The sequence below is a fragment of the Euprymna scolopes genome, chromosome 23, assembly GCF_053919585.1.
Source record: "Euprymna scolopes isolate OS-2025 chromosome 23, ASM5391958v1, whole genome shotgun sequence".
NCBI classification, from domain to species: Eukaryota; Metazoa; Mollusca; class Cephalopoda; order Sepiida; family Sepiolidae; genus Euprymna; species Euprymna scolopes.
Window position 1 is genome coordinate 104405737 of NC_136504.1, and position 72089 is coordinate 104477825.

The window sequence follows — 72089 nt, forward strand, 5'->3', positions numbered from 1 at the left end:
CACCATTGAATAACAGCATCCTGCTAAGACAATCCCATTCTTTCTTTCAACATACTCTTTCAAAGCGCCCCCCCCCGTCTCCCAACAGGAAAATCCTACATACAGAATGGTTTGGTTCTGTCCCTGTACTAAAATAAAACTTTTAAAAACTCTATAAACAAAGCATACTTAAAAATGCAAGGAAGATAAGTACATTTAAACTCCAACTTTGAGTTTTGTAACTTTTTTTTTTAATACATACATAGAATTATTTTGGTATTGCATGTTTATGTGCATTTACGGTAGATTACTTGGAAACCATTAATTCCTGGATATTTTCAGTGCTATTTTGGATTCTTCACAGAAAAATTCATTTATATGGCAAATTTTATTGCTTAATCTAAGATTCTAAAAATCAAAAAGACATATTTGCATAAATACTTAATGAAAAAGAGATAAGTACATTTACTAAGCAAATACTCATAATAATGAATAGAATTTGGAATGCCGAAAATGTAGAGAACTTATTAGATTTTTATTAGAACTGCACGCCTGTGGAACTCTGTTCCGTCTGCCTGCTTCCCTCCGGACTACAAATTGGATGTCTTCAAGTCCAATGTTAACAAATTCCTAATGAACCGCCCCTTAAGTAAACACTTCGGCAAATCTCCTCACTAACTTAATGTACTTGCAATAACCCTTATCCCTGAGTGGCTTCCGGGCCTTGATAAGTGGTGATCACTGTGTAAAAAAAAAAAAAAAAAAAAAAATTTTCAATTTTTTAATTCTCTTCAAGCATTTTCTTTCCACCGTGACAATACTTGCTGAGTCTATTTTTTTCATTAGAAAAGAGAATTTATGAGACGCTAAAAATGCTAATATTACAGTGACTAACTAAATCAAGTTTCTTGTCACATAAACAGAAGAATCTATATGGATTTATTCATTTCAGTAACAATATGATTTTGTCACCGATCATTCACACAAATCTGTATCACATAAGAAATGTGGCTGAAATGCACCATTTTGACACATATAGGACTATATTTTTATCTCTTCACGCATGAAGACAGTAAACATGTTGGAATGTTCTCAAAACAGAATATAAAAGGCTTCGCCCGCCAAAATTAAAACAATCTAGACAGTGTTTCCGCAAGTCACCATCATCGCCACCCATGACGTTGTTCATGTCTATCTCTGTCCAAAGGATGTTAAAAACCATACCAAAATCCCAGCAACGATTCCGTGATCTCCACCCAGCTTTTTGCAGACTAAATAACTGCTGCTTGAAATTATCACCACATGGACCCAAAAAAAAGCGACATATAAAAACTGCAAACAGGGGAAATACTCTATCCTTTACTAAGAAAGCCAACACAAGCAAAATGGACGAATATTCTATGCGTACAAACGTTTTCTCTCTAGTATTTAGCATTCGTAAAGTTTTCTTTGTTAAAATACACTGACATTTATAATTTCCTCAGTCTTGGACGATTTCTTCAATCACTAGAAGCTTCCAGTAATACATTTACAATTATATAATATTCTATTCCTACTTGAATAATGTTCCAGAACTCTTGCCTTATAAAAAATACACATCTCACTGTATTATTAACAGACCACAATCTTTTTAATTTCATTCACATGGGGAGACAGTACATATTTAAGAAGGACCATGACTTACATAGCTAGCATAGCACACAAAAAAATATCATTTTCTAGTAAATAAACATTATTATTTTAAATGTCTGTAATTGTTCCTGCATTGTTGCTATTTGCTGATGCTTTTTTCTTGCTAGAGAAAGGAGTTTCGACCTGTGCTCTCGACTTTGTCACGCATTCAGAAACCAGTAGATTCCATTTTTTTGTATATGTTTTAACATAGACGGTAAGATTTCAAACAAAACGAACATAACTCAGAGGCTAACATGTTGACCACCTTCGAACTGAGGCCAACATTTTAGCCTATAGTGATAAAAAATTTTGGGTTTGTTTTACTATACACATAGATTCGAAAAAGTTGTCAAAACAAAACAAATATATAACAAATAAATGTTATCAAAGGCAAGATAAGTTACTTTTCTACCTAACTGGATATTTTTTAGTGTGTTCATTTAATGTAACATGTTTATTCAGCTTGAGAAACATGCAGTGTTTATCGATGTATTGGAAAATTAAAAATGGCGCCTGACTCTCTGGTGAACATAGTAAGTTTGCGAAAAGGAGTTAAAAATAAAATAAATAGACAAAATACTGTTAGAAACTCGCTCAATATATGTTACCGTGACATAGGCTGACATATACTCGGTAGGGACCTCCAAATGTCACCACAGGCACAGAATTAAACCCCTATATGTAAAACGATGTAACTTTATTATAAATATTATCAATATAATTTTTGTACCATTTAAAAGAAGAAGGGCAAAATAAACTAGTAATAATTAAAAAAAAACATTTTCCTTTTACGAAAATAATGAAATTGTGAGACGAAAATCGTGTTTATATAATTGGTGCTTTAAAATAACGTTCTCATGTAGTAAGCATTTTGAACGTGAAAACATACTCATGTTTAATAAATCTAGCAAAATGGTCAGATTTTCGTGAAATTTTCGATACTTATCCATTTTAGAATGAAATTACATATAAAATGTAGTTTCCGTAAAATAACAAGGGGAAATATTTTTTTTAGTACGTGTCCCCCAACATATTTATCTTTTCGAAATCTGAATAAAATGTATTTAAATCTATCAAAATTTCTATTTATTATGAAACATAAGAGTTCAAATAAGTAAAACATTTTTTTTTAATTTAAATACACGTATTGAACAAAAATTTACCTTGAAGTTGCAATTAAAAAAAAATGATATAAATTTAATATTATGTTTTCTTAAATAGCGTTTTCTCGAATTAATATATACTATAATCAGTTGAATTGCCAAGAATAAGAAACTTTGTAAACATTAATTAATTTTTTAAAAGATTAAAACGATTAAAATTCCATTATTTCAAAATTTTTCGTTGCAACATGAATTTTTAATTAATTGTGTTTACATTTTTTTTTAATATTAAGTTTTAATATAAACATGGTTCTTGTCAACTATTTTATCTCCAAATTAAAATCGATTTGAAAATATTATTGCACAAATATTAAGCATTTTGTAGCCTCCCCTCATATTTTGTTTGTCTCTTTTTACCGAACAAAATATGGAAGCCGTAGTTAACCAAATGAACATTCAGTAAAACTGTATTTCATATTCAATATACAAATGTTTATGATATTATTAATCATTAAACTGTGTAAAGCTTAAAACCTAAAAAAAATTATAACAAAGATTAATTATTAATTGCAGTTTGAAGAAAATAAACAAAGGTTTTAAAAAATCATTAAGTCGCTTCTGCTTTTCCATAGTTCGTATAGTTAACACAAGTCTGACGTCATAGAATCATGCTTTCTTTTTTCACATTGTTTTGGCAGTCCCTCCCTAATATTCTGTGGGTTTTTAATAGTATTTTGTATAGTTGTTATTTTTAACTCCTTTTCCCAAACTTACCGTGTTCACCAGAGAGTCGGGCGCAATTTTTAATTTTCCAATACATCGGTAAAAACTGTATGTTTTTCAAGCTGGATAAACATGTTAGATTAAATAAAAACACTAAAAAAATATCCAGTTAGGTAGAAAAGTAACTTGCCTTGCCTTTGATAACATTTGTTTGTCATATATTTGTTTTTTGACAACTTTTTCGCATCTATGTGTACAGTAATACAAACCCACATTTTTTCATCAAAACACAATAGCATTTTTTTTTACTCGATAAATTTTTGTAATGGTTGGATATATTACTATTTTCCGCACGACAGTTTAGTAAGTAATATTATTTTTGGTTACGAAGACATATTTAAAAAAAAAACTTAATCTGTCAATTCGATCTTAACACGCACCATTTTTTCACTTGAAAAAGGGAATTTGAGACGCTAAAAATGATTATAATTTTTTTTTTTTTTTTTTAATTTGCAACGGTAGATTGTTTGGATTTATGGTTTTATACTTTAACATCTAAACAGTGAAAAATTTGTTTTAAACCACGTAAACATTTCGGTAAATGTTTCGTTTAGGTCCACCTCCACAATTTTCTTTAAAATGACGACATTTATAGGTTTTCGACTATGCTGAATACGAAAATCGCATTGAAATGTTGCAGAGATAAGTAGTTATCAAGATAGAAAAAAAATGCATTATGCACGGTAATTTTGGCGGCCATTTTTTACGCGCATGCGCGCGCGCCCTAAGCAATCAGAATTTTACACAAAGGAAAAAAACCAAGTACTCCCCCCCCATCCTCGAGAATGATCCACTTTTATGATATTGATAATGCCCCCCCACACACACACACAAAAATGTACGTATCCAGCATAATCGAAACTATAAGTCGTCATTTCAAAGAAAACCTATAAATGTCGTCATTTTAAAGAAAATTGTGGAGGTGGGTGGACCTAAACGAAACATTTACCAACATATTTCTTGCATGAATGATAAAAAAATTGTTGATTTCCTAATTTCAATACAAAAACAAAACATATAACTATATTCTTTCTTGCCGTATATTGATGGTATTGTAAAACAAACAAACAAAAAAAAAAAAAACATCGACAGTTAAAAATTCCAAGAAAAAATCATTTTCATTCTGACTTTTCGCTTAGTAAATGTAGTTATCTCCCTTACATTTTAAACGTATTCTGCAAATGCAATTTAAAAACATACTAAATTTATGTAGTAAAACTTACCGTTTGTTTTATAATCTGCCTTTGGCTGATTTTATCTGCTTTCAAACGAGTTTTCAAATGTGCCTAAGCTGAACTTAAAATTCAAGATGGCGAACGGAAGAGAAGAGCACGTTCGCAGAAAACAAGTTTTAAGAGGAAAATTAAAAAGGAAATCATTTCGAAATAGGGCCAATAATCTTTATTTTATTTATCTCAACATTTTAAGAATCGCATAAGTTACTAAATTAGGAAAATAGCACAAAGTTAAAATAGAATAGTGGTCTTCAAACTTTTTAATCAAGTTACCCTAACCATGCAACTCATGACATGTGACACTAGTTTTAGTTGTACATGTGTTATTATATATTACTAGTTGATATATATATATATAAGCAAAAGACAGGCATACTAAATAAACCTAAATTAGGCAAATATTTGAACTTAACGTGAGTGTTAAGATCTTTTTTAAGATTTTGATGCATTTGTTTCTGCTACACTTTCCTTAAATTCGGATATAATTTTCTTTTTAATTTGATTTTTTAATGCTTTTTTTATGAATTTGTAGTAATCGCTATGCCCCGTCGGAATAAATTCCCAGCAGGAACATTTCACAGCAATCATCGCTTCAACATCCATATGCACGAAGAACACATAATAACATTATAAGGCGATCACACCCATACATAGAACAAAAGGAACTATGTTACACCTTCTAACGTAGAAATACAGTGAACAGGCTGGAGCATTCGAGAAGACCTGTATATAAAGATTTGCCCGCCAAAAATCAAATTAGTTTACTGTTTGATTTCTCAGTAACAGATCATGTTTAAGATAACTTTGTCACCGTAAGATGTAAACCGCTCCCCCCTCCCATCCTAATATTACATGCAATGCACATGAACTTTAATCCCCATCATGGAAAGTTACCACATCGAACGAGAATTTAAATCTTCCTTTAAACAATTTTATTTTATCGTAGTCTCCCTGTCACCCTAGGAAACAATAATGTGGGCAACTCAACTAAAAACAATAATAAAACACAACACATATCTACTTGCCAACCGGATGTCGATACCTCGACTCCTCCAGACAAATGCATAAAATTTGCCTGTCATGCATGTGCCTTTACGCACCCTTCCAGCCAACATATAAAAAAATGAAAATATTTCCTCAGCCACTGACCCCGCACCCCCAACCCGACCAAAACCTTCGGCGAATGTAAGTGAACACACCCCACGTGACAAAGGCTATCAGCTAGAAGCCAATCAAAATGTGCAAAAAATGTATATTTTCAGAGTTAAAGATGGAGCCGATTTCCAGGTTGAAATTGCTATAAAAGAGTGAAGATTTCTCCATCAGTGGGCATCTCGGAATTAGCAGGCACAGCTCGTACGACTGTTTCAACAGACGACTCTACAAGCAGTAGTCAACCCGACAGCAATGATACACGCACTGATATTCTCAGCATATCTGCTACGCCCGCTACTCGTCTGCACCAACAATATTAGAACTGTTCACTGGACACCTCTTATCAATTTACCATTTTCAGGACAACTCGGTTCTTAGACAGCCTCACATGTGCAGGCCACATCTTTTCTAAAGAAAACTTTCTTGCTTCCGACCAACTCCCAGCCAGTACTTCAATCACCGACCAGTCAGACGTAACCTGCTTGTGGACACCGGGCCTATGAAGACCGACCATTACTAACCTGATTTCGACGAAGACGTCTTGTTCCGGCATAAGGTCATTTTTCTATTTATTTTCAATTTCAAGTAAATAAATCATTTCTGTTTTGATTGTGTTTAACTCATTTTTTATAATTATTCAGTTTGCAGGGTTAACATATTTATTAGCCCTGCAACAATTTCATATCACACAGGCCACATTGGAGATAACGCCATTTTCGGCATGTACAGAATTTAATAACGCCCCCCCCCCCCGCTGTACTAAGCATGCTTGACACCTTCAGAATGAGCTCGTTACAAGCACCCTGGATTCTTAAGCAATCCTGGTATATTTTCACGCAGGCATAAAGGAGCTGCTTACAAATAAATCGCACTCTTACGCAATGCCAATATAGTAGTACTGACCCACTTGTACTTGGCAGTGCAAACTCATTTGCACTCATTCATCTCTTGGATCTACAAGAGATCGCAGCAAACCAAAGGAATGAATAAGTGTATGGTGGTGAGAAGAAACCAGACAAACAATATAGGTTAAAAATTTTAAATGATTGATTTCTCAATAGTTTATTTAAAAAAACAAACTTAACGAGAGAGCAAAACAAAGTGTTCAAAGTTCGTAAGGATGATGCGCACGAGAGTGGGTTTAACGTCGGCAAGGAATCCAACGGAGACTATAATTATCCCATGCTGGTTGACTTGCTGTGACTCTGGGCGACTGCAATTTGTCGTGATGGCTGGCGTTTTTATAGTGGTGGCGCGGACGTAGGTGAAGGCAAACAGAAGTTTGATCATTGGCTTGAGTTTTGCTTTTTAAATGTGTTTGTCTTATGTGGGTTAACACGTTGTAGGGATCGTCTGTTTGGTGTATGTATGCATGTGTTATATCGATTTAAAGCTGAGAAAGTTATGAATGTAACCTAGTCAGTGTTGCAGTGTTTCGTGGAATAGTTTTTTGCGTTAATATGCTGCCTGATTGCGTTCACTGCGATGCTTGTGTTTTGTATTTTGCTTTTTTCTTTTGCTGTGTGGCTTATCTGGCGGTTTTCTTGGTTGAATTGATGTGCAAACTATTTTATTGATGTGTGTATAAGAAAAAATGAGCTTTGAAGTTGTCCTGTGTATCTAGTGAGTTCATTTGCATTGCATCAACTGATTTTTCTTAGCGTCGCCATTATTGTCGCTGTCGCAGCTGCTGCTGCTTTTCTGGTTTATTCATGTAAATATGGAGGGATATACAATATAACAAGAAATTATTATCTATGACATTCTGCTTATCTATTGGTCAGCTCCTTGGTATACTCCAAATAGACACGAACGTCTATAACATACCTCTCAAATGCAGGTGGATCATTTCCTTCGAAATTGCACCATTTATCTTACCAGGTAACCGTACAATACAAAAGTTGATGATATCACTTTTCTTTCGGACTTTCACCAACCAAGATATACCCTTCAAACAGCATCAATTACTGCCATGCCTAACAATACCGTCCTACTACAACTTCCGCCAAATTTGGTAGACACATAAATCGTCCACTCCGATTTGCTAGCTATACCCAGTGAAATACTTGTAGCATTTATATTCTTTCTCCTCAGATTGACTTCTCATCGAGGAGGGAAGTCTTGTAGCAACTGCTATGCCCAGCCTGTCGAGTGTCGTTATTTTCTGGATTGCATTTTTTTATGTGGATTCGTGAAACCTTTCTATTAATCAGTGATCCTGTTAAATTTATCTTTAATGGTCTCACGGATACTCCTACATTTGACTTCAATAAAATAAAATTGTGACACATACAACCACGGTCCTAAAAATTGATAAACCCCAATTATAAATTGGTTATCCTACCAATCTCATATCTTATAAATGGGTGACTCTGCTGTGTGTTATTCCTACGAATTGCTGACTCTGGTAGATTTTGATAAAATCATCGAGATTCTCATCTGTTTTCTCATGTGCCATTTTTTCTATTTGTATCTTTGTTCCATTTATCTGTGCCATTTTTACCTTAATTCATGTTTGCAGCCAGACTAGAGTTCTCTTTTTGAGGGAGCTGGAATCCTACTGTAAACACTGCCTAATTTTTCAGCTACGGGACACATATAAATGTGCATAACTGGAAGAGATTTCCCTATGCAAAGTATTAGACTAGAATGTTCCTTTTTATGGAGCTGCATTTCCCATACAAATTGAAGATGTGTTCAACGTGGCCAGTGTAAAAGCTATGCAAAAATACAATCTTCATCTTCTTGACGGAATTACTTTATTATCTATATAATTATAAAACTCAAATGACCTTGTAACGATGTATGTAACCCACTTTCTAGTTCACAACATCTGGTTTCGCATGTGCGCATGACCTGTGTACTGAAATATTAACATTATTATTTCGAAATTATTATTTAGCATGGGAAGAGTGGGGTTTAAAATAATTTAAACGTAATACAGAAATGAATTAAAAAAAAGCAGGTATTTCAAAATTTGAATTTAACTATAATAAGTATTATGGTATCTGTTCAGTGCACACTTACCTATAAGTATGGCCAACCACTTATAATTCAGTAACTTAAAAAAAATTTTTTTTTAAATAATCAATTATAGTGAACAGAACGACTCATAGAAATCTATCTATATTCTTTTTTCATTTTAATATACTTTCATAGAAATGTTTCTGTTAAGTCAAAAAAAAACTATTTTATTTATGTCACAAGTGTCACACTCATACATGAATTCCATAGCTAATATAACATACTGACCCAACGGGTCACGGGTAGTCTAGTTTTATATAACCACTGTTTTATTATTTTGATTTCATGGGACATTATTTTAAATATCAGGAGACTAAAAGGAGTTGAGCAGCAGGGTGATCGTACATATTACATTTAAACTTATGCGAATGAGTACACTTAAGTAAGCAGTAAACAGGGAAGGAATTCCAATGTAAAGAAGATTGATGTAAGAAACTATTAACATAGGAGGCATTCCGGCATCTAGGAACCTCGAAAGTAAATGGGTGGTATTTTTTGCTTGCCAAATTATTCGGGAGTATATACGGTGAGGGGGGGGGGCACACGTGAATTTATCAGAGCACATTTCATTAAAGTTTTTTTTCTTTTTTTTTTATTACATTTTCAGCCCAAACAAGGCACATTGCCACTTTGGTGTAGGGGGCTACTATCAGGGGCAGCAACTACTGGGGCACTATGTTAGGATTTGGGCAGCAAGATGTCGGTTCATGTTACACTTGAACTTCTGCATGTCAGTACAGTTAGGGAAGCAGGGACCTGGAATGGAATTCCAGAGTCTAGCGGTTCTGGGGAAGAAACTACTGGAGTAGAAAGATCTTTTACATCTAGGGATCTCTACTGTGTGTGGACTGGGATTTAGCTGCTTGTCGGGTTTGTCGAGGGTGTCTACGTCGTAGGGGCACAAGTGTCTGCACTTCTTCAAAGCATTCACCATTAAAATACTTGTAGAACAGGCAGAGGGATGCAACATTTCGTCGATGGGACAGAGGCTGAAGCTTAGATGCCAGTTTAAGGCCTATCAGATTGGCAACTCTCTTTTGAACCTTGTCTAGGAGCGAGAGACTAGCAGCAGATGCACCAGCCCAAATGTGACAACAATACTCCATATATAGGCGAATGGTGGCCTTATAGAGGTACAGGATACTTTCAGGTGTCAGTAGTTTTCTAGCACGGTAGAGAAAGCCTACCTTTTTCACAGCAGCCCTGGCAATGTTTTCAATATAATTGTTCCAACTCATGTTCCCTGTGAACATTAGGCCAAGCAGTTTGAAAACATGTTGAAGCAATGGAACAAAATCTGGAACTTGACCGAGAGTTATGGATTTATTAGATTTAAAACGCTTTTTGAAACTGAGAGACAAGTGGAAGATGCTACAGCTGAGATGTGGCAGCAATATGTTATGCATGGGCGTAACCTTGTAAACACATAGAACACTCTCTGGTGGGAGTAATTTTCTCGCATGGTAGAAGGAGTCCACCTTTTTATAACAGACTTTGGCAACGAGCTCAATGTATTTATTCCAAGTCATATTGTCTGTGAATTTTAAGCCAAAGAGTTGAAAGATGGGCTTTAAGGTATAGTGTTATTTGTCATAGAAATCAGCATTTGAGAAGGGTTCTTTTGTTGTTAACGAAGAGATGCTTAGTTTTAGTAAAACGGAATATTACTATCCACAAACGGACCCATTCCAGCACCTACTGAAAGTCACTTTCTATGATTTCTGCCATTGCCTTGGATGTGTGTAAATTCGTTTTACCCTCATGTCTATTATAGAGTGTAATGTCATCAGCTGAGCCATAATTTTATCAAAGAGGTTCTTGGTTAATATCAGGAATAATAAATGTTCAAAGATCGATCCTTGGGACGCACTACATAAATATCATGTTGCTTGGATGTACGATTGATGAAAACAACTTGGATTTTTTTTTGTCTAGGAAACGTCTGATTATGTTGAATATTCGTCGAGTAATATCATAGGATTTAATTTTCATGAACAGCACCTTCATTCCAGAGCTTGTAAAAGCCTTCGATATATCAAGTGCTACAGCTTTTTTTTTCACGGGAATAACCATTTTATCAAGGCCAAGAGGCCACTCAAGGATAAGGGTTAAAGTGTGTACAGTAGAAATTGGACAATATAGTAATCATTAGTAATGAAAATTCGGTAAATTTGATAACTTATATGGAACGGCTCATCAAGAACTTATTTACGTTAGACTTGAAGACAACCATATTGTAGTCAGCCGGAAAGCAGGAAAACGGAAGACAATTTCACAGGCATGCAGTTCTAAGAAAGAAGCTTTGTTCATGGAATCTACGTTTAGGTTTAGGCACAGATAAAGAGTGGGGGGAATTATTAATAGTGTTTTCAGCTAGACGAGTGTTTCTTGTGAAAGTTTGGCGAGGGGGGACCATAGACTTAAGCTCAGTCAAACACTTTCCATGAAAGCAACGATACATCAGAGAAACACTTGCAACATCTCTTCTGTGAGATAGAGGTCGCAGAGAAGAGAAAAGGACATCTCCTATGCCGCTACGAAGTCTATTTTGAACTCTATCAAGGCAGGATAAGTCCTTTCTAGCAGCTCCTGTCCAGATGTGGCAACAGTATTCCATCCTTGGACGTACCTGGCTCTTATATAGATAGAGAATTGCATCAGCAGTGAGATATCTACTGGATCAATACAAAGATCTCACCATTTTTCCAGCGGCCTTGGCAACAGATTTGATGTACGTGTTCCATTTAAGATCAGGAGTAATGGTCAAGCCCAGAAGCTTGTCAAAACTTGAGGCCTCCTGAAGACGAGAGCCATTCATTTCAATTGATGCCAGATGTGGATCAGAATGTTGATGATGTAAAGAGAGAAGCTTGGTTTAAGATGCATTAAAAGTAACCAGCCACTCCTTTCCCCATTGTACTACGTGCTCAAGATCAGAGGAGAGAGAATCGGAGAGAACTTGGTCGTTTACTGTCTTAGATTTGCTACCATAAATGGTAGTGTCGTCAGCATAAATGTCTACAAATGATGTAAGGATGTGATTTGGAAGATCATTAATGTAGATCAGGAAAAGAGTTGGGCCCAGGATGGACCCCTGAGGGACACCAGCATTAATACTGTAAGCTTCTGATTTTTGCGCTTAAACTATGAACCTATCAGAAAGAAATGATTTAATAATTGAGAAGACATTTCCAGCTATACCATAGTTAGAGATCTTGTGAAGTAAACCTTTATGCCATACCCTATCAAAGGCCTTAGATATGTCAAGAGCAATTGCCCTAGAAAGGTTGCCTCCATCGAGAGTTGTTCTAATCTTATGAGATATAACTGTAAGCACATCTGCTGTAGATCTAGCAGAACGGAAACCATATTGAGCGTCACTAAGAAGGTTACTTTTGTTGAGATGGTTGATTACTTCTGTATTTAACACAGATTCCAGCAACTTACTCATGACGCACAGGAGACTTATTGGCCTGTACTGAGAGGGGAATGAGCGATCACCTGAATTCTTAAATACAGGGCATACTGATGAAATTTTCCAGGGTGATGGGAAACTATTCTCCTTAAGACAACGTTTAAACAGTTTTGTAAGTATGGGCGCTAGTTCAGGTTGAAGTTTTTTGAGTACTATAATTGGAATACCGTCAGGGCCAGTTGCTTTAATAGATACAAGGGTTTTTATTAGCTTGGCAACATCACGTACAGATATACGTATATCACATAGCGTGTTTTCTGATACAGGAGGAAATATTGGGGGTTGGCGGCCTTGGTCGCAAAGGGTAGAATTAGCTGCAAAGTTCTTGGCAAAGAGTTTGGCTTTGTCTGATGCTGACGAGATTACCTCAGGTCCATTGATGATAGTTGGGATAGAGCACACACTTCTGTTCAGGATTCTGTTTGCTATTTGCCAAAACTGGTGGGAACCAAGCCGCTGCTCAGCTACTTTGGACTTAATGGATTGAGCATACAACTCTCCTGCATTCTTTATTACTTTCTTACAATAGTTGCTGGCAGTCTTGAAAGCGGCTTTAGTTTCCATACATCTATTACGTTGGAAGCAGTGGAAAAAGCGATTTCTGTGCGCAGTGGCAGCAGCACATTCTGAAGAGTACCATGGCTGGCTGTTAGGTTTTTGCTGGAACTTTTTCGAAGGTATGAAACGGTCTATACCTACAATTAACCATTCGGTCAGGTCTGATACTGTAGAGGACACATCCTTTTTAAACATGGAATGCAGAGGTAGATCTGATATAAATGTACGGAAGCTATCCCAGTCAGCCTTAGTGTATCAATATACTGTACGATGGAGAGGTACGTCTGGGGACTTATTACATTTCATTTTTATCTTAATTAGCTCACCCTGACTTATTTAATGCATTTAGAGATGACTGTTAAAATTCCTGCAGTAGACCGGGCTTACCAAAATCCATACCATTAGTCAGAACAAAGCATAGCATTCGCAAGACTGCATTAGTGATTAAAGACTCGCAGATTTTAACAAAGAAGAGTAAAAACACATTGTTTAGTTCTTTGCCAGAATTCTTGAATACTGCTACAATGGAGGCAATCTTTCAGCTATGAGAAAATCAAGACTCAACTGGGCTTTTGTTGGAGCGTTTGAAGAGGAGGCGTTAGCTCGGCAGAAAACATTTTAATTAGTATAACAGGGATGAGATGAGGAACACATTCCTTGGAGAAGCTCACGTTTATTCTATTACAAATATGAAAAGGGGTGATTTTTCAATCAACAAATATATCTGCCTGCAAAAGTAATTTGGGAGGGAGTAGTTTGAAGGGTCTAAGGTGAAATTGGAAACAAACCGCCAGGCAAACAGGTAATTTCTCTCGGTTGCTCATGGTTGCTAGTTAGTGGTTGCTAGTTAGTAGGGGAATTTTTGATTGTCCATTATTTATCATACAATCATACTTTTTCCAAAAATCACGAGTTCCTATTTTCTGCAACTCAATACATTTCCCAGTCAATTTAGGATGGCTTCTCTTAGCTGCTGCTATTTAACTCCTACAGCCATTTTTTTTTCCTATATGTGTGTATATAGGCATATATGTTATATTTTTAATTCACATGTATTTACGGTAGCCATTTTAGAATCTTTGAAGCCGTTTTGTGAACCCCATGCCAGACGCCCCCGAGGTGGTGTATCCCAAGAGAAAAGTCTGCATGGAAATGAAAAATATGCTGCTGAAGGAGTCAGTTCACAGTGTGTTATTCTGCCTGGAAAGAAGAAAATCTAGCAAGCACTCCCTTTTATAATCTCTTATTGTGTATGCAGTTCGCCAGTGAGATGCCCTCTGATTGAGCAAGTCAAAACAAAGTTAAATGCTTTTACTAATTAGCGCTGGGCTTGTAAATTAAGCTTAATTTCAAACTCGTAATTGTGGTTTACTGATGAAGAGATATGAGTGGTAACAGAACAGTATAAGCATGTGGTGGTAAATTGTAGGCGACATTTTTTTTTTGCTTCTCTTGTGTAATATTTAGCAGAGTTCATATTTATAATTTTGTTGCATGAAGAAAAAATAAAATATATATGAATGGACAAATCATAAAAAGTAACGAAACATGATTGGCATTATTGTAATAAATTTTATATCTTATATAAATAAAAATTTTGTTCGCCCGTCTGTCACTCATAATTATTTAAAATACATTTTAAATGCACTTTAGAAATATTGTTATTTAAATTCTATGTTATATATTTTATTATATATTTTAACAAGTGAAGCATGCATGGCCCCTGTGAGTGCACAGTGAATGAGGCATAAAAAAATGACTAAATTCAGCATTTGCCTCCCCTATTTAGCCCCAAGTCTCCAAGGGACAATGAACAAAAGGTGCAGTTTTAGGCCTTAACATATGTAAATTTGAGTTCTACACCATGCAAAAAAGGAAATAACAAAATGCATCACTTCCCCCCCCCCATTTAGCCCCAAAAGTCCCCAAGGCCTTAGCATATTTAAATTTGAGTTCAGCACTATGCAAAACTGCTAAATAGACATACACAGAAAATTGTAAATGCCTGAAATATGCTAGGATACCTTATTCTAAGACTTTTGTTTTTAATGTGAAAAACCATTATATTTGCGGTTATTCTTGAAATAGAAATCTCTATTAGTCTTTCACGAGAGGAAACAATTTTGTCTATGTTCATGACAAAAACAAAGTTTTTAGTATCTAACCTATTAATATCCTTTTGTGGTTAGTCAATAATGCCAAAGCTGTATGTTACTAGTGGCATTTGTAAGCTGCGTTTGAAAAATTTTTTCTGCATACATATTCTCTGGCTTTTCTTATCTCATTTTGTTATGTTGGATTAAGCTATTGTCTTCTATCCCAAAATATTTGTACTGTTCCTGTTCTAAGTCTTTGATGTCAGTTCATTCACCAATCTGTATGTTTTCCGTTTGCACCTTCTTCCCAGCTGTGATGGAGTACTCAACAAATTTTTCCAAACCAAATTTCATTCCAATATCTTTTGAGAAGGTATGCATAATCTGTAAAAGTTGACTTAATGAATATCTAAACTGAAAAGCAGGTGGTTGATTTTTTTTGGGGGGGGCTGTTGTTGGCGGCCCTAGCTCAGGTTGTAGACACACCAACGTTTACTAAGTAGTTTACTTAGCGAATCTATTGACAAACAAAAGATCAAAGGAGATAAATTCCTCTTCGGATCTTCACGCCAGGAATTGTTACTCTACCATTACTGTGGTTTAATGTTATGATTGATTGCCCCATGCTTATGAGACCAATCATGCTTTTCCTGATCTTATTAAATCCATGACATTATAGTACACATGTTGGGCACACTGTTATATTCCTTTGGATTTTCTATCTCTACCTACAGTCTTCAAGGATGATCTTGTTAATCTACAATTAGTCCTTGGTGTGCAAGCATTGGGGTTTTTTCTCATATGTTCGAATTTCATCCTCATCGTACAATATTTTGTTTTTCTATTACACTTGATTATAGAAATATTAAAAATGGATTTTTGTAGTCAAATAATAAAGGCATTTATGAGCAGGAGCATGTGGAAGATGACGAGGTGGCTGAGTGGTTAAAGCAATGGACTGCTAATCCATTGGAGTCTGCTACTTCTTTTCTCGGATATTCTCCATAAGAGGTGTTCAAAGATGTTGTCTTCCACCATTCATAGACAGCAGATGGGTCTATATTTAAGACGGCGTTGTGACGATTTAGGTATAAGAATTATCTTTTAATAGTCTTGCTGGTTTTTCCTCCTCACCCCTCGGTAGTTTGTGAAGCAGCTACCATAATGATTAGAAAGTGTTGTTAGTTAAGTCAGAAATTGGATACATTTTCAATTTTTTTTGTTGTTATTCTGGAATCGATTCAGCTTTAGTTTAATCATTCAGGGCATTACCTCTGGCTCTGGCATTCTTTGGTTTCTTTAGACTATATTCAGGATCCACTTGGTATTTTGATAGCAGTGTCCATATTCCTCAAACAGAGGCCTTTAAAAATCTTCCAGCTTGTTTTTTCGTTTGCTATTCTACCATGATTGTTTTCCTTATAAGATTTATGTAGAATAGGCTTGTATTCTTTCTAAAAAGGTTGTATCATCTTTTGCTTTATATTATCCATTGCTCAGATGTTTTTGGCAAGTGCCAGAATTTTACCCCCTGGTTCCTTTACTACGTTCTCAATCGCCTCTATATTTACATCAAGCTTTAAGCTAATCTTTTTAACCGCCCCTGCACAGTAAGGGTAACAAGGAATTGTCTGATCTGAGGCAACTCTTTTCAACACATGTTCAATTGCTTTAGAGTTTCGGTTTCAAAGCTAGTGTAATGTTTTGGATCTAGATTCACATTGTTTTTAAAATTGAGGGATGATATGCCTGAGAATGTAGAGTCCTGCAGCATATGTAATCTAGTTGAGCTCCTTGAGGGATATAGTACAAGGAATAAGTTTTTTAAGGGTGATGTTTGTATTTTTAATCACTGCCTTGATGGCTCTTAAGGCTTACACGTTTCTGCTAGTTGAGATCCTACCTCAATATTAATCAACTGTGCTTTCCAGTGGTGTTAAAGAGTTCTTCTTTTATTCAACATCTGTTTTATACTAGTCTTGAGATGATGGTGATTTTTCATATATTGACAGTAGTTAGAAAGTGACCTGTCAGAGAGCCACTTGACAGAGAGGATCCTGATGGCGAAGTGGATCTGTGGTGGGGGTCATGGACCCAGACTCTTCGTCTGGATCAAGAAATAATTATTCATTTCTTATAAGGTTGCTCTCATCTTCTGAGATATAACAGTACATTTGGCAAACAAGCGAGCAGCCAGTTTGGGGTGTAATTTTATTGTCTTCAGAGAGGTTAATTACTCTGATTTTCTTGGTAAAGATTATGTTTGATGTTTTGCTTCACTTTCCAAACTTGTCAAAGTGTTAACAAAATAGTGGGAGCTTCCTTTCTGCAGCTGACCATGCTTGGGCTTTTAATCAACTAGTATTCTTTTTTTTAGTTGCTACAGTTAGTGGTGATAGGTATCAAGTGAAGAGGTTTACATGATTACTTTTGTCCACTGGTGTGTATACAGGTGTTAAAGGGACATTTTTATTCTCGGGGTCAGTCTGCATTATATATATATATATATATATATGTATTTTTACACATTTTTCTATTAGTAAATTCATCATTGTCCTTGCCTTCTTATTTGGTATTAGAAGCTATCCTCTATTAATACGAGTGTCCCTGTTTGTAACCTTTAGAACCTACTGGATGGCTTAAGCAGTCAGCACAGCCTGTTTTTGAAAATTCAGTCAGGGTTTCCTTCCGATGAAAAGTATCCTTATGTCACAGCCTCTGACAAACCCATGTACAAATAGACTGAAGACATCTAGTATAGATAGTGTCTAGTAGGCATTCAGTTTCTCTCCAGTCGGTTTCAGTTTCTCTCATGTATGTGTTTGAATATAAAACCAATTTGCATTCAATAAAAATGAAAAACCACACACTTTTAATAGTCTTGCTGGTTTTTCCTCCTCACCCCTCGGTAGTTTGTGAAGCAGCTACCATAATGATTAGAAAGTGTTGTTAGTTAAGTCAGAAATTGGATACTCTGATTTTCTTGGTAAAGATTATGTTTGATGTTTTGCTTCATTTCATTTCAAGATTGTGATTTGCTTCCCATATTTGTTTGCATATGATTCATTCAAAGTGTGTAAAATCAAAATTTATTTTACAGTAACAGAATATATATATATATATATATAATTTTTCAGTATGTGAGATTATATAATTATTTCCACAACCAAACAACATTGCAGCTCACAGTTAGAAACAGCCAGCACAAGAATGTGTGCGGGCGCATTTGCTCAGTTGGCAGAGTGTTTGCCTTACATGCAAGAGGCTCTGGTTTTGAATCCCGGGTTTGGATATGTCTAACTAATGAGGGTGAAACTCAAGTCTTGGACTTCTGATTCGTTGGCTATCATGGCTCTTGTGGGCTGCGACGTTGTTTGGCTGTTGAAATAATAATATATACATATATATATTTATAACAATAATGTTGTTACTGTTCTGTTTTTTGTTTTTCTTAACTGCTTGTCTTTTATACAGGGAAAACCAGATTCTTCACAGTAATATGGCTTCTCTTTAACATCGGATTTCAAATTCTTGTTATTATTTGAAACGTTAGCTTTATTTAATATAATTAATTTCGATGTTTCCTCAATATTTGTTTTTTGGAGACACACATTCAATTATGAAACATTCACATTTTTTTCAACTTTTGTCTTCCTTATGTCTTCGAATATGATTCAACAAATGAGATTTATTTGTGAAAGAAGAACCACATGTTTCACAAGAATATGGTTTTTCCCCCGTATGTGTTCGAATATGACACAATAAATTTGATTTATGTGCAAACGAAGAACCACAAATTTCACAAGCATGTGGTTTGTCCCCCGTATGTATTCGGACATGATTAATTAAATGTGACTGCTGTGTAAAAGAAGAACCACATACCTTACAAGAATATGGTTTTTCCCCTGTATGTGTTCGAATATGACACAACAAAGCTGACTTTTGTGTAAAAGAAGAACCACATACTTCACAAGAATGTGGTTTTTCCCCTGTGTGTGTTCGAGTATGTTTCGACATATTTGATTTATGTGCAAAAGAAATACCACATATTTCACAAGTATGTGGTTTGTCTCCTGTATGTGTTTGCATATGACACAACCAAATTGACTTCCGTGCAAAAGAAGAACCACATACTTCACAGGTATGTGGTTTGTCTCCTGTATGTCTTCGAATATGACGCCACAAAGTTGACTTCTGTGCAAAAGTAGAACCACATACTTTACAAGAATGTGGTTTGTCTCCCGTATGTGTTCGAACATGATTCATTAAATGCGATTTCTGTGTAAAAGAAGATCCACATAGTTCACAAGAATGTGGTTTTTCCCCCGTATGTGTTCGAGTATGTTTCAACAAATTTGACTTATGTACAAAAGAAGAACCACATATTTCACAAGTATGTGGTTTGTCTCCCATATGTGCTTGTATATGACACAACAAATTAGACTTTCGTGCAAAAGAAGAACCACATATTTCACAAAAATGTGTTTTTTCTCCACTATGTGTCTGCATATGCACTGACAAATTTGACTTCTGGGCAAAAGAAGAACCACATACTTCACAAGAATGTAATTTATCTCCAGTATGTGTTTGCATATGACGCAACAAATGCTGCTTCCGTGCAAAAGAAAAGCTACATACTTCACAAGAATGTGGTTTGTCTCCCATATTTGTTTGCATATGAATCAACAAAAACGTATCAAAATAAAAATTATTTTCAAGAAATAATGTTATGTTTATATTCTCTTTGTTTCCGTGTTTTCATTACTGTTTGTCTTAAAAAAAAAAAATAAAACTAGATGCTTCACAGTAATAAGAATTTTTAGAATCAAATGTTTTTATGGTCTTGGTATTTTGTTATCTTGTCTTTTTTCTTTTAATTTTCTAATCATTGTGTTTTTGTTGGGGATGGTGCATTCTACCAGATGCCAAAAATTCACCCATCAGTTTATGTACTCCAAGAGATCTTTTTAAGATTCTAATCATCCCTTTAAGTGCTATTGTTTGTATTTCTTTTGCACTTGGTTCACCGGGTATATTCATGAGATAGTTTTTGAAATTATTTTTTCATTAGCCCGGTTGCTCCTATGACTGGTATGATTGATACTTTCTTAAGATTCCAGTTTCTTTTCATGTCGTACATAAATCCTTGGTATTTTGTTATTCTCTTCCTTTCTGCTTTGTTAAGGCCAGCATCATTAGGGATGCTTACTTCAACTAGGGTTGCCACTTTCTCTTTATTGTCCCATATCACTATGTCAGGCTTAATAGCCCTATTTTCTAGGTATGTAGCTGTAGGAATGTCTTCTGTATGTCTTATGAGCCAACAAATGTGCATTCCATGTAAAAGAAGAATCACAATTTATAAAAATGTGTTTTCTATTCAATATCTGCATATAATTCATGTAAAAAGCACAACGTCGTAAGGAATCAACAGATTATATTTGTCTAATATTTCAGTGATAAATTGCTTTTACATTTAACTGAATGGTGCAATGGAAAAGATACTTGTGAATGATTTCAAAATATTTGAACAGAAGCTTCTGAAAACACATCTTTTTATGAGCCTTAATTTGGTTCTGATTTTACTTTTACAAATAACATCTTTTATTATTTTGAAATATTGAGTACGATTTTCATTTTCTTACCATCATTTTGGAATTTATTGATGAATGGGCATGCTATATTTGAGGATTGCAGAATAATCTACTTAGCATAGTATCTACGTATAGTTTGCAATGCTGAACGTGTAGTTTTGAGTAAAAGTCACTTGAACAGTGGTGCTACACAATCCAGATTATATTTTCCTTTTTCCAATGATTTACTTTTGATTATTCATACATCTGATCAATGTACAATTAAAGTTCATCTTCTGTTTCTGTTTAAATAAGGAAATGTTAAAGTAACTGAGATGCAGTTCATATGAATAGCTATCCTTTCGTTCAGACATTTTAACTTTGGGAAATTCATAGGAAGAACATTCCAAACATTTTAAACGTTCTTAAGACACGACTAAAATGAAGACGCATTTCTTTTCATTGCTGCAAAATCTGCAAATAAAAATAAGTTTTAAAATATACGCTTCATGAAAGAAAATTGAACTTTTTATTGTTTCTTATTAAAAAATGCACAAATTCATTATTGATGAAATTTCAAATATAATGTGTACATTTTTTATGCGATACAGATCTGTTAATAAAATGAATGATTTTTACTTATAAGATATGTAACTAAAAATCCTTAATTAATGACATAAACATGTCTTATTAGTCTTGCTTGACTTAATCCATATTGAAATGAAAATGTAAAAAAAGTGTGTGGCCTTGGTTTAAATCTAAAAAATATAAGCAAGTGCTAAAAATACTATTGCACCCAAGCCATTCTAAAAGCTAATTTTAAATAGATTATTTTTATTACGTAATAAAGGTTATTTAGAACGTAGTAAATTTTACTATGACCCCACTCCACCCCCGGTAAATCAACCATTTCTTGATAACCTTTTCATTTTTATAACTGGCATAAACGACTACAAAAAATACACAAAAACAAACAAAGACTGTATAATATGAATGGAGGAACAATTTTGGGTGATGGGTTGAGAATATTTGTTAAGGGAGGGGAAGGAATTAGAGGAAACTGATTCCCTTGCCAATGATTGATTTCACCCACTTAGAAACTGATATGAATACCAGGCAATCAGATTCTGATTCGTTTTGAAAGTCACTTGCAGTGGTCCATTACAACACTTGATTAATGTCTTCTTTCAATCATAATCATCTTGATGATGATGACGTGGAATCTGAGAATGTCATGAAAGAACCCTTCCTCGCTTTCTACCTCATCTTCTAAAGTTTAGAGTCTAAACAATGGTTGTTGGATGGTGTGACATTAATCTATATATATAAAAGAAAAAATGAGTGTATGGATGTATGTTTGCTTTTTGCGTATGTCCGCAAAAGGATTTTTTGGACGGTTTCTCGAGGCCGTCATTCATTTTTAAAACATTTTATATCACGTAAAAATCATAATATCTATGAGTTACGAACAGGGGTCGCATGTGTATTTAATTTGCCCGACTTTCAAAAGCTAAATATTCAACATTTTTCGCTCGGCATGTGTAGATTCGCCTTATTCGTATAATAAAAGCAAAACTGATAAGAAGGTGCTTGCATCGTTCCCAGCATGATTGCCGGGAAAGTCCAAAAGCAATCAGCTTTGATCAATGCAGTTTATTCCTAATATCAGAAAATTGCTATTCAATTTGAACAATCCCCTTTATATGGGGAGTTGGTTTCCCCCCTCCCATCATCTTAGCGAAGCCCAAACTGTCCCGCTGTAAATGAAAAAATGGTCCCGCAGTGAAACAAAGTAAACAAACGCCAAAAAACTGCCCCTGCCGTCATCAGAACGCTCCCACGATGACCTCATTAAACGTCCACCTGTCAATCACTTGACTCACTTTAATCGCTCTTACATTAACATTGTCGCCGTAGCGCAGGTATTCAGGCTCAGTCTATAGGCCTCAAGGCTCCGGGTTCGAGCCCACATGCCACCAACCCCCCATTTTTTTTTTTAAATCACTATCGTTAAGTTTCCTTTTTGTTCTGATTTACCCCCCACCAAAACACCCACAAACACTCGAGCAATGCTGGGTACCCCCCGCTAGTCTGAATATAAAATCAAAATGGGTAAAGAAGATCCATACTTTCTGAAACAAAATTATGTGTTTTTTTCGTCAAGTGTTACCTTTCTTTATTATTGATGTTAGGAAAACGGTGTCCTTTTTGTTGTTGATGAAAGGTGCTCTATATACCAATAGAACAGATAAGCACGTCTCCTGCCTATTACAAACACTGGGAGGTTATCTTCTTTAACCTTAATATAAGATTAGGGAGGGGAGTGAAAGTTAACTCACTTTAATGTATCTAAGTTTCAATTCTTTCAGATGTTTATCATGGGTAACATTTGAAAAGTATCAGAATAGATACTATTTTATGCACTGGTTTTCATTTTTATAATATTCAGAATATAGGAACATTTTTTTAAATTTCAAATAAACTGGTTAATTTGAGTTATTTGAGACAAAACTTGATTATGATTATTGACGGGCATAAAAGTGCTGCAGCATACAAAAATAATTTTATTTTTTTCCGTCGTGAAAACTAAAGACTAAAATATCAAATTCCTTTAAAAAATATAGTGAAAGAAAAAGAAAATTAACTCCTGGCGATGATCGATACCACTTAAAATGAATGAAAAAAATAACTCTTAGATAATGACTCTTCCAATTGAAGTTAAAGACAGGAAAGTAAACTTGCAGACTCGAAGAAAAAAAACCAAAAAGGAAAACTTTCCTTCGTATAATGACTTTTGCGACCAAAAAGGTCAAGCGTCAAATAACATAAAAGGCTCGCTACCTAGCTGAGAAGACTAGAAGACACCACTGATAACATAGGTAGTCGTTGTCTATTTCCTTAGCAGCTGTAAGAAACGTTTGTTTCTTTTAAAGAATGAAAATTACACAGAACATGTGCATGTTTCACTTGATGTAATGAGCTAGCAAAAATAAAACATGATTATTAAAAAGACAGGAGAGGCCTATTGTTTTAAAAAGACCAAAGCTGTAAGTAGAAGGAAAACAGTGAGCCTGAAGAGAGTTCCACAAATTTGCAGTCAATATAAAGAAGCCACTGGAATAAGAAACTGTACTACAATGAGGCATTAAAAGAGAAAATTGATTGCGACCACTGGGCAAACGAATCAAATAACCTGGAACAAAGAAATAAATTGTAAACTCAAACTTTATTTGGATGCTACATAACTCATTTATCCATAAACACGTTTTCCTATGTCTCCATAACTGATCAGAAAACCGGGACCCGAGTGACTGCGATAAGTACTCTACTAACCCCTCCAGTAGTAATGGGAGGAATCACATTAGAAATGTTGCCATCTTATTTATATTTTATTTGTGATAATTGAAAGTATTCAATTATTTGTATGCAAGAGCATTACCTTAATGCAATGTCAAAATCATTATTACTTTCAGCAGATATATAAAATAAAACAAGCCTAGTAAATAAATATCATTTATTTCTGAAAAGTTCCATTATTAATGACTACAATTTATTTATTATTTATTTATTTATTTTATTTCTGAAAAGTTTCATTATTAATAACTACAATTTATTTATTATTTATTTATTTATTTTATTTCTGAAAAGTTTCATTATTAATGGCTCCAATTTATTTATTATTATTTATTTATTTATTTTATTTCTGAAAAGTTTCATTATTAATAACTACAATTTATTTATTATTATTATTTATTTATTTTATTTCTGAAAAGTTTCATTATTAATAACTACAATTTATTTATTATTTATTTATTTATTTTATTTCTGAAAAGTTTCATTATTAATGGCTCCAATTTATTTATTATTATTTATTTATTTATTTTATTTCTGAAAAGTTCCATTATTAATAACTACAATTTATTTATTATGATTAATTTATTTTATTTCGGAAAAGTTTAATTAGTATTGATTCCAATTTATTTATTATTATTATTTATTTATTTTATTTCTGAAAAGTTTCATTATTAATAACTACAATTTATTTATTATTTATTTATTTATTTTATTTCTGAAAAGTTTCATTATTAATGGCTCCAATTTATTTATTATTATTTATTTAGTTATTTTATTTCTGAAAAGTTTCATTATTAATAACTACAATTTATTTATTATTTATTTATTTTATTTCTGAAAAGTTTCATTATTAATGGCTACAATTTATTTATTTTATTTCTGAAAAGTTTCATTATTAATGGCTACAATTTATTTATTTTATTTCTGAAAAGTTTCATTATTAATGGCTTAATATGATTAAAAAATAGTACAAACTGTACCTCGTACAACATGCTGTCTGTTTAAGGGAAAGGATAAAGAAAAAAGTGGCCGCTCTTGCTATTTATGGACTGGTGGTCATGTTAGATAATGAGAGTTGGGGGAAATATGCAAATGAGATGCAGTCGGTTTTTCAAATAAAAAGCCCGTGTGTGGGGGTGTTTCTTTGGAAGAAGTAAGTTTCTGGCAGATGTGCGCTGGGGTTTGATACTGAGAATCAAGAGAAGTAGAGCATAACGGTTGGAAATTCTTTCTTTGGAGTTTACCTTCTAATATTCCTAACATATCTAACTGCACTTTTCATATGTCAAGGCCAATGTTCCCAAGATAGAAAATAGCTTAATTTCGTGTTGTTTTATTTTTAAAAAAGGAATTAAAATTAAAGTGTACTATCACAATCCTTTAAGTAAATAATGACTTTCCATTATTATGAGGGACAACGAAATGAAAACAAGAGTTTTCCACATTTAAAAAAAGAAACAAATGATTTGTTTGAGAAAAAAATTTCATTTCAGTTTGAAAATATCTAAAAGTAAAAATTATTGAATTTAACGAGATTGATGATAGTACCTAAGAAACAGGAAGATATTATTTTATTCAGTTTAGGAAAACAAATTAACATGGATCGCAACAATAAATCTAACTAAAAAGATTTGGAAGGCTTTATAAACAATTAATAATTTCTATTGTGGGCATTTGGAAACACATATTGGGGTCACTAGCAGATAGGGAGCGGGTATCCACTAGATACAATAATAGGTTTTCTTAGTTTTTTCAATTAGGTCAGACGACTATGTTTGTGTATAACTAGAAATTACAAATTTAATTAAGAAAAAAGAGAAATAGAAGAGAAAGAATGGAAGTGGGTAGTAATAGGTCTTTCTGTAGTTCGTTGCCATAGTAACAAGCCCATATATTCTAGAAATTTTTGGCTAAGTTTAATCTGTAATAAGATTTTAAATCTTTTATAATGCTAATAAGTTTAATCACCTCTATAAAGATTTCTAAATCTTTTATAATGCTAATAAGTTGTAGCAGAAGTAGCAATAACTAAAATGAGGGGAAAAAGAGCTTACCTCGGGTACGTCTGTTGTGTCACCAGTTGGGGGGAAAAAGAGAATTCCAAGATGGCGTCCGGGGGTTTTTATTAGCATTCACCCCATGCAACTCTCGGAAAATCACGTTTCTGTCTCATGTGATTATGCAAATGGATAATTCCCGGCCACTATGAAAGCAGGAGGCTAGAGACGAGTCGGCAGTGTCCTGCAAACTGTGTGTGTGGGTGTTTCTGGCGATTGGAGTGTGTCTTCTTTTACCACGGTTATCACGGACAGGAATTCCCTCTCTTCTGGAGGTGGGCGATATTGACTATTTTGAAGTTGTACTGTTGCTGACAGAACATTTATTTATTTTATTTTTTTTTTGCCTACTACATTTTTGTTTCAAGCTATTTCGGCCCGAATATGGCAAAGGTGCGGATAAGCAGTGATATTATCAAGCCGTTCTCTGGCGAGGGAGACGTTGTAGCGTGGCTGAAAAAAGTGAGACTTGTCGCACAACTTCAGCAGGTGGATGACGTAGCGAGTCTGCTACCTTTATACCTGGAAGGCAATGCGCTGGCCCTCTACATGGAAATGGAGGAGGACGATCAAAAGAAAATAGACCAGATTGAGGCTCGATTAAAGGAGGCATTTACTGATGACGCGTTCGCAGCATATAGAAAAATAACTATGGTTAGATGGGCTGGTGAACGTGTGGATGTGTACGCCAACAAGATCAGGCAGTTGGTTGGATTGGCCGGATTCACAGGAGAAAGCTCAGAGAGACTCACAAAATTAATTTTTGTCACTGGATTCCCTGACACCATCTCAATTGCTCTTCAACAGGTGCCGAACATCAAAGCCCTGACCATGGGGGAGCTAATGTCGAGAGCGAGAATTTTGACGACGACTGGCGAACAAAATCAGGATGTGGTTGCGGCCACACGCTCACCCAACAACAGGGCCCAGAATAATCCTGTTAACGTGACCTGTTTCAAATGCAATGTTAAAGGCCACCTTGCAAGGGACTGTCGAAAACGTGGAACACGGTGTTACCGTTGCGGTGAGAGTGGACACTGGGCTCGGAACTGCTCGGGAAACGAGCAAGGGGAGGACGCATAAGCGCCAGTCTCCTTCCCAACCAAGATGTGAACACGACGCTCCCGGTGATAAGCATCCATGTTGACGGGATGCGATGTTTGGCGCTTATTCATACAGGATGCTCCAGGACAATTTTACATGCAGACCGGTGCCGGTCTTGGAGAAAAACAAACGTAATTGTCAACACAATTGGTGGAATGTCCCATGCGTGCTGCGGTGTTGGAACGGTCTCTGTATCCACTGATGAAGGTGTGTCTGCCAGAGTCGATGTGTTGGTGGTGCATGGCAAGCCACTGGGATTTGACTTGCTTCTAGGGATCGACGCCATAAAAGCTCTAGGAGGTGTTGTTGTCAAGCCTACAGGATCAGTGCGGCTGGGTGCCAGGAAAAGTATTAAATGCGCAGCCATTTCTATCGATGAACCAGATTTCACTGCTACCTTTGACCATCAAAACCGAACGTGGACCGCATCGTGGAAATGGTCTGTGGACCACCCCCCTGAAAGGCTGCATAATCGAGTGTCAGAGTACCCAGTGCCAGCAGAAATTCGTGAAGAATACACGCAGGAGCTCCACACCTGGATAGATAATGGTTGGCTCGTGCCATACCCAGAGGATAAATTGGGACCCCCCAAAGGTCTAATTCCCCTGATGGCTGTGATACAGCAGAACAAAGCCAAAGTGCGCCCGGTAATGGACTACCGGGAGCTAAATCATTACGTAGACGCATTTACGGCCAACGCAGATGTTTGTGCGGCTAAGCTGCGTGAGTGGAGACAAAAAGGTGCTAATGTGTCTCTACTGGACCTCAGAAGAGCATACCTACAAGTCCGGGTCCATGAGACACTGTGGCCATACCAGACTGTGGAAATCGATGGGAAAAAATACTGTCTGACCCGTCTGGGGTTTGGTTTGAATGTGGCTCCCTTGATAATGAGAGCAATTGTCAGCGAAGTACTATCTCAGGAAGAAGTTATAAGCCGCGCAGCATCTGCTTACATTGATGACATTTTTGTCAATGAAGACGTGGTGCCCGCGACCCGTGTGAGAGAACACCTCGCGCAGTTCGGGTTGGAGTGCAAGAACCCGGAGCAGTTGAAGGACGGTGCACGGGTGCTGGGATTAGCAGTCAGGATGGAACGCAATGAACTGCGGTGGAAGCGAGGAAATGCAATTCCGGAGGCTCCCAGTATTGTTACGCGATGAACAATCTTTTCCCTGTGTGGTCGACTTGTCGGGCACTTTCCGGTGTGCGGTTGGCTTCGTGTGGCTTGCGGAATACTCAGAAGGAGAGTAAGTTCGGTAACGAAGGGCTGGGATGATGAAGCAAGGGACGCCGTACTACATCGTATGATGTTTGAAACCTTAAAATCTGCACAGCAGAACGATCCGGCACAGGGAAATTGGTGTGTGGACGGCAAAGAGCTGAATGAATGGGTCGATGCTAGATCCCGAGCAATTGGGGCAGCCTTGGAGATGTGTGAAACTGTGCTGGAAGATGCATGTTGGCTGCGACCTGAATATGACTCTCAACATATCAACTTGACTGAACTGGATGCCGTATTGAAAGGCATCAATTTGGCTCTCCAGTGGCAGAGCAAGGTGCTACACATAAAGACAGATTCTGTTTGCGTATACCATTGGGTCTCGGACACGCTAACTGGAAAGGCGCGAGTACGCACCAAAGCAGCAAGCGAGATGCTTATTAGGAGGCGATTAAGCACTCTTAAGGAGCTCGTGAAAGAGTACGGACTGACAGTGGATGTGACGCTGGTTCCATCAGCACGAAACATTGCTGACCGACTGACACGAGTGCCACAGCGGTGGTTTGAGGCAATGAAAAAGAAAAACGGTCTTGACCCAGTGATAGGCGCGGTCCACACAGACGAGCTGGATGAGAGTCAAATCATGGCTATTCACAAAGATAGTGGACATCCGGGGGTGCGACGCACTACCTACTTTGTCAGGAGAAGATGTCCAACCACGACAAAAGCAACTGTCAGAACGGTCATACAGAAATGCGAGGAATGTCAGTCCATTGACCCAGCGCCAGTCAGGTGGGAAAAGGGAAAGCTGGAAGTTAACGAGAATTGGCAGAGAATTGGAATGGATATCACGCATTATGACACCTTCCATTTTTTAACTTTAACAGACTGTGGTCCGTCGCGTTTCTCCATTTGGAGGAAATTGGCAAGGCAGGACTCGGCAAGCGTGATTCATCAGTTGGAGGCAGTGTTCCTCGAGCGTGGCGCGCCGCATGAACTCCTTTTAGACAATGACACAGCTTTCTGCAGCAATATGTTCCAAGCATTTGCATGTAAATGGGGAGTTCACTTGCGATTCCGTTGTGCATACGCTCCAGCCGGGAATGGCATAGCGGAGCGATGTCATCGTACAGTGAAACGAATAGCGGCTAGAATGTGTTGTCCCATACAGGAGGCTGTCTACTGGTATAACATCACACCAAGAGACGACACATCTCCCTCCACTGCGCCTGCCAACAGGATTTATCAATACGAAGTTCGAGTAAAGGAGACCAATCTCGCAACTGCGTCTCCAGGTCCCAAGAACAGATTTTACCAGGTTGGAGATCGCGTATGGGTCAGAAGACCGCAAAATCGATGTACCACGAGGTTCGGCAAGGGTGAGGTGACCAAGGTGATCAGCCCTCAGTCGATTTTGGTGGACGGTGTGCCTCGTCACGTGAAGGATTTGCGCCCTCGCCATTATGTTGTTACATCGGAGGAAGAGGGAGACTCAGACAGTATGATGTCTTCTGAAAAGACAGAGTATGATGCAGGACGACGAAGAGGATTTTGAGCCATATAATGTACATACTGAAGAAGCGGAGGAAGGACCACCCGTCTTGCCTCTACGAAGGAGTACCCGACAGAAACGAATACTGCCCCCCTGCCCTGATTGTGAAACACCGCCTATGGAGCAGACTGGAGGCAATAATGGCGATGAGGAGGATGGCAGGGAGGAAGTGCTGCCTCCGGTTCTTCGGAGAAGTACCAGACAGAGACGACTGCCCCCCTGCCCCATTTGTGATCATGAGATCAGGGGGGAGTGTAGCAGAAGTAGCAATAACTAAAATGAGGGGAAAAAGAGCTTACCTCGGGTACGTCTGTTGTGTCACCAGTTGGGGGGAAAAAGAGAATTCCAAGATGGCGTCCGGGGGTTTTTATTAGCATTCACCCCATGCAACTCTCGGAAAATCACGTTTCTGTCTCATGTGATTATGCAAATGGATAATTCCCGGCCACTATAAAAGCAGGAGGCTAGAGACGAGTCGGCAGTGTCCTGCAAACTGTGTGTGTGGGTGTTTCTGGCGATTGGAGTGTGTCTTCTTTTACCACGGTTATCACGGACAGGAATTCCCTCTCTTCTGGAGGTGGGCGATATTGACTATTTTGAAGTTGTACTGTTGCTGACAGAACATTTATTTTTTATTTATTTTTTTTTTTGCCTACTACATTTTTGTTTCATAAGTTTAATCACCTCTATAAAGATTTCTAAATCTTTTATAATGCTAATAAGTTTAATCACCTCTATAAAGATTTCTAAATCTTTTATAATGCTAATAAGTTTAATCACCTTTATAAAGATTTTATAACATATAAAATTTGTTTACAAATCATGATTTTTGATTAAGTCAAAATTATATAAAATGTTTGTTGAATTTATTTTTGACAAATAAAAAGTATAAAATAAAAAAGTTTTCCATGTGTAAATAAAAATACCTGCCTCTCAAAAACAACAAAGATAGACACAAGGTTGATTTTTAATGCAGACAAAAATGAAGCTTACAAAAAGAGCGACTTTGAATTAGAAAAAATAAAAACTAGAATGATTTCTTTTTCACTGACCAAAGACGAAAATAGATCAAATATAGCATAAAAAACAGATACTACAATCTAAACTAAACTGGCTGGTCTTCATTTTTTAATATTCACAGTAGGGGAAGCTTTTCCACTTTGAAATAAATTGGTTATAAAAACATTGTTTGTGATGATATTGGGAATAAAAATTGCTGGAACATACAAAAAATAATTTTGATTTTTTTCTCTCAGGAAAACTAAACGCCAAAATATCAAATTCCTTTAAACAATATGGTGAAAACAAAACATGTCTTATGTGATCTCGAGCAAGTCAAGGGATAAATAACACAGAAAGCTCACTATCTAGCCGAAAACTAGAAGCCACAATAACATAGGTTGCAGGTGTCTATTTCCTGCTATAGCAGCTACATAGAACATTTGTTTTTTAAGAATGGAAATTATGCAAAACATGTGCATACTTCACATAGCAGTAAAGTTGACTGAAAAAAAAGAAAGGGGTAGGGGAACCTGGGGCAAAACGAGATAGCGGGGTAAAACGAGACACCACAGATAACTGAAACAGAGAGAGAGCTCTTTCATGAGGAGTCTGATCAAGAGATCACGTGGTAACGCCTTGCCGCCAATGTCTACGATTGTTTTATTCAGCCCCGTACATTGAAAAGAGGTAAGTATTCAAAATTTATCTATTTTGATCTATTTTTATGGTTCTGCTGAAATCATGTTCTCCCCGAAAAAGAATTAACGTTCTGACAGATATTTCTATGGGCTATGGTAATAGATTAATCAGTTTGACCTACTTAAGCCTGGCATTTGTGAGCTCTGTGAAGACTGACTTATTCAAACCAAGATCCGTCTCGTTTTACCCAAAGCATGGGGCAAAACGGGACAATACAGTTAGCTGAATAAATCATCTGTATTTCTTTTGAAAATAATTTCTCATATTTTTTTTTGTTGTGGCATTGTTTTCCAATATTTTGAATGTTCAGTACACAGAATATGATTTATATGTCGATATAACTCGACAGTTCTTTTTCCCTTAAGTATCTCGTTTTGCCCCAGGCTTCCCTAAGATGGTGAACGGTTTTATAATTACAACACTTGTGTTTTATGGAAATCGCTTAAGACAAGGCATGAAGCTGCTTGATGTTACGAGCTGTCAAAAACAAAAACTGATTATCACAAAAACATGAGATGCTTATTGATCTTAGTCTTGAAAAGATCAACGCTGTAACAGGAAAACAGTGAGCAGGATTAGAATTCCACAACCTTGCATTTCTTGCAAACTGTATTACATTGAGATGTTAAAACAACGAATTGATAGAAACTACTAGACAAACGAATCAAATGCACTTGAATAAAGGAAACAAGGAATAGATCAGACAATTCTAAAGGACACAAGCTATAAATGTATTTATAGAAAAAACTGAGATAACAAAATTACGTCTGTGAGACAGAAGTTGCAGTGAAAATGCAAGGGTGAGACCAATCAGATTACAGATATGTTTCATCAATTCATCAAGAACCTTCAAATCACACAGAGATTCTCCAACCCAAACATGGCTACAGTAATCTGTTAAAATGTTTTTGCTAAATGTGGAGGATATGACTCCCAGAATTTGGACAATCTTATTTATAACTACGCATTAGGATAATCAACCAATGAGAACCGTCAAACCTCATTATAAAAATATCGAATTTTGGACTCCAGTCAGTTTGCTATCAGTCTCCATTTGACACAACTGAACCACTGATGATTGGGGCTACAGTGATTCTTCACCAACTGAATCTACTGCCACCATCTTTGTTCCACAGAATCACTCAAAACTCAAGATCATAACTGCATTGATTCTTCGCCGACTGAATTTACAACCACCATCTTCAATTTCTGCGGTTGAATATTTTGCCACATTCTTACCAACAACAAATTTAACAATAATTAGAATTTTATTGCAACTTGCCACTCAATACAATTTAAAAATGCACCAAATGTAAAAAATGCTTATTTAAATGCTCTGAATGATTGTGAGATTTATATTTAACGCCCACTTCCCCCAACCCCACCAAGAGACTTAACATGAAAAATAAAAATTCCGTATGGAAACTGAATAAGTCACTTCATGGCCTCAAACAAAGTGGTCTCAATTGGAATCTAACACTCCATAATTATTTAATAGGATAAAAATTCAGATGCAGTGTCCCAAAGATGCAGTCACGTAAACCGAAAATATAGGCAATAAATTATTTATTTTGTTTTCTTGAGTTGACGATATATTACTCACATCAAATTGTGGCATTTTAAAAGATGCTAAGAAAATAATTAAATTAAAAATTTTAAATTGTCGATCTTGGACAGTTATCATATTCCATTGGTATACAGTTTACCTGTGAAAATTAAACTCACAATGAACCAATCATGGTACATTAATAAATTCCTGCTAAAGTTTGGAATGCAAGATTCCAAATCATGAATAACTTCCATTGAGATTGCTATAAATAAAAATACAGAGACTGAAAATAAATTAATAGACAATTGATTATACAGAGACATTATTGGATGTTTAATCTATTTAATACCCGCAACTAGGCCTAATATATGTTACACTGTAACAAAGCTATCTCAAAACTTATCAAAACCGACAATTAAGGACTTAACTTGTGCGAAACAAAACCTTCATTATCAAAAAAAAAAACAAGGAATCATATATACTCTTAAAAATAGAGGGATTTTCAGGTTCAGATTGTGGAAACTCTGAGAATCGAAAAAGTATAACAAAATACTGTTTTAGACTGTCAGGGATTGGACTTATGATCTCCTGCAAAATTAAAAATCAACAAATTGTGGCCCTTTCTACCTGTGAGATAGAGTTTGCTGCACTTTCGCACTCAGTGCAAGAAGCAATTTTTCTAAGCATCCTTTTAAAGTCTATTTTTAAACCAGATCTAAATAAAAATAATAGTAGTAATTCATTGTGACAAACAGGTAATATTTTATTAGCAAATACCTGTATGATTCATCAAATGTTGAAGCACATTGATATCAAATATCATTTCATAAGAAATGAAGTCATTAAAAAATATATTACTCTAAATTATGTAGACTCTAAAAATAATATAGCCGACATTTTTACTAAACCGACAACAAAAATAAAATTAAGACATTTTATTGCTAAACTTTTTGAAATTTAATCTTAAGTAAATCTTTTTCCAGAAACCCAAAATGAGAAATCGAAACCAGAAAAAAAAAAGTAAATTGTCCCAGGTATGACGATAAACTATGACCATTTTCTTGTTGTCTTTCTAACCAAATTAACAAACTAAAAATATCTAAAAGAATGTTTAGAAGTTTTGTTTAACAAAAATATTTTTTTTCTTCTTCAGAAAATGCTTTCTTTTTTAAAAATACATTGTTTATACATAGATATGTATGTATATGTATTTAAACAATTGAATTAAAAGTGCCATTGATTCCTCTTACAACGTACACGTTCTGCATATGTCTGTATAAAGTGCTGTGCATGTATGTATTTTCTGTATGTATTTGTATGTAAGTTTTAAAAAAACCCAAAAAAACAAGAAAAACAAAAAAATGAATCTTAAACAATTGGATTAAAAATGGCTTCTTTCTACACACACATTATGCCAATATATTTGTATATATTTTCTGACCTATAAAAATAAGTATAAATCCCCAAAATAAATCAAACAAAAAAGGGGGGGGATTTTTTTTTTATACACTATTAAACCCGAAAGGACTTTTTCATATAAAAAAGGCGGGGGGTAAAATATTTTTGCTTTATGTGGAGGGTACGATTCCAGAACTTCAGCGAGCTTATTTATAACTATGCGTTAGGACAATTAACCAATGAGAAGCCTCTGACCTCATTATAAAAATATCGAAATTGTTATTCCAGTCAGTTCACTATCAGATTCTGTTTTGAAACCACTGATAATCGGGACTACATTGATTCTTTGCCAACTGGATTTACTACCATACATGGTAAAATGGTATATTTTTAGAGATAAGGCAAAGTTTCCAGTGTGAGACAGTCTCAGAGAGAATCGATTTTACAAGAAGCAGAAAGAGTAATGGATTTAACATATTAACTGCAAGAAATATTTGATGAGAAAGAAAGACAAAAAAAGCCAATTTTTCATCAAGAGCAGAGGCATATCAGGAGAAAATGAACACATCTACGATTGAAAGACGTGCCTGAACCCAGATTAAATTCTAGATCAGTTTCATATTTCAAGTGATTCAGGAAAGATGGGCGAGAAGCAATACCATAATAGAGGATGGTGTTATCAGTATAAATGTAAAATTTCAGAATAATATTCTCCAGAATGTCAAATATATACAGGAGAAACAATATTGATCATAGATGTATGAACCCTAAACAACAATACCATTGGCAGGAAAAGAAATTTAAGATTCACTATCCAGAGTTACTCACAAGCTTCAATTAGAAAGAAAAGCCCCAAGAAAGTTAAGAACTTTTACCACTAATACCATAACTTTGAAGTTTATAGAGAAAACCAGGATGTTACACTTTATCTTTTAACTTATCCAAAACAGACAAATCTATCCAGTTATAACACTTAGTAGATCAGCTGATGAACGCAAACCACAAAAGACATCAGTAAAGAGGCCCAGACTTTCTAGAAAATGTACAAGTTTGCCGTCAGCTAACGGGAATTTTATCGTCACGTTCAATGAATTTTATTCCCGTTGCATGAGACTAAGTGTTCTAAAGAAATTTAATCACATAAAAAAAAGGCCAAGGTAAACCGGTATAAATTTTATCAGAAAGAAAAATAGGAAACGAAGGAAATATATAGTTCGGCTGGGCTGCCAAATCAGTCCCTCTGGCGGTTTATAAAGAACACTCATAACAAATATACTTTTTACTTGCTTTTTTTTCCTTTTGGCATATCAAAGTTTGCAAAACCGTTCTGGTGCTTTAGCTCGAAGGTTGCAACACCATTCTGGTGTAAAGCAGAGGCCGCAAAACTACTCTGTCGTAATTCCAAAGTTGCCACACCGTTCTGGCATTTCTAACACCACTCTGGCGTTTTCAAAAAACCTAACACCGCTCTGGCGTTTTCCTCTTCTTCTGCCAGTCTGTCGTGTTTTTTTTTCTTCTTCCTTTTATCGAATATCGCGAGACACAGCACCAGATTCACCGAGAGAGGGGGAAAAAAGAAGGGGAGAAAGAGAGAAGAAAATACACCAATTAAAGGGGGAAAGGAAGGGGAGGTAAATAAAGAAAAGTAAAAATAAAATTTCTACACAGCCAGCCTCTCAAAAACTTTGCTAATAATAGAGAAAATACTAAGAGGGCTATATTTGCTTGGGTCAGACAAATAACCAGCATTTTTAAAGATAAGGCCAAACAGAGAAGTTTGTCTAACAAGCATAGAAACAGAACTGAGACAAACAGAGATTGAATAATTTCGAGTTGATAGAAGAAAGTCTATGAGCATAATGTTTGAGAACAATAATATGAATAAAATTAGGATCGGAAGTTTTAGACTGATCAAGATTAGCAAGAATTCTAGCAACTTTCTTTGGGATAATAATTACAAAATCAAGAACTTGTCGTTTTTTTTAAAGAAAAACCTGGAAGAATAGCAACAGAATCATTGAGGGAAGAACTGTCAGTAAAAAAATGAGCAAAGAGATCAGCTTTATACTTAGAAGATAGAATGGCATGGAGACCATTAAACTAGGAGGAATGACAGACTTGCCTATAAAAGGGAGGATCAATTGAAGGTTTAACAGAAAAATCAATCTTAACATCAACGACAGCATGATCAGAGGAACTCAATGGAGGAGGAGAGGCACATGAATAAGCAACAAAAATGTAAGACAGATTTATAGTGAACTATTGCAACTACTATGACAAAATGATTTATACTGAACTATTGCAACTACTATGACAAAATGATTTATACTGAACTATTGCAACTACTATGACAAAATGATTTATACTGAACTATTGCAACTACTATGACAAAATGATTTATACTGAACTATTGCAACTACTATGATAAAATGATTTATACTGAACTATTGCAACTACTATGACAAAATGATTTATACTGAACTATTGCAACTACTATGACAAAATGATTTATACTGAACTATTGCAACTACTATGACAAAATGATTTATACTGAACTATTGCAACTACTATGACAGGTTTGTGCATGACACAATCACACAAATTGTAAAAGAAAAACAATAGAAAAATTATTGCTCCTTTTGATCTCGTCTTGTGCAACAGAGGGTAACACTAATTTACCAGCAAGATATGCAAGATTAGGGTGGTGAGAACCAGTAAGAATGGTGAGCATTAAAGTAATTGACAACAAAGATAGGGAGTTGGAGTATTAATTATAAAATCAAGAGACTACTGAGTTTTTTTAGAAAACTCTGGAAGAACAGCATAAAAATCATCAAGAGAAGCATTGTCAGTAAAAAGATGAGCAAAGAGATCAGCTTTATCTTTAGAAATGTGACACAAAAAAAAGAAAGGATAAAAAAGTAATAAAAAAAAGGCAACACAGTTACTCACATGCAACAAGTATACAAGGATTCCCGTAGAACCACTTCCAAGGATTCTCATCACTGATTGTCCCTGTTTCTTTAAAGGATAAAATGAGCCGGAGATTAAAACGAGGAGGAATATCAGACTTGCCTATAGAAGGAACAATAAATTGAAGACTTAAATGAAAACTCAATCTCAATGTCGACAGTATAATCAGAAGAACCCAATGGAAGAGAAGCGGAAATAAAACATAAATGAGGAACAAAAGTGAGACAAAGATCAAGTAAAGATGGTTGATTAAAGTCAATATTAGGAAGGTATGTATGGATGGTGAAAATTTGGAACAAATCATTAAAATGTAAGACAGATTTCACCAGCAAGATCTGTGCGATTAGAGTTGGAGATCCAGTCAGAATGGTGAGCATTAAAGTCACCGAAGACAAGAATAGAGCTTGACAGATAAAGTCGTAATGCATCATCAATACTGCTGGATATAGCATCAATTACAGAGTAGTCACTGTTAGAAGAGACACGGTATAAAACAAACAAATAAGAAGTGGGGTTCAACAGAGACAACCTCAAATAAATAAAAGAACATCCATGAGATCCAAGACTGGAGACATGTACAATGGGGAGATCCTTGTAAAGAAAAATAACAAGACAATGCAAATGTGTAAAAGAGTCGAAACAGACAAGAGGAAAACAACCTTTCACGTGTAAATCATTGCTATCAATAGAAGAATCTAAATTAGTCTCACAAAAAGCAAGAATGTGAGGATATTTGTGCAAAAGAAATGAACATCAGGAAAGTTTAACCGAAGTCCTCTAACGTTACTATAAGAAATAGTGCTTGTTGTGTGGATCTGTAGAAGGCGTGATAAAATTAATGATTAAATAGAAAGGAGAGAAAGAGAGAATCACTAGAAACACATAAAGACTGATAGAGACCCTTATACCAGCGATCAATCCCCTGGACTCTAAACAGGCTAACTAAAATAAAATAAGCTTTTTAAGACACCAGTAAAGGTATTAATTTATTGCATGTATTCAAATTAACTCACCAAAGCCCACTATTGGGTAACAGCATCCTGCTAAGAAAATACCAGTCTTTTTTCCCCTACATACTATTTTGTAGCTCCTTCTTCTTCAGACCAGTAAATCCTACACATAATAGTTCCATTCCGTGCCTGTAGGAAAAAAAAAACTCTATAAACAAATCCTGAATATTAAAAATACAAGGAAGATAGAAACATTTTCTAAGAAAATATAGGTTTGTATTACAATCTGAAGAAGTTGTCAAAAAACAAATATATAGCAAATAAATCTTTTCAAAGGCAAGAAAATTTACTTTTCTACCTAACTGGATAAGTTTTTAGTGTTTTTATTTAATGTAAAATGTTTATTCGGTTTGAAAAACCAGTAATGTTGAATGCAGTCAGGGAACAAGAAAAGATGGCTGTGATATCTTTGAAAACTCGGTATTCACTTTAAAATAAGGAATAAAACAAAATGGTGCTAGAAACCAACCCAATAGATGTCACGGTAACATTTATTGGATGGGGTTCTACCACCATTTTGTTTTATTTCTTATTTTTAAGTGATTATTTGTTTATTTATTTGATAATGTTGGAAAAATAACCAAACAATAATTTATTGACAAAACGGGTATTTTCTTTCAGAAAATACACGTTTTTTAAATTATGAAAACGTGTTTTAAAAAAGTCATTTCATAAAAGTTAAAAACAAAATCTGAAAATATTAAAATGGACCCGGCTTTCTCTTATTGGTAAAAAAAAAACGACAAATTTGTTTTTCGAAAAAAAAAAAAATAATTCATGAAGTTTTCCTTTATTTTACTTTTTTTTTTTACTTTAAACAGTGAAAAATTTGTTTACCTAATTAAAAATTTAATAAATTAAAAATTTCTTAGATAAACGATAAAAGAGTTTCGTTTTTTCTTTTTTTTTTAATTTGTGAATCAATATTGAAAAGAAAACAAAAAAAAAGCAATCAACAACTAAAGTTTTTAAAGAAAAATCGGTACTCTTGCATAATTTTACCAAAATTTTCGGGATTTCCCGTCAAGCCCCGATCGGGCGAGAGACCGGCAAACATCAGGGTCAGCCAAGCATTGTTCAAACGTTGAAACGCTAATTTTTTTTTTATGGTTTTAGTAATTTTTTTATTTTATGATTAGTTATTTTTAACGATTTATTTATTTTGAAATTTTTTTTGTACTTCAATTTCTGGGAGTTTGATTAGCCAATGAAAAAGCGATATTTAAATGAAAGCAGATGACATTCGAATTGGAAGAAATCGACTGAACCCCAAAAAAGCTGATAAACAACTATATTTTCAGACTCACTAAACAGAAAAAAATGACAGGTACTGTGCATGCTAGAAAAACAAATTGGAAACGCTGATGCAGACAATCTCATATTGTCAGGAAAAGAAATTGCTTTCCTAAAGAATGAGGTACACTACTGCACCAATTGTAAACACAAATGTTTACTAAAAAAAAGATTGTGCATAAAGGATAGCTTCTCCTGGCGGTGTACCAATGGACAATGGGTATCATTGTGTACAGGATCGTTTTTTTTTTGCACCATACAATTTGGATATTATAACAATAGTAAAAATAATCTATTTATGGGCGTTCGAAATGGCAACCCTAAAAAATATTAGAAGAGAATGCAGTGTTATATCCAAACACATGTATAGCATAACAAGCAAGAATGCGGGACCAGCCAGGAGCTTCTGGGTACATATTTACTTGAATTTATGTGGAGACAAAAATTTGGACACGATCCTTTTGTCTCCATCATAAATCACATATCCGAAAGCTACCCGGTTGGGGGGGGGGCTTCCTTCCATTTCCTCTACCCCATAACTAGGTGTGTCAGAAATTTCATGAAAAATATTGAATAATTCCACCCCGTCTTTCCAAGCTTATAACTCCTCGAAAAATGTAATTCAAGCTCTAATTTTTTTTCCATTAAAGAAGCAAGGACCAAGGTTTCATTTATAAAATAACAAAAGGAACAACAAACAACGTGGTTTAAAAAAAAACGGTTTCAAACTTCGGACTTTACAGGTAAATTTCTAAAAAACACTACTTTTTTTGTTTTAAATTTGAATATATTATTTATTGATCTTTTATCTTCAATTTGTGATATATAACACTTTGATGAGTAAATTAATTATTTACTTTTTAATAGACATTTCAAAATGGGAGGCGTGAATTAATTCGACCCCCTGTCTTTCAAAGCTTATAACTCCTCGAAAAATGTAATTCAAGCCCTAATTTTTTTTTTTCAATTAAAAGAGCAAGGACCAAGGTTTCATTTATAAAATAACAAAAGAAAAACAAACAACGTGTTTTTTTAAAAAAAAAAAGGTTTTAAACTTCGGACTTTACAGGTAAATTTCTAAAAAATACGAATTTTTTTGTTTTAAATTTGAATATATTATTTATTGATCTTTTATCTTCAATTTGTGATATATAAAACTTTGGTGAGTAAATTAATGATTTACTTTTTAATAGACACTTGAAAATGAGGAGGGCGTGAATTAAAAAAACACGTTTGTCTATGTGGAGAAATGCGTGACTTACCTGGATAGACCACGTGCGGGTCGGTCACCGAAAATAAATAAAAAGAAAGAAAAGAAACGGTCAAGACTCTTATTTATAGAGTAGTGATCACGTGAGTTAGAAGAATATGCAAATAGAGGTGAACGATTTTGCGATATAAAAAGCCTGTGTTGTTAAGAGGAGGGCGAGACTGTTGGCAGAAGTTAGTGCTGTCAGACGTGCTTTAGAGTTTTGTTATTATATGCTGTGCTCGATTATTGGAGAGAGAAGAGAAGAGGAGGAACCAAGAAGACATTCTGCAGGTACTTTGATACAACGGGGGCGCAATTCAGCAATCAACCATTTCCTTTGTGCGTTGATTGTTGAATTGCGCCCCCGTTGTATCAAAGCGTGGTCAGGTGTTAATTGATCCGTTACAGTCACGCATGTTTGTTGTTGAAGATCGGATCCCTGCCTCATTGCATCGATCCACCTCTTTGGTACTTGAGTCAAGCTATCAGCCAAATTCTGCATTGACGAGACTAACGTAATGTCTACCTGCAAGCTGTATTCGTCAACTAGACGCTTAATTATTGCTAGTCTCCTTCGTACTAGCATTTCACTTGCAGCTCTAGTCTTAACTCGAGCCTTTCCAGTCAAGGTGTCGGTTAACCAATGGTAAACACACAATGAGTCAGTGTGGAGATGCACAACATTAGTCTGCCATTGCAATGCGAGATTAAGATCTTTTAACGTGGCATCAAGTTCTGCCAAATTTATATGTTGGGCATCATTTTTCGGATGAAGCCAGCATGCATTTTCCACAACAACACCTAGTTGCTCCAACACGACACCTGTAGCCAACGAACTTGCGTCAACCCATGCATTTAGTTCGTTTCCAGACACTTGCCACTCACCCCGGGCAGGGTCATTCCTATGCACTCTGGACAACATTTCAGCCATCATTTGTTGGAGAGAATCATCATCCACAACATCGTCCCATCCTTTTGTTACTGTAGTCACTCGTCTTTTCACCACTCTTGTTGCCGATCGGAGCCATCCACAGACAGGTAGATGTCCTACCAATTTACCACAGATGGAAAACACAGTACGTCTTGTTAATACATTGGGTAACTTTGGAAGTGGGCTCCCTCGCTTCCATTGCAACGTATTGCCCTCCTCCCAGACCTCTAGGCCTAGCACGGGCACTCCATCCTTTAGGCGCTTAGGGTCTTTGCTTATTAACCCAAACGCTTTCAGTTTTATTCGAACTGCATCCGCAGGCATTATGTCCTCATTAACATAGCATCTTTCACAACAACACCTAGTTGCTCCAACACGACATTATATATTATATTCAGTTTATTGGAAAGAGCATAAAATTTCACATTGACCCTGAAAATATCGTAAAACTAGAATAGGAAAATTTTGATAGATTTTTAAAGTTTAAAAATTGAAAAATACTGAGCTCGTAAAATTCAATTAATTTCATTACTGTTTTTTTTTAAATAAAAAAAAATATTTCTATAACTTTTAAAACAACTTTAATACTTTATTTTAGAAGTATAATCCATAAGGAAAATAAACAATCCACTTTTTAAAGAGAAATTACGATGTTTTTAATATTTTATTCGCAGTTTCATGTTAGGAGGTGTCAAAAATTCCTACAAAAATTCTGATACACCTACCCCATCACCTCCCTCTTTGCTGTCGATGGCCGATCAACAGTCGACCGAAGTAAAAGATTTCTAAGGAAATATCCTCATCTCAAGAAAGTTCTTCCGCTGGCAATAAACAACTGTAAAAAAAATCATTATTTCTTGAAAAAAACAAAAAAAAAAACGTTTTTCTATTTCTGTGTAATCCCTCCCCCGCCTAAAAAAAAAAAAAAAAAAAAAAAAACATAAAAAAACAACCTGACTGAACAAAAAGTCTTGAAAATAAAATAAAAAACAAGAAAAAAATATGGTTAAAGAAAAACAAAAACATTGTACTTAGACCTAGCAGTGTCAGAAATCGTCATTAAAAATTTGCGGTAAACACTGGAATATTTAGATATACTGTCTTTCAAAGCTTATAACTTCTTGAAAAATGTAATTCAAACCCTAATTTTTTTTAATTAAAGGAGCAAAGACAAAAAATTAAAAAAATAACACGTTTAATAGCAAATTATTCAATATTTTTTTAATCGTTTTTTAAAAAGGATTTAAAGTAAATCAACGAAATTTTACTTCCTTCGATTTTAAAAAAATGTATATAAATTCCAAAAAATCACTTACCTATAAAAACTACTATTCGATGAGTAGTTCAATTTTTCATTGTTAAGAGTTTATCCATATTTATACTTATAGTCCATGTCCTTTTTAAATAAAATACTTTTTAAAACAAGGATTAAAAAAAAAAAAAACGGGAAATCACATTTTTTTTAAAACTGTTTAAATAAAGGGAGATAAGTCTGATTTTATTCGCCTTTATATTTCGGCGCCTTAAAGGGGCATAATTTATATGTCTTTTTAATGTTTGCTGTAAACTCCTTGGCCTAACGTTCACAGGAAACATGAGTTGGAACAATTACATTGAAGGCATTGCCAGGGCCGCTGCAAGAAAGGTAGGCTCTCTCTACCGTGCTAGAAAACTACTAACACCCGAAAGTATCCTGTACCTCTATAAGGCCACCATTCGCCCATGTATGGAGTATTGCTGCCACATCTGGGCTGGTGCATCTGCTACTAGTCTCTTGCTCCTTGACAAGGTTCAAAAAAGAGTCGCAAACCTGATAGGCCCTGAACTGGCATCTAAGCTTCAGCCTCTGTCCCATCGACGAAATGTTGCATCCCTCTGCCTTTTCTACAAGTATTTTAGTGGTGAATGCTCTGACGAACTGCAATCACTTGTGCCCCCACGACGCGAGCACCCTCGACAAACCCGACAGGCTACTAGATCCCACCCCCACACTGTAGAGATCCCTAGATGTAAAAAATCTTTTTACTCCAATAGTTTCTTCCCCAGAACCGCAAGACTCTGGAATTCCATTCCAGGTCCCTGCTTCCCCAACAGTACTGACGTGCAGAAGTTCAAGTGTAACGTGAACCGACACCTTGCTGCCCAAATCCCTACATAGTACCCCAGTAGTTGTTTCCCCTGATAGTAGCCCCCTACACCAAAGTGGCAATTTGCCTTGTTTGGGGTGAAAATGTAATAAAAAAAAAAAAAAAAAAAACTAAAATTAGTATTTTGGTAAACTAAAATACTTGTAGAAAAGGCAGAGGGATGCAACATTTCGTAGCTAAAAAACTGAATACATTCACTTACAAGTTTTTATCGTTAAACTAAAAAAAACAGTTGAAATTATTTTTACAATTGTAGCCATTTGTATTATAAGATTTGCGTGACGTCACTTCCAAGGTAAACAAAGAAGTGCGGAGCGTCAGGATAACCAAGATAACAATATTTAAATAACTTGCTGTTGATAAATATTTTGCAACAAAAAAAAATAATAATAAATAAATAAATACTAAAATAAATTAAATTAGCATATTTGCTTTTTTCAGGGTAGGTTTTTTGTTATTTTTTGTATTTCTTTTCTTTTTTTTTTCGGTTTGCTTTGCTTTTTTCCTTAGTCTGTTACGCCGTTCGGCTGTCACCGATGATTGCCGGTCTTGCCCGATTCGAGCTTGACGGGAAATCACGAGAATTAGGGTCAAATTATGCAAGAGTACCGAAAAATCATTTTCATTATGATTATTCGCTTAGTAAATGTAGTTATCTCCCTTACATTTTAACGTATTTTGCAAATGCATAAAAAAAAGATACTAAATTTACGTAGTAATACTTACTTTTTGTTTTGTAATCGGCTTTCGGCTGACTTCATCTGCCTTTATCCTTGGCCTTTTAGTCAAGATCAAAGTAGTATCTGTTCTTCGCTGCAGTGTTGCACTTCTATTTCTTGTTCTCTTTCGGTGGAGGAGAAATCCTTCACGACTGAGACAATTTTTATTTTTGTACCTTTTCTCCACATTAAAAAACGACCCTGGTGTCTAACTCTGTCCCGTGGGGAGGCATAGTAAATAGGTACAGTAAACGATTTTTTTTTATGTCTGATTTCATAAGCTGAATTTAAAATTCAAAATGGCCAACGGAAGAGCATGTTCGCAGAAAATTTAAGAGGAAAATTAACAAGTGAATGCATTTTGAAACACAGCAGACCTCTTTTATAATATCACAAATAAAATTAATATTATTGTATTTAAGTTGGGGTCCGAAAATTCAGCCTCGTTCTGAATTCCGGAAAACGCAGGTCTGGGTCCGGTGTCGAGGTAGAACCTAACCCCCTTAAATAAACGATGCAAAAAAGTAAAGAGATTGTTCTGAAGTTTATCGGTTTGGGTCTGTTAAATAGATATGAGTTTCCTTCAACTTATTTTTCCAAATAAATTATACCTAGTAATTGTCTGTATTTTTGAGATGAGGTGTTTTCATTGATTGAGATTGTTGGACTGACTTCCTCATCTTGGTTGTTATTGTCACAGCGTTTCGGCCGTTTTGCCCTCCTAAATAATAAAGGGTTGGGTTCGAGACTCCTAACAAATGGTTCCCTAGTTCGATACAAAACACCTGATGAAGGCCGGAGGGCAAAACGGCCGAAACGTTGTGACTATAACAACCAAGATGAGGAAGTCAGTCCGACAATCTCAATCAATAAATTATACCTATTTAAAAAAAAAAAAAAAAAACACTGTTTTCGTTGCGCATAAGAAAAAAGTGATTATGTACTTAGGTTACCGTGCTATTTTTTAAAAATAGTATTTTAAAGTTTTACGATATTTTTTAAATTGTAAGGTGAAAGTACAGAAAAAATACAAAATACCTCTCCTTTCTTCAGTGAAGTCTTTAGATGTAAAGGAGATGACAAAATGTAGGAGAAAAATGAAGTATCTGTTCTGATACTATACTTCAGTTTTTCTGTCCTCAGTAAGTGAAGGAGAAATCCTTCTAGACTGACGCAATTCTTATTTCTGTCCCAATCTAGAAGGTCTCTTATGCAAAATTCACATTTTGTTTTCCTTTGTTTACAAAGCCACTTGGCAGAAGTGATGTTGGAATTTTTTTTTTGTACCAATAATGGTGCACCCCCCCCCCGTTTACATTTATTATTTATATTCTGGTTCTTGTATTCGATTTTTTGTATTTCGTATCCTTTATGATTCTTAATTTCGTTCATTTTGGGTTTGTACAAAACTCCCTATAATTTGGAGAAAAGGGAAATGCTAGCTCTGTGATGACGTCAGGAGCTAGCAGTATCAGAATTTGGGGGGAATTTTCAGCCGAGTCGCCATTTTGAATAGACACCTATCTTTCTATCAGATTTTAATAATATGAAAACGTAATTTAAACCCGTAAATTTTATTTCAATAAAACGAGCAAAGACAAAATTTTAATATCATAAAAGCTTTAATAGAGAAATAAACAATTTTATTTATTTTTCCTTCGATTTCTTCACTTACCATTACACGGATTGTCGAACAATAACATTACTTGAATCTTACGATAATTATTTTAACGGCAAAATAAAGAACTTACCTGGTTAATGAGTAAGATATGCTTTTTTTAAATCTTCCTGTATGAGAATTTATTCATATTTATGTATTATAATCCATGTATTTTTTAAATGGAAGGATTTCTCCAACACATATCGCGACACCGCGTGTCTTTCAAGAAAGTTGTAAAGACACTGGATGTTAAAAATTATCACTTTCTTATCTACGGAAGCCTATATGTGTAAAAAAACACTATCTCGATATTGGATTATATTCCTTCAAATTTTCCACTTTTAAAGGTTTCCGGAGGCGCTGAAATACGGCAAACGAAACTAGTAGTTTCCAAGATAAAAATTTTAAAATGGTCACAAAGTGGGGGGTCACTTTTTTATAATGATGTGACGTCAAATGGGCACCCACTTTATGGCTACATTGCAATGAACAGATTTGGCCGTAATTTTAAAGGAATTTTCGAGGGTGGCTTCATATTGACCCTATATGAATAAAGGGTGGAATTCTTCATATTTACCCGATATGATTAAACAAATATTTAATGTAATAATAACAATAATAACAAACCAAAACACGTCTTCTTTATAATATAAGTTTTTTATTCCGTTTTGTATAAAATAAACGAAGGTTTATGTATATATCAAAAATATAAACAGAACACTTTAGGATTGACATTTCCTATTTTCCAATGTAAGTAAGATTTTAATCAAATAATTTCTCATAAATTCTTCAAAGATGTGAGAAATTAAGCAGAAAGACAGAGAAATTCCATGTGAATTTATTGAAATAAAAAAGAAATTGAGTTTATTTTAAATTCAGGGGAAAAAAATTAAGATAAGTTTGCAAATGTCTTTGAAACAAGAAAATAAATAAAATTTTCCAGCGTACATTTTGAAATCAGAATAAAAGTTTAAATAATTTTATTTAAAACAAAATAAGAAAATATAAATTCTCTTTAGACAGATTTAAATTCCAGAATAAAAAGTTTTTAAATAAATTTTTCCAGCAGACATTTTGAATTCAGAATAAAAGGTTTGGATTCAATTTTTTTTTAAACAATAAAAAAAGAAAATCTAAATTTCCTTGGACAGATTTATAAAACATGATAGAAAGTTTGCAATAATTTTTTTTTTACAAGAAAATAAATTTTTCCAGCAGACAGTTTGAATTCAGAATAAAAGGTTTGGATTCAATTTTTTTTAACAATAAAATAAGAAAATCTAAATTTCCTTGGACAGATTTATAAAACATAATAGAAAGTTTGCAATAATTTTTTTTTTTACAAGAAAATAAATTTTACTCAAATAAAGTTTAAAAAGTCAAAATAAAATTTAAATACAACTTTCTCATCAGTTACAGAAAGTAAAAAAAATACGTGTAGTAAAAAAAAAAACTCACCATTATTCCAATAAAATTCTTTAAAGACAAGTAAATAAGTCTGCTCAAAAGAATGCTTAGTGTTGGAGTAGCAGCAGGCAGCACGCAGCAGTTACGTTTTTGCCCGACTTCTAAAGGGAGATAACTTGTCCTTTTTTTATTTTTGCGCCTTTACGCTATCGTACATGAAAACTGGGATTTTTCATTTTTGGATTTACACGGATTACGAAATGACGAAGATATGCAATGTTATTTTTTTTTTTTAATATCTTAAAGAAATACCTGAATTTTTTATTTATTATACTATAAATCTGCATTATCGGGTTTCGTCTTTTTTTTATATCGAAAAAAAGGAAACCAGGAATTAAATATAAAAATATACACTGACCGAACATTAATTACTGGAAAATTCTAAACAAAAATTAAGCTTCCACGTAAAAAAAAAAAAAAAAAAAAAAAAAAACACGTGGTTATCGAAAAAAGAAGGATTTACATTTTGGACTTTACCGGTAAATTTACAGATAAGTGATATTTTTTTGTTGTTTTAAATTTGAGTATTTTATTTATTCATGTTTTATCTTCAATTTGTGATATATAAAACGTGTCGACCAAAATTAATTATTAAAATTCTCATAGACATTTCAAAATGGGGGGGGGTGAATTTATAAAACAACGTTTGTCTAAAATATTATATTCAGTTTATCGGAAAGAGCATAAAATTTTACATTCACCCTGAAAAAAAACGTAACAATTGAACGAATAGGAAAATTTTGATAGATTTTTAAAGTTTAAAAATTGAAAAATATTCATCTCATAAAAATCAATTGATTTCATTACGTAACAAAAATGGCTCCCAGAGCGCACGCACGCACTTTGTAAACACTGTTTCTATTATTTTTTAAACAACTTAAATAGTTTATTTTGGAAGCATATTCTATAAAGAAAATAAATAACCCACTTTAGAAAGAGAAATTACGAGTTTTCTATATTTTATTCGCAGTTTTCTGTTAGGGGTGTCAAAAATTCCCCCAAAATTCTGATACTGCTAGTCACGAGCCCAACGCAAGATCCGCCGACGTGGAGATTGGACGTTCGTTTTATTGCCTGGCACTAAAAATGGAATTTTGACGAACCTCCTTCAAAGAAGAAGGCCCGGCAAGAATACCCCGGGTATGCGACGAGGCATACTTCTGAAAACTATCTACGTGGCTATGGTTTTGCACGTAATTTGAAGGAGTGTAATTATTTTAAGAAAAGACCTTATGCGATGCGGCCATACTTCTGAAATAAATATACGTGTCTACAGTCTGCACGCAAATGGAGGAGAGAAAATTCTAAAAGAACTTTAAACAAACAAAAAAAAGAAAAAGGCACGTGTCAGACTGGCTTTCAATTTGTGAGTACGCTCCTAAAATTTATTTCATATGAGGGTGTGATTAGGAGATACTATTTTGCATCATATTATTGTATTCGTTCATGGATACGACATCTTCATTATAAGAACCAGTGTTATTTTTTTCATTATATGTTACTTTGGTGTTTTTTAAATTTAATGCCCGCAAAGGGGAAAATTTGCAACTAATTTTATTGTGAATAAAACCTCTTCTTCGTTTCAAAGCAAGACCTTTATGTTTTATTCTCCCCCCCCCTTTCCATGCTGTCATTTTTTTTTTTTTTTTCAGGTTAGTTACTTTAGCGTCGAATTTATCTGGAAGCAAGATAAAATTCCGACAGTGACGTCCGACATATTTTTGAGCTACGGGTGACCAAAACTGTATAAAATTATCCTTCTTTTTTTTTTTCTTTTTAGAAGTTTTTTTTATTCAAACAGTCTTTATTTGAACTTAATGGACTGCTTATATATATATATATATATATATATATATATATATATATATATATATATATATATATATATATATATATATATATTGTTTTATTATTTTTATCAAACAAAAATAGAACTTTTATTCTGAAATATATATTATGGACTGTTTTTTCTCCTCGAGATATTTTTTTCCTCCATTTATCACTTTGAAATTTTATGCAACAATAAAATGAGAAACCAATTTACAATAAAAAACATACAAAATTTTTTTTGCGAAATGAGATTTTTGTAACGTGATTTTTTCTTACGTGACTTAAGTTTTCGAAATTCATGTCAGTCTTGCAGTTAAGCCTGGCAAACTCGTTAATTTTAAAATTTCGATATTGACGTTTACCTAAGTTTTATTATAAAAGTTAGGTAAACGTTCATAAACATATTAATGAAGAAAAAACAAAAAACAGTCCATTAAGTTCAAATAAAGACTGTTTGAATAAAACTTCTAAAAAAAAAGAAGAAAAAAGGTTAATTCTATACAGTTTTGGTGACCCGTAGCTAAAAATATATCGAACGTCACTTCCGCCAAATGGCTTTGTAAACAAAGGAAGACGAAAGGTAGATTTTACCGATCTCTTATTGTGAAGCCGGATTTCCCCCAATTTAAAAACCGACCTTGCATCTAATTTTGCACTCATGGGGAGGAAAGTAGGCAGATTTGCCATTTCGTTGTACAAATACCCTTGAACCTTGTAATCGTTAAAAGGAACTCTTTACGTTCGACACCTGGAATACAGGTGACATCACTTAATGTAAACAGAAGTTTGTTTATGAGTATATTAGAAATGTTCACAAACTTTAAATGGGTAAAATTTATTTCAAATGTAAGGATATGATTAAAAGTTAGTTTAAATTAATCAACCTTGTTTAACAAAAAAAGAAAGAAAGAAAGAATGCAAGATAAAATTTCAAAATGATAAAATGTGTTTTACTTTATAACTTAAAAGTAAAAACAGAACAATACAAAGTAAAATTTTGGGTAGTTATGTATTTTTGGTACCGTGCTGAAATAATAATGTTATTATTTTTGAAAGCCATTCTTAACATTGTGAAATTTTTTTTTGTAACAATAATGGTGCATCCCCCCTGTTTACGTATATTATTTTTTTTCGGGTTCTTATATATAATTTTCTGTATTTCATTTCCTTTATGATTTTTAGTTTCGTATATTTTGGATTTGTACAAAACTCCCTTTAATTGGAGAAAAGGGAAATGCTAGCTCCGTGATGATGTCACGAGCCCAACGCGAGATTCTTCCTCTTTTGAAATTCTGCTGACGTGGAGATTGAACGCGTTTTTCATTGCCCGGCGCTGAAAATGGAATTTTGATGAGCCTCCTTCAAAGAAGAAAACCCGGCAAGAAATTAATACCCGGAAACGTGACGAGACATGCTTCTGGAAACTATTTACGTGACTATGGTTTTGCACGTATTTTAGAAGGAGTGAAATTATTTTAAAGAAAATACCTTTTTACATAACAAGGAATTTTGGAATCTCCTATCCGGACAAGCGACGAGGTCTTGCTTCTGAAATTCATCTGTGTGTCTACGGTTTGCACGCAAGCATGAAGGGAGAGAAAATTCTAAAAGGACTTTAAACAAAAAAAAGAAAAAGGCACGTGCCTGACTGGCTTTCAATTTGTGAGTACGCTCCTAAAATTAATTTCATATGCGAGTGTGATTAGGAGATACTATTTTGAATTTTATTATTGAATTCATTAATGGATACACACATCTTCTTTATAAGAACCAGTGTTGTTTTTTTTTCACAATATGTTACTTTGACGTTTCATAGGTTTAATGCCCGCAAAGGGAAAAATTTGCAACTTATTATTGCAAATAAAGTATCTTCTTCATTTCAAAGCAAGACCTTTATATTTTATTCTTTACCCCCTCCCCCTCTTTTATTCCATGCTGTCATTTTTTTTTTTTTCAGGTCAGTTACTTTAGTGTCGAATTTATCTGGAAGCAAGATAAAATTCTGACAACATGGAAGGGGAGGGTGTTTTGTAACTAATCTGTGCTTCAATAATAACAACAACAACAAATATAAATCAGTTAATTTTTTTTTTCATTGTGTAGATTGATGTTTTAAACTGACGCATTTCAGGTTAAAACATTATTACGTACTCATGTGTCCTGTTGAAATTAAATTGTTTTTGACAACTTTTGAACATTTTCGAGTATTCTGAAAATGAATATTGCATATAAAATTGTCGCCGACAAATAGTTTTATGTAATAACGTTATGTTTTCCAAACAAAGCACATGCACTCGTTGTTTTGTTTATAGTGAGGCGATAGGTGTGTCAGAAAACGACATTAAAAATGCGTGATAAAAAATTGAATAATTCGACCTCCTATCTTTCCAAGCTTATAACTACTTGAAAAATGCAATTCAAACCCTAATCTTTTTTTTTTTAATTAAAGGAGCAAAGACAAAATTTTTTTAAAAAAATAACAAGTTTAATAGCAAATTATGCAATATTTGTTTTTTAAAATCGGTTTTCTTTAAAAAAGATTTAAAGAAAATCAACAAATTTTAACTTGCTTCGATAAATATATGTATATATAAATTCCAAAAAATCACTTACCTATAAAAAAATACTATTCAATGCGTACTTCCATTCTTCATTGTTAAGAATTTATCCATATTTATATTTTAAATTCCATGTATTTTTTAAATAAAAGAATTTTTTTAACAACCATTTGAAAAGGCCACCATTACAGAAGCATTGTTATGTGTTAGCGAGATGTAAGAAGTAGTGTTTGTTCTTGTTTTGAAATACGGGTGGACAGAATGACATAAAATCTACACGTTCGCGTTAGCCATGTAGCCTTGTGTGTGAAAGAATATGTGTCCCCATATGTGAAAACTAATCACATTTTATTTATAAGTTTTTGCCTTAAAAAAAAAACAGTCGTTGAATTTTATCTTTTTTTTCTTTTCTCAAAGAGATACATGAATTTTTGATTTAATATATTTTAATTCTATTTTATCGACTGATTTTTTTTTCTTAAATATATAAAAAAGGAAAAAATTGTCGCCAGTATCCAATATTTACTTGACAATGTAAGCAGAACATAAGCTTCCACTAAAAAAAAAAAAAAAAAAAAGAATATCACCGGAGTTTTTAAAAAAAAGGTTTTACATTTTGGACTTTACAGGTAAAAAGTTGGTTTCGTTTTAGAATTCAAAAATCAAATTTATATCCATTGCATCAGTTGAAATTTTTTTAAAAAAATGACGAGAGAACTACTCATCATTATATATTTGACAACAACCAACCCAAAGCCATTCACAAACCAATCCCAGTCCCCCTACCACTGGAAAGCAGCTGTCAAATCCTGGCTAGACGCTGATGGGTTGCTGTAGGTGTCCGTGCCTCTTGCTCCATAGGGTGTTTGATTAAAAGGTGGCTGTTGCTTTTGTGTGCCGTTTGTCTCTTTATTGGGAGAACAGTCTTTGTTAGTCTCCTGGGAAATTTCAATTGAGTGAGCTTCCAGACATAATGTGATTGCGAAGGGGTCTACTCTAAGGTGGTATCGATTTCAATTAAGAGTTTTTCCCGAAGAGCTCTATAGCATGTAGAACCTTGGTTCTTTACTCATTTGTGTGACAAGTGCAGGAGACTACTCGCCCGCTTCTTTATTTAAAACACATCCAGGTCGTCTTATGTGCAGTCTGGGCATATCTTTTGTATGTTGATCATGATACATCCGATTTTCTTGCTTCTGATACAGTCATGTCATTTTCTTCTTGTTAGTGTTCTAGTTGGTGCATTTGACTGGGATGTTCTCAGATAGCTTCCATTTGTATAGAAGTTCAACTATTGGAGCGGTATTATCTAGAGGAGTCGAGCACAGGCATAGTAATACCATGTCCAATTGACGACCAATTGAAGCAGCTTTTTTAATGCAGATTTTAGTACCTGGACACACCGTTCTGCAAAACCATTTGACTGCGGAAACCTGGGTGAGGACATATGATGTTAAAAGCCCCATTCTTTTGCGAATTTCTTGAAATAGATAGAGCTGAAGTGTGGAACATTATCACTTATCGCTCTGTCTGGAATCCCTTGTTCTCCAAATATTTGTTTTGTTGGTTTGATAATTTTGTGACTGGGAACTCCTTTAACAATCTCACAAATAGGAACCTGGAATAATAGTCCACAATGAGCATAAAGTTGAGACCTTTAATGTGAAAAAAGTTAGTGGCCACCATCTGCCATGACCTCACTGGAATCTTGTCAGGCATCAGTGGTTCAGTACTCTTTGCTTTTTAGTGCTGTTGGCATTTTTGTATTAGCTTGTCTATGCTCTTGTTAATGTTGTGCTCAAAATACAACTTTTTGCTTGGAGTTTACATTTCTCAGTCCATTGGTGTCTATGTTACACGAATGACCCGGTCTAAGCCAGGTTGATATGCTACTATATATATATATGTGTATAGATGTATATGCATATATGTATGTTCATGAATTAAAATGTGGCACGCGTCTGCGGATGAAATGTCAGAAATTGACAAGCTAAACGGGAATTGTTTCAATATTTCTCACAAATATAAACAGACCTTATTATTGTTATGAAAAATGTAACAGAAAGGAATCTGGTTACGTGGATGTTTTGAAAAGATTGACAGGGAAAATTCACAGAAGGAAAAAGACAGCAGTTGGAGATTTGATTGTCAACCGAGTAGACGCCACGATAATTCTCTCTGTCACTCTCCCACTCTCTCTCTCTCTCTCTCTCTCTCTCTATCTACCATAAGCAAGAACAACAGGAAAAATAAAAAACGGACTGTTGCTTACACCAATGGTTGTTGTGTTTTGAATTATTAGTAAAAGAGTTTATAATATAACATCTATAATGTATTTTTGTAATACCTCTTGTTGCATTGATTTGGGCATTGTTATTTCGTTTGATTTCAATAATATTCCATTTTCAATGGGTAGTTAGTCTCGATAGGGCCAATAAGATCTCATATTTTTGTTCACTTTTCTGAGTATGTCTGGCCAACCTCTAAGAATAATGTCCCTTAATTCATATAGTGTGGTATTCTCATTTGTTGCTTGGTGTAATTGAGCTAGTTTTGGAGTTGAAAATTAAACAAAATTCACCTTCAGGTCAATTCAATGGATTCTTTAGCTTTTTTAATTGGTAACCTCGGGAATCCATCAAATAATGTCATCTCTTTTCCAGGGCGATATATAATCATCATATCATGCCCTTGTAAACGTAACAGCATGCATTCGAGGCGAGGTGGAGCTGAAACCATTTTTTTTAAGTTGATCATTTGCAGAGGCTTATGATAACTTCCCACCTGGAACGCACTTCCCTGGATGTAAATCTGGAATCGTTCACAGCCAAAACCAACTGCAAGGAGTTCCCGCTCTATGTTGGCATAGCATTGTTCAGTTTCTGTTAAAGATTTGGATGCAAACGCCTTGGGTTTTCCTTCTAGAACGAGAGTGGCACCAAGTCTTCTACTTGATGCATCGTCTTGGGTGACGGTTTGCTTTGCAGGATCAAAGTACGACAGCAACATATCCTTGCAAATTAGATCCGTGATTCGCTGGAGGGATCTCTGGTAATTTTCTGTTCACTAGTACTCCATTTCTTTTTTTTTCAATGGTGCTGTGAGATCTGACAGGTGTGGAATGAAAGGTGCCATGTATGTATGATTCCCAACATCCTCTGCAGGTCGGTGATATTCAATGCACTAGATAACATTTTCATTTTTGTTACCTTGTTGGGATCAGGGTACATATCATTTTGATCGTAGATTGCACCAAAAAACAATCTGTTTCTCATTAATTGCATACTTTTCACAGTTAAAACAAAGTCCTTCCTTCTCTGCAATTCTCATTAAATTGTGAAGGTTCTTGTCCAAAAGCAATGATATCATCGACCAGCCCTAGAGTGTCAGAGCACTTTTACAGGATCATGTTCATCTTCTGGACAAACATACCCTGAGACATCATCAGACCAAAAGGCATCCGTTGGAAACAGAATCTGACAAAAGGGGAGTTGAAGGAAATCAACAGTTGTGAGACTTCATTAGGTTTGATGGACCAATAGCATTTGTAACGTGATCAACCTGAGGGAGCGAATTGCCCCTCATTAGGGAGCCGGTTATGCTAAGATAGCTTTAATAACTCCTGGGCAAAGGAAAATATCCTGAAGATTTACAATAGAGGATATAAATATATATTTTATTTCATTGTCAAAATAGATATATTTGTTTATTGTTTGGAAGTCGGAGATATATATTTTGTTATTCAAAATTGATGACAGGAAACTTTGAACCATAACATTGACATTGTCTGGCCTTGACGAACTCAGTGCCAGATGTTCAGACTGATAGCCGGTGACCTATGGGGTCATGAGAAGTTAGATGTTGACTTTGAATCTCAGATTGCAAGCTAGCGATATGGCTGAATTGCACACCCGCAATCTGGCTTTTTCCGTAAGTGCATGGCCTGATTTGATTGGCTTAGGAAATCATCTCCCCATCACCTGACCTTACTATATAGTGCTAGTGTTGCGCAAAATTAGTTAGTTTTCGAGACAGTTTCCAGCCAGAGTTTGTACGTGGAAGTCAAAGTAGCCACACTGCTCCCTGAGACGTGACCCCTCGTCCAAACCGTTTAAGACTATCTGCGAAGAGAAGAGAGATTTGAGATTTTTAAAAACTTACTAAGAACTGAACCATATATTTGTAAAAAGATCTGTAATATATTTTGTGAAGTAGAATAGAACTCAAGCGTCTGTTGTCCTTCTTGTCTGCGTGAGTTTTGTTATTTGTTTTCAGCATACCAGATTCAATGTGACAGCCTCCAGAAGTACGAAGACGACACGAGCCAAGTTTTCAAAGATCAGGAGTTATTACATAACTTCATAAGAGGGGGTGTTACACATTTTGACATCCAATTTAAAAAAAATATTTAGCACCAGAGAGTTTATGTGCAAGTTTTTCCATTGTAGGGGTCTTGTAATGGCATCTCATGATTGCCTTGTTTAAATCCTTTGGATCTAAACACAGGCGGAGTTTTCCATTGCCTTTACACACATAAACCAAGATGCTGACCCATTTTGTAGGCTCAGCTTCCCTACTTGTGCTATCTTGTTTTACTATATTCTCCAACTCAGTCTGGATTTCTTCCTTCTTATGTATGGGACATTTTCTCTGTGCATGTATAACAGAGTGGTTGTCTGGTTTCAGGACAATATGATATTCACTCTTAAAATTACCAATACTGTCAAAACGGTCTGGGTACATATTTACTAGATTTGTGTTGATCTTATTGAAACTGGGGGTTTCCTGGATTGCACAATATAGAATTACCAGTTTAAAGTCTCTAGTCGAAGGTAGCCCTCTGATATTAGGTACTTCTGTTGTCACAACAAAGAACTTGAGAGTCTTCCATTTTCCTCTGTGCTGTTTAATATTAGAAAAATTATATGCAGTTAAAACAGTTCATTCGTTGGGGAGTGGCTATTCTACTGCACTTATCAGGTGGGAAACATCTTCTGGAAAGAACGTAATGAAAGTGTATTGCCTTCGGCTCTTGTATCAAATTTAGCTTTCAGAAAGTGGGTGTCTGGGAGGTTGGAAAGTTTGATTGTAAGATTTGTAAAAATCTCTGACGGTCACTTTGTTTTTGGATAGTCGAAAGACATTTCTTCAAACTTGTTAAATATCCCATTCATCGTCCCTCTGAGAGTCATCTACAGAGTGCACACGGTTGTTGTGTGTTCTGCTGCTTCTGCTGGTTCCTTTGTATTTCTCGGCATCCTGGTTTACTATCTGTTCTTCCATGTTGTGAGTGTTGGCACATGCCTTGCTGATTTCTCATTTTTTTTTTGGGGGGGGGGGGTGCAGTTTGGGCCCAATGATTTTCCCGTCCAGAAGCTGATCATATGGTAACCCATGCTGGATATCTTCTACTTGGATGGTGAAACATTATGTAAAAGAATACCAAAACATGAGATTCATTTATGAGAAGCGGAGTACGGTCTCCATTTTTTATGGAACTCCAGTTCCGTGTCAAACGGAAGTGAAGGTACATCCGAAACTTCTTTACTGAAGAGTTCTTTAAGGGGAGGTAATGGTTCATACTATCACAGATGGGAGCCTCTGCATCATTTGCAATGCGTGTATTTCACTGCATCTATCTCTTTTCGCTCGGTGTCCCATGTGGTCTATGGAAACTTCATGTGTCCTGCCACAGTTTATAGCTTCCTACACTGTCGAATATTCACCCTTTGCTAGTAGTTGTTTTTGAAGTTCTGGATGCTTCGTTCCAGATATGACCTGCTCTATAAGTCGTTCCTCTGTTTCCTGGATATCTTAGAATTTGCACTATAATTTACATCTGGTTAGAAAGTCATAAAAATTCTCTGATTCTCTTTGTTTATATTGATACAGATAAAATGAGCTATGAGGAAATTCAATTGTGGTTACAATCTTTCTTCGAATTTTCGCCAAATGATTTCTGGGTTACTTTTATCGGCTTCATTTTCGAATGCCCAATACTGTACCTTTTAATGCCTTCTCCCAAAAGTAACAGAATGTGGTCAACCTATTTTTCTAATTGAATATTTTTTACTGAGAAATAAAGGTTACAATGCTGTTTCAAAAAATCGGAATGCTTCAGTTAGGTCTGCAGATGTCCAACACATAGACGGTTCGTTCATAGCGATTGTCTTAATATTTCCTTCCAGACGATATTAAATTAATTATTTTCTTCATTATTATTATTTATTTAAATACAAAAGAACACACGTATATGTATATTTGTTTTCTCTAGAAAACTATCTGTATGTCAATTTATTATATATATGTAGCAACTCGCTACAAATATTAAGTGATTGTACAAGCAACGTTTCAGTGGCGCATACAGTTGCTGTATAGACCTACGCAATTTTTGCAATCATTAAAACTAAAACTCGTCTTGTTTCGCCGACGTAGTTGGAAGCAACAGACGTCACAGAGATGTTGTTTTCAGCCAATCGCATTGCAAGGAAAGAGATTTTTAAAAATATTTTCCCTAACAGTTCTCTGGGAGTTGATCTGCCCACTATAAAGGGGGCGAATGCGTCAAAAGCAGTCAGTTGACCTTTGAGCAGCATGCTGTAGACATCAACGTCGATCTCCGTCCACGTGGATGTGAAACGCGGGCACACACCTAAATTCTCCACATGGAAGTACAAAAGCAGCGAGAATTAACATTTACCCTTCTTATTTCATTTTGCCTCAGTCAGAGCAAGATTTCTCTCTCTCTTTACTTTGCTTTACGCATTTAATTCAAAACCTATCAGACTAAATACAAATATATATATATAGCGACCATACAAGAAGTTAAGAACATTAAATTTATTGGCGAAATATTCCTTCCCTGAACATTTTAGCTTTATCACTTTCATGACTCTCGTACTAAATCAGCAAACGCACACTTAAAAATACATCAACACAATAACATCATTCGCCTTTCTTATATTATTAAATAAAAAATTATGTTGAGCTTTTAAAATTCGCCTTTGTCTTAATCCCATTTCTGACTACCATATCTTTTTTTTTTTTTTAATTCTTGTTGGGGATTGAGAAACATTTACCTATGCTCACATCTCGACACTGATACAAGACATCGGTGAATGTCGACCAAGCTCCCCATATACATATATATATATATATATATATATATATATATATATATATATATATAATTACAATAAAATTTACCAAAATGATCCAAGATGGTAAAACTAAAGTATATTATAAATATTAAAGAATTAATATTTATAAAGAAATTTCAACCAGATGTAAAAGCTCGATAAAACCAAATAGGAGATAGAGCTCATAATAAGAGCAAATAGTTAATAAAACATGTTAAAAAACACTTTGAAAAAGAGTTAAAAACATATTTAATTTGAAAAGGAAACACTAAATAAGGGGATAGTCCTTAATCCGCGGAATTTCAAAGAAATACTATCCTTCTCATCAGAAGGTAGGAATTAGCAAAATGCAGGATCGGATTTTGCATGCAAACTTCTTGTCAACTATATATCTTTATCTATACATATCTTTAAATGTAAAATTCTTGTCAAATTATATATATATATATTTGACAAGAATTTTACATTTAAAGATACGTATGACGAAAACAATGTTTACTCACGGTTTGTAATATGGCGTCGTGTGTATTATCGTACTCTTTTATGTAATACATCCTATTTGTTTAGTTTTAGTTCAGAAGGATAGAAACAAAGGGAACCGCCGCTGCCACCATGAAATAATCTTTTATTTGTAAGAAGGAAGAAGAACGAGATGCTTGATATAGTCAAGGAGTCGTGAGATGACCTCCATCCTTATTTTTCATAAACTCGCCCAAATGGAAGGGGTTGCATTTCTTAAACTCTGTTAATTAAAGAGTTCTCTAAGGGGAGGTAACGGTTACGCGCTATCACAACTAGCATAGTGATCCAATATGGCTAAAATGAGACGACCATATTGGATAACTTGTTAATCTTGATATAATGTTTACATATTTCAAGTGTATTTCTCAATGCAAAATGTGCATTTCTCAATAAATTTTAGCTTAAAATGATTCCTCATATAATAAGATTAATTTAATTTGTACTACACTGCTCTTATTAAAACTGTTTATGTAATATTCAATCTAACAGAGTAGATTTGATTGTTGTAAACAATATTTTTACCCTCTTTCTTTTTTTTTTTTTTTTTTTTTTTTTTTGAGTGGTCCAAGATAATTTAAGTGCCTCTTAACTATTTTTGCTGTGATTTTCTTTCGTATTTATAACCATATATTATTATTATTTTTGTTATTATTATTATTCGGGTTTGTACACATAGATTCGAAAAAGTTGTCAAAAAACAAATATATAACAAATAAATGTTATCAAAGGCAAGATAAGTTACTTTTCTACCAAACTGGATATAATTTTCGTGTTTTTATTCAATTTAACATGTTTATTCAGCTCGAAAAGCATACAGTGTTTACCGATGTATTGGAAAATTCAAGATGGCGGCCGACTCTCTCTTTACTACGGTAAGTTCGGAAAAAGGTGTAATAAATAATAAACTAGGCAAAATACTGTTAGAAATTCGCTCAATATATGTTACCGTGACATAACTTGACATATATTCGGTGGTTTTTTAATAGTATTTTATCTAGTTTATTATTTATAACACCTTTTCCCGAACTTACCGTGTTAAAGAGAGAGTCGGTCGCCATTTTGAATTTTGGTAGAAAAGTAACTTATCTTGCCTTTGGATAACATTTATTTGTTATATATTTGTTTTTTGACAACTTTTTCGAATCTATGTGTACAGTAATACAAACCCTATTATTCTTTTCACTATAACGACTTTTGCTGAAAAAATTTATATTTCATTATTTAATCGTGAATTGTTGCAGCATTAAGTTTCCTCCCACGTAACTAATGAACGGCTCTTTTAACACAAGGAACGAAATAAGATTTACACCGTTTCATGATGACGACCTTGCATTGTTCGTTGATTAGTCAATTTTTTTTAAGAACAGGATCATGTTTAAATCATGTTTTTAAAAAAAAAAAATTTTTTTTTTAATCTTCCTATATTTTATTATTTGATTATGAATTGGACATTAAAAAAATATATATAGAACAGAAAGGGTATCGATTTACTAAAGAAATCAAAACAAACCGAACAAATTTTCTGTTTTGAAAAAAAAAAAAAAAAAAATATATATATATATATATATATATATATATATATATATATATCATCCAGCTTTTCTTTTTTCTTTTGTTGTTTCTATTTCTGAAATGAAAGGTAAGAGACTTCTCACCTTTTTTTTTCAATCGCTCTTTAACCAATTTTGACGGACCTGTACGAGAGTGCCCGCCCCATAAAAGAGCGTGTTCTACACGTTTTTTTTTTAAAGTCCCCTCGACGATTATCATGGACTACAGAGTTAAGATCATATTAGGATACTTGTACAGTTTAGTCAAGACATTAAAAAACGAAAATATCGAAAAAAAAAAAAAAAAAAAAAGGTTATATTATACGTATCTATTTTGGACTGAAGATCTCCGAAAAAAATTGCATTTAATTTGATCGAGTAGTTTTTATTTTACAGCAGAAAAACACGTTTTTATGAGAGCGCGTTGAAGTCGACCATTATGAAATTTGTTGAACACGCTAAAGGGAGATAACTCCATGAAAAGCGCGGACACTCCCTCCCCATCTTTATTATTAGCTTTTCTGGGTTTGTATTACTGTACATAGATTCGAAAAAGTTGTCAAAAAAACAAATATATAACAAATAAATGTTATCAAAGGCAAGATAAATTACTTATCTACCTAACTCAAACTGCCTATATTTTTCGTGTTTTTATTCAATGTAACATGTTTATTCAGCTCGAAAAGCATACAGTGTTTACCGATGTATTGGAAAATTCAAGATGGCGCCCGACTCTCTCTTTAATACGGTAAGTTCAGGAAAAGATGTTATAAATAATAAACTAGACAAAATACTGTTAGAAATTTGCTCAATATATGTTACCGTGACATAAGTTGACATATATTCGGTGTTTTTTTTTAATAGTATTTTGTCTAGTTTATTATTTATTACACCTTTTCCCAAACTTACGATGTTAAAGAGTGTCGGGCGCCATTTTAAATTTTCCAATACATCGGTAAACACTGCATGTTTTTCGAGCTGAATAGACATGTTACATTGAATAAAAACACAAAAGATGTATCCTGTTTGGTAGAAAAGTAACTTATCTTGCCTTTGATAATATTTATTTGTTATATATTTGTTTTTTGACAACTTTTTCGAATCTATGTGTACAGTAATACAAACCCGCTTTTCTTCCTAAAAATCGAACCTTTTGCTCAGTATCGTAATAAATTGTTTTTTCGGTGTAAAATAAAAACTACTTGATGAAATTAAGTGAATTTTTTTTTCAGAGAACTTCAGACTATGACAAGTACGTACAGTATAACTTTTTATTCAATATTTTCGTTTTTTAATGCCTTGACTAACTGTATAAGCGCGCATATTAGCAACGAAAAAAAGAAAAAAGAACAAAATTACTGATTTTTAAGAAGGGGGTTGGGTTCACTTTCTCGTTATAACGTTCTACTTCATCGCTACCTGACTTATTGTCCAGTTTTGTTTTGTTTTTTTTTTTACCGACGTGTCACGTGATTAGAACGTTATAACTAGAAAGTGAACCCTTTCTTAAAAATCTGTAATTTTTTAAATTTTCTATTTTTGTATTCATGCAAAGAGTGATCCGTGCTGAAATAATATTATTTAAAAAGCCATTCTTAACATGGGGAGGGGAGGGTGTTTTGTACCTATTCTGTACTTTAACCTTACAATTGAATAAAAAACATATAAAACTTTAATTAAACGTGGAAATACGATTTTAAAAAATAGTGCGGATCACTCTCTGCGTTAGAACTTTTTTTTTTTTTTTGCTGCAAATATGATAGTTAAGTTTTTATCATAATCGCCAGAAAAAAAAAAAACTGGTGAAAAACACACTTGGTAAGGGGGTGGGCACTCTCGTCCGCCTCAATTTTAAACATTAATAAATTGTTCTTTTTTTTTGTTGTTTTTTTTTAATCGATTAAAAGAGTCCATTTCGTTTTTGCTGCTGGATTCAAAGAAATCTGGGTATTTCTGTAGTTTGAAGCCAGTTTTTTTTTTTTTTTTTTTTTTTTTCTTCGTGAGTCTCGCTCGGCAATGCCCAGCAGATGATGGAAACTACCGGATTATACTGAGCGACCGTTTACCTCCACAATTTTCTTTTAAAATGACGACGGTACTGGTCGCGGTAAGAGTTCCCTGCCGAAAACACCCTCAAAAAACAATGATTTCTCCCGCGCAGCCGCAAAGGACATGTTTTAGTTGCCATAGTAACAACACTTTTTATCGACATTGTTTTACTGTTTTTTACTGTTTATGTGTCAATTTTATCGACTTTTTTTTTTACTGTTTATGTGTCAATTTTATCGACTTTTTCTTTTCTTATATTGAATATTGAAATAAAAGACATTACTACACATTTATTAATAATATCTTTTTTTTTTTTTTTTACTGTTTTACTGTTTGTGTCACTTTTATCGACTTTTTCTTTTATGAAACTTATCGGCGGTTCTTGAAATTTACTTACCACAAAACTTGTCGGCGGTTCTTGAAATTTACTTACCACAAAATGATGATAGAATAATAAATTTACTTACGTTTAATCAATGTTATTTTCTTTTTTAAATAGCATTTTCTTTTTAAATGACGACGTTTTTACTGTTTATGAATATTAAAAGAAAAATAATTACTAAACATTTATTAATAAGAAAATGGGTGCTAGTGCACTTATGATCCGCGCTATATTTTAAATCGTATTTCTAAGCTTAAAGTTTAATGTTTTTTTTATTCAATTGTAAGGTTAAAGTAGAGAATAGGTACAAAACACCCTCCCTCGATAAAAGTGACACAAACAGTAAAACAGTAAAAAAAAAAAAAAGATATTATTAATAAATGTGTAGTAATGTCTTTTATTTCAATATTCAATATAAGAAAAGAAAAAGTCGATAAAATTGACACATAAACAGTAAAGAAAAAAAAAAAAGATATTAATAAATGTGTAGTAATGTTTTATTTCAATATTCATAAACATTAACGTTGTCATTTAAAAAGAGTAAAAAAAAGTTTTAAAAAGTCGATAAGTGATTAAAAGTGAGATATTATTAATAAATGTGTAGTAATGTCTTTTATTTCAATATTCATAAGCAGTAAAACAATGTCGATAAAAAGTGTTGTTACTATAGCAACTAAAACATGTCCTTTGCGGCTGCGCGGGAGAAATCATTGTTTTTTTAGGGTGTTCGGCAGGGAACTCTTACCGCGACCAGTACCATGACGACACCTCAAGGTTTTCGACTATGCTGAATACGAAAATCGCATTTAAATTTTGCAGAGAAATAATTATCGAGATATAAAGATCTGTATTATGAACTGTAATTCTCTGGTGGCCATGTTTTTACTAGTAATACCACACCATTTTTTTTCTGTAGATTGAATAAACTCAAAGCAAGCATTATTGAAAGGGGCATAAAAACAACAAAGAAATAATATCTTTGGGTTTTTTTGTTTTTGTTTTTTAAATCGGCTCATTAGAACTGGAGTTATGACCATTCAAAGTATCAAAAAATGTGTGGTTCACTGGACATTTTGTCTTAAGTCAGTCCTATTCAAATGCATAAAAGCTTGTGACTGAAAATTTGCACAATTTACAGACTAACCCATCTTTAAAAAGCTGTATCTGCAGATCTTTTTAAGATATTATGATGAAATTTTGAACATATCATAACACCATGAAAGATTCAGTTGGCGTTATTTACGACCATCTCACTTGGTAACTTACGGACCAATTAGCATATCTCAGTTTCATTTTAACAGGTTTAAATAGAAACACCATAAAAATAAATAAGAAAAATAGTAAGTAAAGCTATATCATCATAGGAAGTATTATTCTAATGGACATTATCATTTGATATTATAGCATCATGAAAAAATCCAAGATAGCGACAACGAAATCCAAGATGGCGACCAGGAAATCCAAAATGGCCACCACGACACAATTTAAAAAAAATTATTAACAAAATATTGCTTGTAACATATCAAATTAAAGGAAATTTTGTATAGATCAAAATTGTTTTCAAGTACATTGAATTAATTAGCATACTAATTAGCATAATAAAGTTTCATTGTAACAGTTTTAAGTAGAAGCATCATAAAAACAGTTTTAAAAAATGGGGTTTGTATTACTGTACACATAGATTCGGAAAAGTTGTCAAAAAATGAATATATAACAAATAAATGTTATCAAATGCAAGATAAGTTACTTTTCTATCTAACTGGATATATTTTTGTGTTTATATTCAATGTAACATGTTTATTCAGCGCGAAAAACATGCAGTGTTCACCGATGTATTGGAAGATTTAAAATGGCGCCCGACTTTCTCTTTAACACGGTAAGTTTGGGAAAAGGTGTTATAAATAATAAACTAGACAAAACACTATTAAAAAAAAACACCGAATATATGTCAACTTATGTCACGGTAACATGTATTGAGCAAGTTTCTAACAGTATTTTGTCTAGTTTTATATTTATAGCACCTTTTCCCAAACTTACCGTGTTAAAGAGAGAGTCGGGTGCCATCTTGAATTTTCCAATACATCGGTAAACACTGCATGTTTTTCGAGCTGAATAAACATGTTAAATTAAATAAAAACACCGAAAACATATCCAGTTAAGTAGAAAAGTAACTTATCTTGCCTTTGATAACATTTACTTGTTATATATTTGTTTTTTGACAACTTTTTCGAATCTATGTGTACAGTAATACAAACCCAAAAAATGATTGGTAAGGCTTTATCATCATGCGAAATATTATTCTGATGGACATTATCATTTGTCAACATTACACTGTGAAAAATCCAAGATGGCTGCCACAACACGATTCAAAGAAATTAACAAAATATGACTTGCAGCATGTACATATTACAATTATAATGTTTTCAAATACATTAAACTAATTAGTATAATTGAATTTCATTTTAACGGCTTCAAGTTACCATGACAATAATCATGTGAGTTTCTACCACTATTTTGTATAATTTTTTATTTTTAAGTTATTGTCGAGACTTCAAGAGACATTACGGACATTTTTCTTGTTCTCATGTAACGCTCGGCACTACTTGTTTTTTGTTGTTGTTGTTGTTGTTGTTGCTGTTGTTTTTAACAGAATAAGCATTTACAACACCAACAATTTATCGAAGTAGGTAGAAGAGTAACTTGCCTTCGGTAAGATTTATTTGTTTTTGATCACTTTTTCATACCTCTGTGGATTGTAAAACAAACCTAATAAGTTATTCTTTTACTTAACTGGATAAGTGGTTGATGCGTTTTAACTCGTTTAAAAGCATGATCATTGTCGGTCATTCTTTTTCAAAGAATTTATTTTTTTCAAATATTCTTTTCCTTTCCATAATTAAAAATTTGTTTTCTAAATAATAACAAAAGAAAGTACTCATGCACTTATTGATCCGTGCTGAAATAACGTTATTATTTAAAAAAGCCATTCTTAACATGCGGAGAGGGGTGTTTTGTACCTATTCTGTACTTTAACCTTACAATTGAATAAAAAAAAAACATATCATAAAACTTTAATTAAACTTGGAAATACGATTTAAAAAAAAATAGCAAGGATCAGTAAGTGCATTGGGAAAAAAAAAAGAATTGAATACTTTGTTATTAAGTTAATTGGCGCTTTTTTTTATACGAAGTCATTGTGAAAAGGGAGACAACTCCGTTTTACTAAGAGATTCGTTCATTTTTTTCATCTCATAATATAGGACGCTACTACTAACGATATTTTTATTAAATCGAAACATCAAAAAAATAAAATAAATAAGTTACGACGAATTAAAAAAAAAATCTTACAAGGTTGATAACATTAATAATACAAAATGTAGTCTTTACGCGACTATTAAAGAACGGTTTTGTTTTCATGTCACAGTTTTTTTGTTTGTTTTTTTTTGTGGGGGGGGGGCCGACATTACAAAAAATGAAAATGCAACGATAGTTGTAGAGGAATTATTTTTTCATCTCATAATTTAGGATGCTAAAACCAACGATATTTTTATTAAGTCAAAACATTAAAAAAAAAACTGCGGCGTATTTTTTTTTTTAATGATAACATTAATACAAAAAACGTAGTCTTTACGTAACTATTAAGAACATCGTTTCTATTTTCATATCACAATTTACGACGCTAAAATCAACGATATTTTCATTAAATGAAAAGATTTGAAAAAGAAAGTTGCGGCAACTTTTTCTAGTTTTTTTTTTTTTTTTCAACTACATTTTTATTAAAAAGTAAATATTATTGTGAGGTTCTATTAAAAATTTAGTCTTTAAGCTTAAAACCCAAAGAATGAAAACATTACAAAAGAAATGGGAATTTTACGATTAGTTTTTTTTTTTTTTGTTGTTGTTGTTGTTTTGTTTTTTTTTATTTTTTTGTGCTGTCCTTTTTTTTTTTTTTTTTTTGCTACTTTTTTAATTTAACAAATAAATGTTATGGAAAGACTTTTTTTGCGAAAATGAAGGCAAATGCAACTATAGTTGAAGAGGAAATTGTGATTTTTAACAAACAAACTCTCGAATAAAATAAGGATGAAACTGTTTTTTTGTTTTTTTAAAGCTGTGGCGACTTCTTTTTTCTTTTCTTTTTTACTGTAACAAAGCTTATAATATTAATCTATAACATCTGGTTTTAACATTACAAAAATCTTATCATAACATTTAATTGTTAATTTAAAAAAGTAGTAAAAAAAAATATACGTAGTCATAGACATTCCATTTATTTTGTAGTTTCATTCTTCTTTTTTTTTGTTTCATGCTTAAAGACTATTTTTTATAGAACCTCACCATAATATTTACTTTGTAATAAAAAATGTACTTGAAAAAAATAATAAAAAACTAGAAAAAGTTGCCGCACCTTTCTTTCAAATGTTTTCATGTAAGAAAATATAGTTGGTTTTAGCGGCGTAAATTATGATATGCAAACAAAAACGATGCTCTTAATAGTTACGTAAAGACTACGTTTTGTATTGTTAATGTTATCAACTTTGTTACATAAAAAAAAACGCAACAGTTTTAATTTTTTTAATGTTTTGACTTAATAAAAATATCGTTGGTTTTAGCATCTTAAATCATGAGATGAAAAAATAATTCCTTTACAACTATCGTTGCATTTTCATTTTTTGCAATGTAGTCAAAACATAGACTGTGATATGAAAACAAAAACGATTCTCTTAAAAGTCGCGTAAAGACTACATTTTGTATTATTAATGTTCCTATTTACTATGCCTCCCCACGGGACAAAGTTAGTCACCAGGGTCGTTTTTTAACGTGGAGAAAAGGAACAAAAATAAAAATTGTCTCAGTCGTGAAGGATTTCTCCTCCACTGACAGAGAACAAGAAATTGAAGTGTAGCATCTGACGAACAGATACTACACTTTCATCGGCATTCATTTTGTACGTACCTATGTTATGACAACTGTTTTTTTTTCTGTTTGGGGGGGGGGATTAGTGATCAAATATATTTTTTGTTTTGTTTGTGCATGGAAAGTTATTTTGGTATTTGTTTACGACCTGCCTCAGCGTAGTATAAACACCGCCATCTCCTCATGTAAGAACGGTTTTCAGAATAAACACTCCAACCTCCCCATGTTAAGAACAGCTTTCGAGGTTGGCGGTGTTTATTTTTAAAGCCATTCTTAACATGAGGAGTTTGGGGATGTTTATACTGGAATTATTCATTTTCCTTCCTTACCACAAGACTTGTTGTTTGAAGAAGCCGACTGACTCTGCTCTTTCTTTTCTTTTCCTTTTAAACTCTTTCCTTTTCTTTTTTGTTTATTTCAATTTTTACCGTCTGCTTGCTTGCGTCTCTTTTTGCTCATTCATTATAATCCGGCGGTTTCGACCGTTCGCCAGGTGTTACCGAGTGAGATTCACGGAAAAACAGACTTTAAACTGCAGAAGTACCAATATCAAATGTGTATACGTTGTAAACAAAATACATTCGCAACGCCCCCCCCCCCTTCCATTTTTGTTGCTATTGAGTACATTCAATCACTTTTTAATCAATTTAATAAAGTGGGGTTTTTTTTGTTTTGTTTAATTATCAAATGAAAGAATCGATTTCGTCTGGATTCAAATAAATCTGATGTGTTCCAGTTGTAAACAAATACATTTGTACAGAATTGCTTGCCTTAGAAAATGAAGCAATTATTAAAATGCACAATGTTCACATCGAAAAGGTTAACAAAAAATGTGTTTATACATTTTTAAACGATTATAAGTCACCATCTTGTAAATCGTTTGAAATCCATTGATTATACAAACATATTTACTGATTTAAAATAGGATTGTCATCATGCATGTTGTAACCTTGTTTTTAAAATCCATCAATTATATGTGTTGCGGGACTGTGGGCATTGGTATTAGCCCTGCAAATTCAACAAAATAAAAATATGAGTTGAACAACCAAAACAAATATGACCAGGGCAGAGAATAAATTTTTAATAAAATTTATTCTCTCATGAGTGAAAAATAAATGGAAAAAGCTGGAAAGTTTCCCCTTTATTGAGAGTCTCTTCTTGCGACCGAGGTAATAAATATTCTTTATGAAATGAAGTAGAAAAGTTAAAATTCTAGGTTGGATAAACGAGTTCTTTTCAAAATAATTACAAACATAAAATTTAGAAAGAAACTCATCCTGACTGGTGAAGTAATGTTGTTTTAAATCAAATTAAAATGATCAAAATTCAATTGCTTACTTCAGCAACAAATCACATTAGGGTAAAAATCCATTTCCACATGGAGAATTAAATGACAGGTGCATGCGAGTTTTACGTCACGAGGATGGAATCAATGATCTTGCTTACAACATGCTGGGCTCGACTGTTTAATTTATGCATGCATAAGCTTATATAGCTGGGCTCTGAAATGTTCTGGACTATTTACTGTATTACTACATGTGAGGCATGACGTAGTCCTTTTATCTGGTGTTCAGATAGGAAAATCATGACATTGTGTCTTTCCACGTTCTGCTGCAAGTACCAAGTTTGGCTATTTATGGTGGAATATTTAGGTGGATGTTGGAAAGCAAATGTACACATAGCTGAAATGTTCTTTCTACAGCCACACACACAACTGGGTTTTGTGTTTGGCGAGCAGACATGCCTTGTGCACTGCCATTATTCTAGTTAAATAGCCCTCACTGTTGTTTGCCAGGATGATGGTGAGGCTAAGATATACTAACATATTTAGTATATCAAAAGTGTGTCTTCAAATTAAATGTGTAACACTAAATTGATTTTAACTTTAAATCTTTCACTATATTATAATCTTTTTTTAAAAAAAAAAATCACCCTAGACATAAATATTTACTTTTACCATATTTAAACCTAAACATTTCTAAGTCTTTAAATTCCACTTGAATAAAAAGTTGATTCTGCCATGTTCAATAAGAAATTGATGAAAGAAAAAATGAATCTCCGTTTAAAAAAGAATTCATTTAAGTCATCCAATTTGAAGGCATAAGAATTTGTTTATTTCTCTGCAATTGTTTTTGTGTCATAAACCAAAATAACTCTAACTTTATGGATAATGACATGTTTCCATTTTTTTACTAGCAAATCTGGTGTAGGTACTTCTGCAGTTTACGAACCATACTGAAAAACCAACATTTTGGTGTAGCAAAGCACTGGTAACACGTGTACTTTTATCTAACATTTACGGGAGAGAACATGTTTAATGGTTTTGTTCTGTTTTTGTTGTTTATGGACAGTGCTAATGTGTTTAAATCGCAGAAATATCGTTATTTTAATGAAATATGTATTATCTCATTATTTATTGTCGTTTTTATGACATGAAACACTGTATTATTGGAAAAAAGAAATTGCCTCAGTCTAGAAGGATAGATTTGTTACTGAACAATGATATGCAAGCATAAGTATATTGTCCGAATATGCATGTCATATGACATTGTGTTTGGTTTGAAAGATACGCTGCTAATAATGCTTTAAATGTTATTATTTTGAGTGCGATTGTTTACAATGGTCAGGATGACATTCTAGGAAACTGGCGTATTATTTTTATGAAATACAAATGTTGGATTGACATATTTTTAACAAATTTGTATAGATAACTTTGAAAGAAATGTAATTAATGTGGAGCAGGTGTGTAATACAAGAAATGTATTTTAAAACTGTTATTTATCCCAAACAAGATGAATAAGGGGCTACTATTTAATAGCATGTCTAGAGGGAACTAGGTGGGGGAGTTGAGCAGTGAGGTGTATGCTTGTATTACAATTAAGCTTCTGCATGTTAGTACAGTTAGGGAATTCCAAAGTCTCCAAGTCAAAGGGAAGGAACTATTAGATAGTTTAATGCCATCTAGGAATCTCAACAGTGGAGGGGTGGGATTTTATTGCCTATTGGGTTAACTCGAGGGAGCACATGTGGTATGAGTTTATCAGAATACATTCCATTTAATACTTGTACAACAGTTTTTACTTTGGAGAGTTCTTATT

At 34.0% G+C, this 72089-nt stretch overlaps 2 long non-coding RNA genes across 2 annotated transcripts in view; both read right to left on the reverse strand.

The window, feature by feature from the left end:
* Positions 1-4916, reverse strand: part of LOC145246107 (uncharacterized) — a 15402-nt gene extending 10486 nt beyond the window's left edge. Inside the window, exon 1 of the long non-coding RNA XR_013863090.1 lies at positions 4763-4916. This is a non-coding gene — a long non-coding RNA (uncharacterized LOC145246107). The remainder of the gene's footprint in view (positions 1-4762) is intronic.
* Positions 4917-20718: 15802 nt separating this feature from the next.
* LOC145246108 (uncharacterized) lies at positions 20719-45383 on the reverse strand. The gene is made up of 3 exons (XR_013863091.1): positions 44925-45383; positions 38579-38704; positions 20719-21129 (listed from the first exon to the last, which is right to left on the reverse strand). It is a non-coding gene; the product is annotated as an uncharacterized LOC145246108 (long non-coding RNA).
* Between the last annotated feature and the right edge of the window lie 26706 nt (positions 45384-72089).